We start from the raw sequence: 72,089 nt of genomic DNA, 5'->3' as shown, positions 1-72,089 counted from the left end.
TGTTTAAAATATAGTGTAATACATTTTTTTTAAGATTGGTGAACTCCTTGCGTTCTGAGAAGTGCACTCCGTAATTGTGGTGGGGAACTCCTACCCGCTATATTAGGGAATCAATTAATTTTTTTAATATATACACAAATTCACTTTTTCAAGATGAGTGAACTCCTGACGTTTTTTTCAAGTGAACTTCGTAATGGTTGTGGGGACAGTGCGGGTGTGACCCTCCCATCCTATATTTTTCTTTCTTTTTTTAGACAAAGTGAATCGCGATCGCGATTAAATGTGAACTTCCTGTTTGTTTATATCTTACTGACAAAGGTAACGTTTCAGTGTTTTTTTTTATTGTTGCCTCCTTTTTTTTTAATATAAATCTGGTGCAGTTATTTCTCAACTCCTCTTTTTACTCCTCTTGTCTGCGGCTTCTCCTTCGCACTCCCCACTTCCCCCACTCGCAGCGGACATCCCGAAACTGCTACATCCTCTCGCAATGGCGGCGGCGGCGCTCTAGGTAATCGCTGCTCCCGATTCGTTTGCTATCCCCGTCCCTGTTGATATTCCTTCGTTCTACTCGAAATCCACCATTTCCCCTTTGGTCTAAACCCTAGGTTCGCTGCAGTTTGCTCTTCCTCGCCGTCTTCGGTGTTTGCCGGCGATATTTCCCCGTTCGGCCGGCGGTTGGAACTCCGGCGCTACTCTGATTCTCCTTCGCGGTGGTTCTAGTTCGTCCCAGACGGGCTGGTCGGCTTCAATTTTGGTTTGGGAGTCCGTTCCTCTGTTTATTTCTCTGTGAGTGATGGATAAGGATGCTTCGAATGGTGGTGGAGGTTTGTTTTTCGGATTTGTATTTTTACTACCCATAAATTCATGCTTTATTCTTGCGTTGTCAAAAATGAAATATCCATGTTTTTGTTACTGTCCTATGACTGGTCCATTTTTTTGTTCTAGGGTTTGCTTTTACGTAGGCTTTTTTACGTGTTATAATTCCCCGTGGTCACCATTTTAGGATTTCTATCTTTTTATCTGTGTTTCTGTATAGCACATGTTATGAACTACTTGTCATTTAATTGAACTCACTGTATTAATTATGTTCATTCTTCCTATGTATAATGTTTATTTTTCATGTATGTGCTGTTTTTAAAAAAAGTGAATCATGAAATTAACATTTCTTTGCACATAGGAAGTATAAGTACGAACATGAATTTTTTTCCTATGTTTACGACATTGAATTTGTTTGTTTTTTTGTATTTTTTAGGGAAGGTATTTGATCATGTTGATGATTACGGTGATGCTTGTGTTTTACGGTTTGGGGAATTTATCTTCTAATATGACAGATGATGCCGATGAATCAGGTTAGGAACATACATATGTGAACCTCACTAACATTTTCTAGTGAACTTCCTTTTCTGCAATCCATACAAGCTTTCTTGATTACATTTTTACTCTTTTTCTGTGTTATTTTGTTTGTGTTATGCGGTGACAAGACTATAAGAGAATCTCTGGATTTGCTGAACCAGGATTTTCTTGCATATTCTGCGACGATTTACCGCGTTTCTTAGATCCCCCAAACATTTGATAGGACTCCTGCTGTTGAGAAGGGTAACATGGGCAGCCCTGTTTTTGATTATACTCCTCTGCGGCAAGTTCTTGAGTGCAAAGCAGTTGAAGCTACACTGTGATGGAAGAAACTCAATCTCGATCTGGCTGGTACTCAAATAGTTACTCGGGATTATATGGTTGAAGAACAGCTTGCGAAGGAAAAGGAGAGACAAGCTGCTAAATTAGCTCGGCACCGGGAGAAATTGACTACATATTACCGGAAATACCTGCGAAAGCAAAATGCATTAAGGGTAATCTTGTTGTCAATGATGTTCCTCCTAAAGTGAGGAAAGAAAGGGTTGTTTGCGGGAAGATAAAAGAGAATTCACCTATGGGGAAAGGCTGCTGCTGCTGCTTCTTCTTCTTGACCAGAAGATCCTTTGCAGCAGACATACGCCCCGAGTGCCACTCAAGAAGATGTTCTTTGACAAGGTTTATTTCTTTTTATGTTCTTATTTTGTTTATTCTGTTAAATTCCTTTTTTGTTCACTTTTACATATGTGTACCATTGTGAACTTCTCTATTTTTTTTAAATAAATCTGCTGCTTCTGTCCGGGCTAGAAATCACGTGCGGCGCAGCCTAGGTGTTCTTTACTCTGTCAGCCCTTGTTGCTTCGAACGAGTTTCATCTCTGGGAAATCACGTCTGGGTCGCCGTAAACGTAAGATTGATGTCGATGAGACATATGTCCCAGATTCCACCGAAGATGGTGTTCTTCTTTGGCAAGGTTATTTTTGTTTCTTCATTTTTACATAATTCTTCCACTGTGAACTTCTTTGTTTATTGAATCTGAACTCTTCCCTTTTTATGCATCTCATTTTTATGTAGTGCAATGCTAAGAAGAGTCGTATTTAATTGGTTAGCGATGAATCGGACTTTGAAGCTCTGCCAAGGTTAGTGTAGTGTGAACTTCTGTGTTCATGTTGGTGTGAACTTCCTCTTCTCATTAATTTTTTGTGGTTTTTAAATGTTTTTTTCTATACCGGGGAAGAAAGTTGGTAGGAAGCCAGGTCCTTCTAAACCTGTTGTTTTGGAAGGTGATTCGAAGAAAGTTCGAAAAGGCCGACAAAGAAAACCATGGCTAGGAAGAGGAAGGCGGATGAAGATCTTGATGGTGAGAAGACACGTTTTCAAAGAAGCTGTTGTTGTTCTCTCGGTGAAGTTCGTTCGGCTTGACAATGTTAAAACGACAACACAGATTGAAGGTTGAGCAAGCTGGTTTTGTTTGTGTTTTTCGGTGGGTCTGGAGGGTAACGTATCACGTGTTCTCATGTGTTATTTGATGAAGACTATTGACACTTCTACCATGAAGTTGGCTTGTGGATGCGCAGAGTTCTAGAGGTTAATAGAGACACTGTTCATCGGGTGTTTGGTTTTCCTATAGGAGGCGATACTCCTATCTTGCTGCGAGAATCTGGACATGACGAGTCATTGGCTCTTTTGAAACAAGAGCTTGGGTTCGAAAGCAATGCTAGTATTGAGCCTAAAGATCTGCGTCAATTGTTATCTGATCTTGTTGAAGACCCCGAGAAGGAAGATTTGGCTGTTAAGGTCTTCTTTGCCATTCTTTTTAGCAAGCTCATATGTCTGGTTGACTACCGTGTCGGTAGGGAAGGCGCAATGCTTGTGAACATGGATTATGATAAGATGGCAAAGATGGATTATTGCCGACTTGTTGTTGATGAGTTGAAACGAGCTGCTACTAAATATCAAGACCACGATATCCCTCGAAATTTGGGTTAGAAGGGTGTCTTTGTTATCCCCATTGTTATGTATCTTGACAGCATCTTTCTACCACCACATTCTGTCATGCATACTCAAACTCCTCGCGCAAACTTTCTGCATGAGAAACCTCACGAAGGCTATTTACAAAATGGACATTCAAAAGAATGGTGGACCGAGTTGATGAAGTACAAGTTTGGCGAGAATTGTGGTTAGTTTTTCAAGCGTAACCCTTTTTTTATGTGGCATCGATCTTCATACTACGTCGCATGTGAACTTCCTTATGTCTTTTTTTTAATGTTTTTATGTGGCATATGAGGCTTACTTTTTATATCCAAGTGAACTTACATAGTTTTGTATATTTTTTTACTTTTTATGTATCATCGAACTTCATAATATCTGCTAAGTGAACTCTGTATTACAATGCGGTGGAAAGGCCGCAACCAAATTGCTTATTCATATCGGTATCGTGTTGAAGATTTAATTGTCAATCTTAATGAGGGCACCCATCGTAGTGAGCACGATCTTGGTAATGCCAATGAACATCCTGCTTTGGAGGTCATTGCGAGATTCCAATTTCGCAAATTGCTAATGTCAAGACGAAAGACAATCACCATCTGCTTCAACTAGTCTTTGGGATGCCTTCTGTGGTGTTATTGATCAGATTGGATCAACATTGCGAGAAAGTTGAGCATCTCTCTCGTACGATTCCGACTACGGTGATCGTGCGAAACAATTTCAAGGTCGGCTTCTTGATGGTAATTTCCCCGGTGTTGAAGCACTTTGGATGAGCGATCAAAGCGTGAAACATCGCTCCTTGATAGCTTGAGGGGCTTTGTCTCTAATGCGCACGGGTTTTCTTGATTTTGGTATGAATCGGGACTCTTTGTGCAAGCGGTTTGAGAGCCGTGCAAATGTATCGAGGCAATAATAGTGTTGAAAGTAATGTTCGAAGAATATTTCTTCTTGTTGAAGATGTTGATGCGGGACTTGGTCGGTCAGTGCTTGAAGCTGAGGTATAATTAGTCATTCTTGAACTTATGTCCATCCCTTTTTATGTGAACTTCCTTTTTTATCTCTTGTTTTGTGTTACTACACATATGTGAACTTCTTTTGTTTTTTCATGTGAACTTCCTTACCTTTTTCTTTTTTGTTATCCTCTTATTTTTTGCGGGTAGATGCTAGGATTCTTTGAGGAAAATGCACCTCGAGAATTCGGGAGATGGTGATCATGCACTGTGAATGATGGGTTTGTTCGTCCGCCAACCCCTCAATGTCCTCCGACTTTCTTTGGTGATCATGTTGAAGATGCAGTTTTTGATAAATCACCTCCTTTAGCTGAGGTATTTTTTTATTTTTTTTTATAGTTGGGCTTTTGTTTTGTTTTTTGTTTGTGTGTATATGGACTACTCCATCTTCTACATCTGAACTGCTTTTTTATTTGTTTGGTAGGTAAATGAAAAGTGTGTTGAGAAGGATGGTCTTCAGGATAGTGATGATGACAATTCATCTGTTGATCGTTATTATGTCAAGCATAATTTTGTACATCCGGCAACCCACAGCAACTCCTCCTTTAGATGACGTGATGGTAATTGGTGGTGCCGGTGACAAAGTTGCTGATCATTATTACGAGTTAGACTCTGTTGGAAAGGGAATTTATTTCGAGATAGTTGCACATTCGATGGAGACAAAGATGCTGAACACCATGTTGAAGATTGTGCGATTCTTGGAAAAAGGTTTCTCAATTCCTGAAGATCTTGTAACATGTCGGGATGGAAATGATGCGAAGGATGCCGCCCAACTACCTGGCATTGGTGCGATTGTTTCGAAACATGTCTTTGAAATTTCTTGATGATGTTGGTGTATTACCGGTGCTATGGATTGTAAGTCTGTTGTTGCGCATGGTCGTGAGGAAGTAGGTGTTCTTCTTGCTGCACGGGGAGAAGCTGCAGAATCTTGAAGCCAATATAGAGCGCACAACGGTGCGATGATGATGACAATAATGAGTTTAATTGGAGATAACCATGGACGCGATGCATCGATTCGATTGAGCGATCGAGCTCATTCTTTGAAGAATCAACGAGATGACTTGAGCGCTTCTATTGAAGAATCCCGCAAGACTTAGGCAAGGATATACGAATGGGGAACATACGGTTCTCCTACCCCACACACCCTCCCTAATGCTAGCCCGCCTTTTTATTCTTTATGTTTACTCCTCATATATCTCTATCTAAAACCTTTTTCCCTTTTTTTTTGGTTTTTTATGGGGAGGGGTGTGGTGGGGTGCTTTTGTATATGTATTTTGTTTTTCGTTGTTTGGCATCATGTTCCATGTAAGACACTTCCTAATGCTATGTAATGCGGCATGAGTTCATGTCGTAGTTTTCATTTTCTGCATGTATATGAGTGGGGGGGTGAGTGATATCGTGTGTGTGTATTTTTGATGGTAGCCTTCATTGATGAGCTGTGGGTCTTACGGACATTCCGGTTCTGCACCACGTTCTTGAATATGTGAACTTACGGAATATCATCATCGAACTTCCTTTTTGTTCTTACATTTTTGTCTGTGTTTCCTTATTTTTTGAGACTCGAGTTTATGTTCGACGCCTCCTTTGTCTCTTCAACCTATGATGATTAAAATCAAAGAAGTATATGAAAGCGTTTGCAAGTTGAGGAAAGATCCCATAAGAAGGTTATATCTGTTTTTTAGGCTTTTTCTTTTTTTGTTGTTTTGTTTTTTATTTTTTATTAAATTTTTGATTTGTCCTCTAATATTTGTGTTTTTTTCTGCAGTCAGAAGACCCATGTCATGAATGATCACTGTGATTGCACGATCGGACAAATTGCTGAAGCTTTTAAACCCAACGGGTTTCTTTGTTCTCTAGCATTTTTGTTGGAACATACTTGCTTGGTCGAAGTACAAGAATTACGATAAAATGGTGGTGCCATACAATTGTTACGTAAGTTATTTCTCCGTTCTTTTTATCATTTTTAGTTTTTTTTTGTTAATGTAGGTGCTTATTTTTTCCTCCTTTATGTTTTTAACCTTCTTTGTGTTTCATTGTCATGTTTGCGAGGCAGATATTTGAAAGAAATCTGAGTTCTCGGCTTGTTCGCAATATTTTCAGCGTCGATGCTCAGGAACGTTTGGACCACAAGAAAGTGGTCTTGGCTGTTGTCTTTTTTCTTCTTTTCTATACATCGAACTTCACTAATTATGGCATGTGGACTTCCTACCTTTTTTCCCTCCTGTTGTACATGTTACTAAAATAACTACGGTAGTAAAGTTAAATGTGATTTCTTATTTGGGAAATAGTCTACCTTTCATACTTCTAACTTTGTCCTTTTTATTTTTATCATTTTAATGGCAGATTCTTTTTGGTTGTTTTGATCCTCCTGATCCATATGCACCACACGTTCTGGTCACTTCTGTGTTGTTGCTTTGAACCTTGAGAAAGAGCGTTTTGAATTGCTTGATTCGTTACGCGATATAAATGATCCAGATGGTAAGAAAGGCTGTTACATACAATGGCATCTGGTATCAAGAAGTTATGGTCGTTAGCGGGGAATTCAAAGGGTGATCATTTTCATCCAAAATCCATCGACCACTTCAAGCTTCACTATGTTAATTCTCCAAGGCAGGCAAGCTGCGTAAGCGTTTTTTCCCCTTTCTTTTGTTTTGCTCTTTATTACGTATACATTGACTACGGGGTTTTTTTTTTAACTAATACAATTGTTTTCTTTTTATTCTTATTCTTTGTTTGTGTGTTTTTTTGCAGCCATGATTGCGGGTTCTTCATGCTACGGATCCTCCGGTCTTATGATGGGGAAAGCATGTGCTTGTTCGATCAAAAAGATATTCTAAACATCGGGATGACCATGTTATATAGGTGGTGACGGTGGAGATTTCAATATCGACACGAAAGATGTTTTAGGTGTTGATCCTGGTATGATTTTTACTTTTTCGCAAAATATATCGCTGGTTATGCTCTATAACACATGTTTTTTTTGAATTTGCCTTGTTTTTGTTTCTTTTTTGTTTTTTGATTGAAGTGAACTTCCTGGTTTTGTATTCTTTTCATGCGGGTCCATCTCTTGGTATCGAGGAAGATAATTTCTCACTTTTCGAGACTCGAGTCATTCACACCGAGAAGTCTGATTATCCCTGAAGAGAATTTTGATAGTCTTGTAAGCAAGTCAAAGAAGATTATCCAGAGGCTGCATTCCAATACCGAGAAAATCTTCTAGGAATAAGGTTCCCGACCTTTGAGAGAAGGGGAAGGCTGATGTAGTTTTGCTCGACGACGATGATGATTACGATGACTTTGTCACTCAGCTTGGTAAGAAGCTTCTGCGAAGCCCATTACAAAGGATGTTCGGCGCTGTTCTCCGACTAGCGGTGATGATTTTGAAACTCGAAGCCCGAGCGGTCTAGTGCTAAAAATCTGGTTCTTTCGAATAAAAGGCCTACTAAATTGTCCAATAAGTTCGGGGAAGAAGTCCCAAACTTTGTACCATATGTGTTTCCTCATTTATCCAAGGCCAAGCGAGATGATGGAGTTAATTCTAAGCAAGGAGTACATCAAAGCTCATGGAAGGTATGTTTTTCGTTTACTACTTAGTTAGTTTTTTTGTGGCATATGAACTTCATATCTTGTCTTTGAGTGAACTTCTCTAGGTCTTTTTATTTTTTTATATGCTAAGTGAACTTCCCTAGTCTTATATATATATATTTTCTCTTTTTTAATGTGTGTGCGGTGTCCCCCTGGTGAAGTTACGCAATGATTTTGATGATCTGTTTTAGTTGATGCCAAGTACATGTATAAAGTTTGTTTGGCGGCTGTGAAATGTTGGAATCCGACATGATGGATCATATCATCGATTCTTTGGAAGGATGATCCGGGGATGAAATATATTTTTGAATCGGCTCTCGTGTTTTGATGTCACCTCATACTATCCTGTAGGTTTTTTCAAACATTGAAAATTAATTTTTTCAGATATACCTTTGTATGCATATACTTACTTTGTATAGTTTTCCTTTTTTTTGTTTGTGTTTTGTGCGGTACTTGCTTGATTTTGCGCCATTCAAGCTAAGGGACAGCAATGGTAATCCATTACCGAGACAACCTTTTGATGTGAGGTCTCTTTGCTAAAATGTTCAAGCGTTATGTTCGGCCTAATGAAAATTTCTTTGAAAGCAAAGTTGGTATGCTTTTTAATACGAACCTCTTCATATTTTCTTTGTAGTGAACTCCCTTTGTTTTTTTGTTTTCACGTGCGTACTTCCTTTTTGTTAATTTCGGTTGTTGCTTTGAGCAGATCATCATCCCTCATTTCATGCATGATCATCACTCTGTTTATGTTATGAACAAGTACACCGGTACGTTGGACATCCTTGACACTAGGAGGTATACTTTGGCGGCACATACTTCAAGGAGTCGGCACCATGAGGATCGTGTTGAGATTGTACGTGATTTTCTTTTCATCATTTTATTTATTTACTTTTTCACTTGCTATCATTTTTACTTTTTTTATGTGAACTCATTTGTTAATATAATGTGAACTTCCCGACTTTTTCTTTTTATGTGTACTACGCAACCATTCAAACTTTTTTGTCTGTCTTGATATGTTTTTACAATATGAACTTCCTAGCTATTTTTTATATTTATTTAAACTACTGAAACCATCATTGTGTGTGTTAATTTGATATGTTAGTACACCGTGAACTTCCCGACTTTTTATATGTTTTTTAAAGCTGCTAAAACTATATGTAGTGTGTGTGAACCGATATATCGGTACTATGTGAACTTCCGACTTTTTCTTTCCTTTTTTGTTTTTAAACTGCTGAAACCATTCACTTTTTGTTCTTTTTTTGTTTTTGCAGATTAATAGGATGGTGGCCTTGTTAAAACAGGTGTATGGTGTTGCAGAATTTAACAAATATAATGGTAATATACAGTGGGATGTTGTTGTGACAGTGTTCTTATCCAAAGACTCCGGCACGGGGGCTAATGAGTGTGGCTTCTATGCTCTAAGAATTTGTGCTACATACGGTGGTGATAAGATTGCTGATAATATAAAAAACCAGGATGTAAGTGTAGTGCGTGTTTTTTATTTGTATAGCTTTTTGTCTTATTTTTCTTGTTTTTCATATGTTTTTTTGCATTCCCGATTGTCTACCAGCGGCGTGTTGAGGATTGGAAAGCTGAGTACATGTATCAGCTCCTATTTCATCCCAAGAATGAAATTACGGCGGAGTGATGGCCTAGTATGTTGAAAGATCTCATGCTGCTTATTGGTCTATGTTCGCAGACAACCCAGCGATCATTGGGATCTGCATGATGATGATCTGATTCAATTTCTTCGCAATTAGTAGTTGATAGGATATTCAACATTTTTATTTTTGTTGTTTTATTGAACTGAACTTCTCATTATGTGATTGAATTCAGGATACAGATGTAATTAGTGAGGATATGGTCTTTCTTTTTTCAAAACAGCAAAATTTGTACAAAATATGTCTTGTTTTTTTTGTTATTAGTGAACTTCTCTGTCATCACGGTGTAAAAGTATTCCCATATCCATTCGTTTTTCTCAATGCAAACTGTACTATTTTTTATTCCCGTATATTCAGAAATGATTTTTCATGTAGGAACTTCTGTGAACATAAACTTGCTAATCTTTTTTTCATTTATAAGCGAACTTCGTACTCACTCTTCATAAGCATTCTTATTACATCAACAATACTGAAACACAACCATAATTTGTTCTCGGGGTGCTGATACAAAACATAAGGTTCAATAAAGTAAACTGGTACATAATTTTATTTTCATAGTTAGTTTTTCAGACTCAGTTGCTAAGACGTGTCACGAAGCGTGAGTTCTCTTGTTCCGTCGTAGAAGCGAGAACATGCGAGATATCTCCACCTTTTATTTCTCGCACCCATGACTACATCGGCCAATTTGTTGTCATCACTTGCATTTCCAGTTGCAACTTTGTTTATCCTTACCCGTGTACCAACCCAGGCATTTGTGTTGGAGGTTATTGAAATTGTTGTTGGCTCCGTTAGATAATTCTTTAGGTGTTCTTCAGTGTATTCCTTATCGAAAGTCTGCATGAAAACACATGAAAGTGAATATCATATCCATGTTCGGTGTATTACGTAAGTGAACTTCACAGTTTCTTTTATCTGGACTTCAGTAAACATTTAAATATCGGAAGACTGTAATAAAGTTAGTAATACATGTTGGTTCAGCCAAAACATCATATGTAATACAGTTAGTGTACGAAAATAAAGTTTTGTAAGTTGGCGTCTTTGGTATTACCATTTTGCCTCTCGTGATGTTGTTCGTTGTCTTCCCCATCTTGCATACATAATATGGGATTGTTGGCTTGTAGTCAAGTACTTGCCTTTTGAGATGATCCAGATTTTCCTTGGTCATTTCAACTTCATTTCCGAAGTGACAGTGCTTGTCAAAGATTTCAAATCCATGAATAGTTGGACCTGCATAAAAAATAAGCACATTTTTAGTTCCATAAAGTATTTTTGAAAGCATTTCTATCTTTTTTTACCTCTTTTACAGGTCTCTTCATCGCTTTTATTGTCGGCGAGGATGACGTACGATGGACCAGCAGCCATTCTGTCACAATATTCCAGCATAAAACATTTTTTGTACTAACAGGACCTCATCACTTTTTTGAACTGAACTTCCACTTCTAGTCTGCATTTTGTGTTGTCTACATTTTAAACTCCAACTTCTTTTATTATATATTTTTTAAGTTTCCCAATCACAGTATACTAATGCCGGCTGGATACATGTTTGTAGATTTTAAAACCCTCCAACTTATTTTATTTTTTGTATATTGTTTTCCATTTATTTTCACAAGTGAGCTTCTCGGGAGTTCTTATACGAACTCCTGTTCTTGTTCATTAGTGTCTATTCCACCCCCCCCAACCCTCTGCCTAACATGTTTTTATTTGATTTTTTTGATAGATCTATCGTATGCAAAACATTTTTTAAGTAATCTCTAAGGTATTTATTTTGTTAAGTTTGTTAGATCTTGTTTTTTTATACTAGTCTAGATTCAAAACCACGGCCATGAAGGATGAAAGAGAGGAAGATCCACGGCGATTCAATGAGTAGATGGGATGGGGATGGGTTAGACGCACCTTCTTTTTGTTAGGTAATCCCTTCGCTTTTACGATCTTTGGATTACTTTTACGTAGATCTTGCTAGAATTCTCTTCTTCTTCTTCTTTTTCTCTGTTCTTTTGTTCTCCCTTTGCTCTTCCTTCGACTCCTTCTCCGTGGGATGTTTCTTCCGGCGGAACACCAGGCAGTGGTTGACTTTTTTTTTGCGCCGAGTGGTGGTTTTTAGTGGGTTGGGCGTGGTTTGGTGGGTGGGGGGTGGTTGGTTGGTGTGGAACAGCTTTTTATTTTTCGGTGTTTTTACTACGTGCGAACGTCTGCTGCTTGTTATCACGTGAACTTCTTTGTAGTCTTTTTATGCTTTTTGTTTTGTGCTTGCACGTGAGCTCTAGCGGCCCCGGATAAGATCCTTTTTTGTTTGTTATCCCGCAGGATTTTTTTGTTTTTTTGTGGTTATCTCTCGGCTGTTTCTGTTTTGTTTTATTGGATATGTATTGGTTTGTTCCCTGAATTTGTGGATCACGACGTCTCCTGTTACATTTCTGGAACTATAAATACATGTCTTTTTCCCTCTGTGTTTCGGTGCATATCAATCACCGATTCTTCTCCCTTTCCTTTTTCTTTTTTCTGTGCGTTTTCTCTGTTTCACCGATTGCATGGCAAACCCTCCTTTTTCCCACGAGTTCACATTCCCCTGCCATGGCACAACCACTATGAAGGTCCTGTACACAAACGCAGCAGCTAGTGTTGAGGAGTGGCTCACCAATCTTGAAGCTTCCCTAGATTCTTACGCTAGGAAGATTGTTGGTCTTGATGTTGAGTATGATAAACTCGGTGGAACCTATTTCAATCCGAAGAAAGCTGCTGTGATCCAGCTATGTGTTGGCACCGATGTTCTTGTGTACCACATATGCCATGTCGATGAGAGGAGTGAAAAGTTGTATGATTTCTTTTATGGCTATAGGTACACTTTTGCTGGGTTTTGCGTCGCAGAAGACCGCACCATTCTGTCACGTTCAAAGTACTATGTTCATAATGTGAAGGATATCCAGGCAATATGGAGAGATCCGGACAACAGGAAGAGAACTCAAGGTCTGAAGGATGTTGCTGGAGCTATTATAGATCCAATCTATTTTGAGATGAAGGATGGTTTTGGAAGGGCGAGCACGGGATGTGGGCTGATCCGCCGCCTCTACCGCCTAAGCATTTGGAATATCTTGCACGGGATGCATATGCCACGTATGAGGTTTTTCGGAGGTTGGATGTGTTTGAGAGGGGCTTCTTCTCCTTATTCAAACATCCCGAGAAGAAGCGTGGCGAGGGATTGGTGAAGATTTTAGTTTTGTAGGGACATTTTTATTTTTATTTTTTCTATGATCAGATTGTAATCGTTTAATTTACCTACACTTTCTTTTAGGTTTTATGTTTAAGAGAATTCCTTAGTTGGCTAGATCTGAACTTCGCAGTCATAATTTTCTCTTTTTACTTTGTGTTTCCCTTCCCTTTTATTCATTTTATAATACAATGAAGATGTCCCTATTTTACTGTTTTTTGCAATCCTATATGTTGTCTGTTCATTTTTTAACAATTCAGTACCATTCACGTATGAATAGTATGTGAGAACTTCGCATGTTGTTGATATCTGATCTCTCTTTTTCTTGCATGTGTGTTCTGTTTAATTTTTATACGAACTTTTTTTCACACCGTCATACATAGTGAACTTCGCGGATAATCGGCTGTGAACTTCTGCTGTTTTTTAATCAACATTTTTACGTGAAAAACTGCCTAGCGGTTGAATTACGCGGATAAGGTCATTTTTGTTTCGTTATCCCGCAGAATTTTTGTTTTCTTGTTATCTCCATCGGCTGTTCTATTTATTTGTTTTGGATATATCTTGTTTGTTTCCTGAATTCGTGGATCACGACGTGTTTGTTACATCTCAATCTATAAATACGGGTCTTTTCTTTTTCTGGCTCGGTGCACGTGAATTACCAATTGCTTCTTCTTTCTTTTCTTGTCCACCGATTTTGCATGGCAAACGCTCCTTTTTCCCACGAGTACACATTCCCTGCCATGGCACAACCACTATGAAGGTTACGTACACGAATTCAGCGGCTAGTGTTGAGGAGTGGATCACCAATCTGAAGGTTCCCTCGATTCTTACGCTAGGAAGATTGTTGGTCTTGATGTTGAGTATGACAAACTCGGTGGTACCTATTTCAATCCGAAGAAAGCTGCTGTGATCCGGCTATGTGTTGGCACCGATGTTCTTGTGTACCACATATGCCATGCCGATGAGAGGAGTGAAAGTTTGGTTGAGTTTCTTCATGGCTTTAGGTACATTTTTGCTGGTTTTTGCACCACGAAGGCGCAAAGTTCTCTCACGTTCAAATCTCTATGTTCATAATCGAAGGATATCCAGGAAATATGGAGAGATCCGGACAAAAAGAAGAAACTTCAAGGCACGAAGGATGTTCTTTGGAGCTATTATAGATCCAATCTATTTTGAGATGAAGGATGGTTTTGGAAGGGCGAGCACGGGATGTGGGCTAATCCGCCGCCTCTACCGCCTAAGCATTTGGAATATGCTGCACGGGATGCATATGCAACCTACGAGGTTTATCGAAGGCTGGATTTGTTTGAGAGGGGCTTCTTCTCCTTATTCAAACATCCCGAGAAGAAGCGTGGCGAGGATTGGTGAAGATTTTAGTTTTGTAGGGACATTTTTATTTTTATTTTTTCTATGATCAGATTGTAATCGTTTAATTTACCTACACTTTCTTTTAGGTTTTATGTTTAAGAGAATTCCTTAGTTGGCTAGATCTGAACTTCGCAGTCATAATTTTCTCTTTTTACTTTGTGTTTCCCTTCCCTTTTATTCATTTTATAATACAATGAAGATGTCCCTATTTTACTGTTTTTTGCAATCCTATATGTTGTCTGTTCATTTTTTAACAATTCGGTACCATTCACGTATGAATAGTATGTGAGAACTTCGCATTTGTTGATATCTGATCTCTTTTTTCTTGCATGTGTGTTCTGTTTAATTTTTATACGAACTTTTTTTCACACCGTCATACATAGTGAACTTCGCGGATAATCGGCTGTGAACTTCCTGTTTTTTTTTAATCAACATTTTACGTGAACAAGCTGTCTAGCGGTTGAATTACGATATATTTATTCTCACAACATATCTTGTGTAGAGGTTTAAAATAAATGATTTTTATGAAAATTCTGTTCTTTACATTTTGGATCAGCGATTAGCATGAACAAATAGTGAACTTCAAGAGTATATTTATTCTACACAATGTAACCAACTACATATTTGTTTTCAGTATGAACTATTCTATTTTTTTTTCCTTTTTTGTGTCTACCTCTTCCTGGTACTCCTTCTTATAGGTGCTGGTGTAGTTTGTGTTTTCTCCTTGTTCTTCTCATTGCTTCTATCTTCCATTGTGTTGCTATCATTTTCTGTTGACTGCAGGTGTAATAGCTGTTCCTCAAGCTGCCTTCTTGCGCAAGTTCTAGAGTTGTGTCCCCTTATCTTATTGCATGTACCACAAGCTTTCACCCCTTTTGGTTTCATTGTTGCACCATCACTTCTTTGTCGTTCAACAATCTTGTTGTTGTAGTATCTTTTCCCTGTTGGGGCATGTTGACGCGTAGTGTCCTAGCCTTAGGTTGCACACGCTGCATTTCCTTTGTCCTCCCGTTTTATTTAAGTTTTGCAGTTTGCTCTCCACATCTGGTGTTTTCTGTGTATCTTCTTGCTCAGTGATATCTTCATCCTCATCTTCTTGCTCATATTCTTCATCATCCGTCTCATCTTCGAAGCATTCACCCTCATCTGTGTCCAGTTTTCCTCTTCATCATTCTACGGAATGTCTTTGGCGAGCAAGCAAGTTTCTTATGCGGACCTTGATATTTCTTGAAGATCTTTGTAGGCCCATACACCTTCTTATGTGTTTCCAAGAGTGTTTTAGCCAGCTGCCTTGCCTTGCAGGTTCTGGAATTGTGGCCATTAATTTTATTGCATGTTCGCATAATCTTGTACCTTTCGGTCTCCGTATTCATCTAGTTACGGTTCCGGACGGGCAGGTGCGGGGGTTTGCATTTTCCATTCCTCCTTGCAGCATCTGTAGTCTTGCTTCCTTTTGTTATTGCAAGTAGTGGAGGCTGTATATCTGCATATGGATCATTGTCCTCGGTCGAGGAATGTCGTTGTGCTCGCCGAGTTTCTCGTGTTGTGTTTTCTTGGTTCGATGATTTGCTCATTGTTCTCCATCTCTGCATCCTCATTATTCTCCATCTCTGCATCCTCATTATTCTCCGACTCTGCATCCTCATTGTCCAGGTTTGTATTGGCATCTCTGAAGGCGAGATAATGCTATTTGGAATTTTGCTTCCGAAGTGCATCCTTTGTTTATAATTTTAAGCTGCTTCTTTGTAAAGGATTGTTCGTCTGTATTCAATTGAAGTCCCATCGTCATTGTTGTCCTGTAGTCTCTGCGGTTGTAATCGGGGTTTGTCTTGCATCTTTGGTGTATCTCTGGAGTATATACTTGCTTGGTATCTCATCCGGGCGTAGGTGCTCAAAGACAGCTATGACATGGTGGCAGAACAACCTGTGTGTGCATAAAGTTAACATTAGCTCGGTTAATTTTTTTATTTTTCGTGTCAACGATTACTTTTTATATGCATCGTAGTGTAATACAACCAAAAGCAAGCGATGAAAGAGGCTTTTTTTACTGTATGTTCCCACGATTTACATTCGCATTCATAGCGGCCTTCAACTTCATCTGCTAGCACTACGAACTCATGTCTTGACCAAGCGAATTCTTTACTCGATTGTAGTGATGCACAAGGTAAATGTTGGGATTATCCGGGGAAGTCTTAATGCGGAAAGTTTGTCTTTGTGATATTGCCGCTCCGGAAAAGCGAGTACACCGCCCGTGTGTACTTATCCATCACCTGTGCCTCGAAGCCATACACGTGACTGTTTTCCTTGAGCCACTGCATTTTTGATTTTTGTCGGTGGAAAAGTCATTTGCTTTTTGAACATGAAACATAAGATAACTTTTATATATATATATGAACCCCGAACTAAACAGATGTGAACTTCCATAACATGTGCATACTTTTTTTCTCGAAAGCAGATGACACTTTTTTGTGTCTGAAGAACCCACGACCAAACAGTTGTGAACTTCCATAACATCTGCATAGTCTTTTTCCTTTTTTTTATGTTCTCATCCTATGTGTTTCCAAATTATTGAAGCATATTTTTTTTCATTAACATAAAAAAGGAAATCGATCACTCACCGTTGATGCATTTGCCTCTGCATTCTCTGCTTCATGCCTTGCCTGTATGCGATTGTTAACTTGCTTAGCAAAAATGTGTAGGTTGTCTCGTTCGGTGACAAAACCCCTTTTCGACACAAAGTTCATGCTCTCGCTTCTCTCGTGTTGAAGTCATGCGTGCACGTAAAACTTCCTTCCGATGTCGATATCCACAATTTCCTTTCAGCCCATAAGTTAATCATGACATTTATATCATGCAGATTGTACTCTTCAATCAAAGCCTTCCACGCATCTTCAAACTCGGATGGCATTAGGGGATGGTTCAAAATTGCGATCAGCTTATCCTTCAAGTCGGGGAATAGTTTATAAAGCTTCTTGACGGGTCCTTATGCTTGTTCATTATGTGCCATCTGAGAACTTATGTAGAGTCCGTTTGAAAATTTTAGGTATTGCTTTTGCCATTCTTTGGGCATTGATCTGAACAATTATTAGGAAAAAACACATCGGGTATAATGCAAGCAAACTTCACAAAAAACAAAACAAAGGTGAACTTGACAAATTAAATATCTTTTATTTTTTCGTGTTGCGGGGGTGTAAACATGTGAACTTACGTGTGTTTTTGTTATGAACTACAATTGAAGGTACAAACAGGAGTATAGATTCTGATTTTTACGCAAACTGTAAGTATGCAGATTGGTTGTTTACCGCCCATGCATTCAAGGAATCTGTTTGAATACCCATTTGAAGGACTCCTCTGACTCGTTTCCCATCAACGCAACACCAAAGATTGTTGACTGCAAGTGGTTGTTTACGCCGACAAATACTGCAAGGGGCAAGTGGTGCTTGTTCGACTTGTAAGTAGTATCGAAAGTTATACAATCTCCAAAATCTGCATATGCTGCCCTCGAGCTAGCATTAGACCAGAAAACATTTTCGATCTGTTTCGTCATCAACCTTGTAGTCATAGAAGAAATTTTCATTCTCCTTCTTCATGTCTTCAAAGAATTTGAACATATTCTCGCACCTCATTCATGGACTCCTTCCTCGTGTTTTACGCTTTCTGCAAAAAGAAATTTGTTGTTATTTTTCTTTTTTTGTTTTGCTTTTTCTTTCCCACTGTTTTTCATGTAAGTTTTCATTTTATATATAAAGGAGGGGGTGGGAGGGGGGGCGGGGGAGTACTTACATGTTTAGTATGTCTCTGTTGTGGCAGCCAATCTTATCACGGCCACCATGCAGCCTTGTAAGAGGCCCATTATGTTTACATGTTTTATATTGCTGAATCGAAGGTCTTTTACCAACCCCTTCAATGTTGGATCCACCTTTTTGTGAGAACGCATGAAAACTAGCATTGATGGGCTTAACGTGAGGGTATGGTTGTGCTGAAGTGTAATGTCCTTGACAATGCGGGTACCATCACTCCTCTCTTTCAATCTCATAAAGGCCTTGCACCCAGTTCTTTTGGTCATCTTGTCACGCTGTCGGTCTTCCTCGTTGACACTTTGGCGGTGTGTACCTTCTCGTACACATCTCAAGTAACGCCTTTGCTCTTGTTGTCTGTCCTTTCCTTATCCCAAACCATGTGTGCTTTGCATATGTATTGTAAAATACATATGCGTCTTTGAATGTACTAAATTCTTGACCAATGGATGGTATCGAGGTCCGGATCAAGATCTGCAGCACGCAAATTGCCACGGTTTTGTTATTGCATTATTTTTTATTTATTTTTACATATTTTATTTGTATGTTAACTTCGGGGAATAGGTCAAGTGAACTTCCTAAAATTTAATAAAAAATAAGAACATGGACTTCTTAAAGTCATACTGAACTTTTTTCACAGGAAAAGCTGTTGCACATGAATATCGAGAACATATCAACTACACATTTCATATAATAATGAGCATGTGAACTTCCTAAAAATCAGCTGAACTTTTATCATGGATATAGGGTTCACGATCTTTCCAAATCATATCAACTGTTTTTCTAAAGATATAGCATGTGAACTTCCATGCAAATTTGTCTAAATAAATGTGTGTGTAAGAGTGAAATTTTTATCGGCAATATATAAATTGAACTTACGTGTGTGTATGTTCGCAGCTCTGCGAGGGTGGCTCTATCATCTGGTACTATGGGGCATGGCGGTGTGACTTTTGGTACATGGCGAGTGGATCTCGAGGCGGCATATGACTTGATTGAGTGCCTCGGCGATCTTGGTGTATCTTGTCACTTTGACCATCCCCATAAGCTGCGTTCTTTGTTCGGAAGCATCAACTTTGCTAGAAGACGACTTTTGGCCACTTGTCCTGTTCACATTGTTGCTTCCAGCTGTGTTTGTTGTAGATGTACTTGTAGATTGCCGTTTTCGTGGTGACGGAACGTTGCATTACTAGCAAATATCTCCTCGGTGCACTTTATTGGTGAACGGGGTTTTTTGGTGGACCTGACCAACACATAATATCCTCATCATCATCTTGTTGATGTTGTGGTATCCCGCTTCCTTTTCTTGTTATCCATGTCATCTTGTTCTTGGATTTTACGATTGAAATTCCTTTCAACGGCAGCAGACATTTGTCTTTCTCTTGGGATTGCGGAACAACGGTGGATAAATGAAAGCGGCTCATCCACGGCATATGGGAGTCATTGGAGGCTTTTTAGGGCACGACCAGTGATTATCTCGTCGTCACTTTGCTGTTCTGATTCTTTGCCACTGCGATGGCAGAACAAGGTAAGTTTTTTAACATGTGAACTTCTTGAACATTTGGACTAGAACTTTTATACATAAAACTTTGTACTGATGTCTTCAAAAACTAAAACAAGTAAAGTTAACCGCTAAACAATGTAATATGAACTTCCGGCATACATGCACACGCATACTTATTTTTCATTTTGCTGTTTTTATTTTTTATAACTGAAGTGAACTCCGAGAAACTGTTTTTAAGAACTTCCCGAGTAAAAGACATAAGTTTTCTTTTTCCTACAATAGACTACTGCAGGAGAATATGTGAACTTCCGATCTAATTTTGGTTTTTGTTTATCTTGATGTACAGGAAAGCGGTTAAATAGTTATGTGAACTTCCAATATAAATTCATATGAACCTTTTAAGGAGAATCTAAATTGGTCGTTTTTTGTAAATGAGTTATGTGAACTTCCATTATGAATCATTATGAACTTTCTTTTCACTAGAATCTAAAGTGCTCCATTTTTTGGTTTTGCGGTGAGCACAAAGCGGTATATGAGTTATGTGAACTTCTGGTTTTGTACCTTATCTTCCTCCGGTGCTAGCGTCTTGAAGGAGCTTGGTCGGATTGATGTTGAAGCATGTTCCGATGATGCTGCCTCTAATTGGAGCCATTAAGCGCTGTAGGGAATACGGATCTCGTCGGGCTATAGACGAATTGCGGCGAGTAACGAGGCGGGATCTCGCTGTTCTCCGCCGCTGGCTCCTTTGCGTCAGCTACCGCCGCCGTTCGCCTCCGTCGCGTGCTCCCTCGCGTCGGCTGCCGCCGCCGCTCGCTCGCCCGCGCCGACGAGGTAGGAGGCTTCAACGTCTTCGCTTCCGTCGCTTGCTCCCTCGCGTCGGCTGCCGCCGCCGCTCGCTCGCCCGCGCCGACGAGGTAGAAGGCTTCAACGTCTTCGTGTCCGTCGCGAGCTCCCTCGCGTCGGCTCCCGCCGCCGCTCGCTCGCCCGCGCCGACGAGGTAGGAGGTGGAGGTGCGGAGCTGGTTGATCTCCGCTTGAGGCGGGCGCGGTGTTTTACGAGGAGGACGTGGGAAGTTCGCCGTTCACGAATCGGTATCGGTCGGGAGTCGGGACGTGGGAAGTTCGGTTGGGTATCGGTCGGGACGGGGGAAGAAACCGAGTGGGATTAGGGGGGTTCTAGAATAGCTATTCTAGAACCACTCTTAAGGGGGTTCGAGAATAGTTCAGCTCTATATATATATATATATATATATATATATATATATATATATATATATATATATATATATATATATATATATATATATATATATATATATATCGACGCGGATTTGCTGTGCACCCACCATTAGCCATTGGATATAGTGTGCATGCAAATTAATGGGATCAGGATTCCTATGTCTAGTAGTGGAGTGAGCTAACGTCCATATTTTGGCCGTTACAACCGTTACCACGCTGGCGATGTGGAATGTTGTATTCTACAATGTAGAATATGAGCAACGGTTCAAATGCAAAAACGACTGTAGTACAACAATAAATACATTTCAGAATACACACGAGTTGTACGTTTGTTTCTACAGTGCCATGTACACTCAGCATCAACTGTCTTGTTCAAGACAATAGCACAGCACCCACTGTTTAGTTTGCATTGCTAATCTTAGATTCGGCACCCACTGCTTTGTTCAAGAAAATAACTCAATAGCTGCAGAAAGAAATGAGAATCAGAGAAAGGGTACATACAGTACAATTTTGAAAGTATTGTGTTCCAGAATCTTGGGCAGGGATAAATGTGTGTACTGGCTAGAGAAACGGTAGACATAAATGATGATTTGTATTTCGAAGTGTCGTACAGTTTGCATAGCGGTATTTTTTACATGACGATTTGTATTTCGAAGTGTCGTACAGTTTGCATAGCGGTATTTTTTACATTGGTAGCTGAGCAGTATGTGTATTGCAAACTGTATTGCAAGTAATGGGTGTGTAATCAGGATTTGAAACTTGTGCTTCCGTTTCCAAATTGTGATCCCAAGTGTACATCCGGTAAAGTATGATGTATATCCAACGGATGGTGTGGTGTGCACAGCTAGCCACCATGGTAGCCCACTATTTTGCATATATATATATCTATATATATATATATATATATATATATATATATATATATATAGTGCAGGCAATGAACGAGATGGGGTAGAAATTAATAAATCACTTACAAAACGTAGCAACTGATGATAGATTTGTCGAGCTCGCGCAGATTGAACAGCTGGAACAATTCACTCCGATGAATTGTTATATAGTAATGTTTGAAGTGATGCTCATGTCTAACTTCCGCATAAATATAGTCTTTGGTGTTTTTAAGTTTTATGTAACCCTTGTACCAATTTAGTAGACCTTTCATTTGTCGAGGTAGATCCTCTTCCTGCGCAGGCTCGACGAGAGGCCCATTCTCCACATATGTAAATACTACGTCCTTCATTGGCGCCTCATCAAGGCCTAACAGTGCACGAAGAGTGATACCTAAGTTGGCCGCTTGTTCTCTGGCACTCGTTACAGTCAATCCCTGTGCTGCCGCAGCTGCTATGATATCGGGGGCATCCGGACCGGCGGCTTTCACTATGAGTGGGGCGATCGATTGTTTACTTTGTTCCCCGAGCTGGGCAAGTTGTTTCCCCCCTTTTTTACTTTCTAATTCTTTCTCGGCATCCTCCTGCTTCTCCGCCAACTCTTGGTTCCTCTTGAACGCGAGTGCTTGCCTACGAAGTTCACGTGCATAGTCGTCAGGCAGATTCTTCGTGGCTTGGGACGGTGTGTTCAAAAATGACTTAGCCCACTGCTTTTGCTTGTCAGAAAATACTGGCTTGGGCTCACCCTCTCTTTTCTTCTTGCAGTCCGCCTTCAATTTCTCATAATCAGCAGTCGCGTGTGCGTCGACTTTCTCGGCACTACGTTCCCAAGACCTTGTGGGGAGAGGCTTCAGTGATGGCTCTGGTATCTTTGTGGTTCTAGGTACATAAGGGTCCGGGTTAATAACCCAGGACTGCTTCTGCTTCTTCGCCGGAGGTGGATTGGGGGGCGGCGTCTGATCACCTGCCGGACGAGGACTGGGGGGCGGCGTCTGCTTACCCGCCGGAGGTGAATTGGGGGGCGGCGGCGTCTGCTTACCCGCCGGAGGTGAATTGGGGGGCGGCGTCGGCTGACGTGAAGGAGGTGTAGGTGAACCACCACCACCACCGCCGCCGCCACCGCCACCACCACCGGAGGGGGGTGGACTTGTTTGCCTTGGCGCCTCGCATGGAAACTTGATAAACTTCTTTTTCCATAGAATGAACTGGTGCTTGACACCTCCAAGTCTTCTCTCCCCTTCGGGTGTAGCAATGTCAATCTCCAGTTCCTCAAACCCTGGGACTATTTCCTCCACCGTGACACGAGCATAGCCATCTGGAATGGGGTTGTTGTGGTGGAGTGCTCCAGGCTCACATGGTAAAGCACTGCCGATGGCTACCTTCGTGGACATGTTCCCAATTGGATAATGCAGATGACATTCTTTCATCTCCTTTACATCGTCCACGGGGTAGCGAGGAGGCTCCGGTGCAGTAATATCGACCGCCGTTGCATTATCAGTAGCCGGCGGGTTCTCCGTGGAAGCCACGCTGCTTCTCCTCCGCTGCTGGCTTCCGAGATCCGCTGGATGATCTTCATGCGCCCCAGCTGCCGATCTTTCTTGTACTAGTATACTCACGGTTTTCTTCATCGTATCGAATTCTGATACCAACCGCGCCATAACATCTGCATCCCGATCCATCTTTCTCTTACGGCTTCTGTAACCGTACGGGTCATCGTTCTGGGAGAACCCTATTTTCCACAGAATGTTCCCCATGCCTCGTACACGTCCTCCGTGTTCAGGTTTCCCGAGGGCTTTTGTCAGCGCGTCGTTCTCTCTGTTGAACTTGATCTTCCCCAGTTGAGCATCCCTCATTGCGTCAATAAGGGCTTGGGTGGGTTTAAACGTTTTGTTCTTGTGAACACACGCCCCTGTCTCCGGGTCTAGCGTTCCCCCATGCCCGTACCACCAGCTTTTGGCCCTTGGGTCCCATCCTCCAGTGCACTGGACGGATTCCTCGCGTCCTCAGCTCATTCTCCATCTTCTCCCACCTAGGCTCCCAAAGGCGATACCCTCCTGGCCCCATAATATGATTGTACTCCTTCTTAGCCGCAATTTCCTTATTTTTTTCGATATTTCAATGAACTGCTCCGATTTCTTCTGCTTCACAAAGTCTGGCCAATCATGTTTCAGTTTCTCATATTGTCCTTTGAAATTCGGAGTCTTGTTCTGGTTGACATAGTCACGGGCTAGATTTTGCTTGAATTTCCGGAATGTTTCGGCCATCTTATGAAGAGCGAACTATTTGACTAGCCTCCTCCTCTTCTTGTTTTCCTCAATCTTGTTACCCTCCTCATCGAACTTGTGGTATTCCGGAGGTAGGATGAAATGTTCCAGAAGCTTTTTCAAGCAATCTTTTTTTGTTCTCTTGTCGACAAAAGTGAAATCAAGACGTGCCTTCTTTGGCTCATTCCACTCCTGGAGGGTGATCGAGACGTTCTCTCTAACAACGGCTCCGCATTGGTTGATAAACTTGGTGGCGTGCTTGCGGGGCTCCAGTGGCCTGCCGGTTGCACTGTCGACAACCTCGATGGTATATGTTTCTCCTTGTTTCAGCGTCTTGGTTGCGCTACGCTTTGACGACGTACTCGATTGTTTCGACGATCCGGCCGAGGGCTAAAATAAGAAAGAGAGTCGCGCGCGTTAGTACACACATATTTATTCAAATCAGTAAGTTTGTATCACCAGAGGCTCAACGTATATATATACCTCGGCGCCGGAGCTGGTTGCTACTTGCAATTGAAGATCGTCGTTTATCGACGTTTCTTCCCCATCATCTTGCTGACGGCCTTCATCTTGACCGTCAAGATTCAGATAAGAAGAAATATCCTCGAGGTCTTCTTCATCTTGTTCGGTCGGCACATAAATAATATCGCCTTTTATCATGCCAAATAAATGGTCTTCAACTTCTTGATCATAGTTGTCCATAATCGGGTCAACTCTATCGTCCGCCATATGTCAGTCCTGAAAACATGTAGTAAAAACTAATTAATTGTGTATATGCCAGCATTATCACATCTCTTCTACATATAAAGAGAGAGGGCGACGAGGGAGGCGAGAGGGGGGACGCGTGTTATATGCGGACGATCGACCTCACAGTGACCGCGTGACCGAGAGACCGGTGGCGATGGCGAAAGGGCGGTGGCGGTGCCGACGACACATAACCCTCGCCGCCCCCTCTCGATCCAAAAAAAACACCGCGCGTATACGGAGGGGGCGACGAGCGCGCTGCTGGCCCCCTCCATATACGCGCGGTGGTTAAGTCAAATTTTAGTTAAGTCAAAAAATTTAAGACAAAATTTTTAAGTCAAATTTTGAGTTCTTTTAAAAGTGAAAAAATACAAATAATATATATGTTAAGTTATTTTGAGTTCTTTTAAAAGTGAAAAAATACAAAAGTGAAAATTTAGTTCATTTTTTTGAGTTCTTTTAAAAGTGAAAAATACAAAAGTGAAAAAATACAAAAGTGAAAATTTAGTTCATATTTTTGACAAACTTTTGTTAAGTTATTTTTGTTAAATTTTGTTAAGTTATTTTGTTAAGTTACTGTTTTTGTGAAGTTCAATTTTTTTGTTAAGTTAATTAAAGTTTTTGTGAAGTTAAATTTTGTGTTAATAAAAAAAAAGGGAGATGGAGGGGCCGGGGCCGGGCGCCGCCCTACTGTGTGCGTGGCGCGCGCTCCCGGCCGGCCGCCGGCCTCCCCTCTCCCTGTGTGTGCCGGGGCCGGGACGGGCGCCCGGCGGAAGACGCCGGGAAAGGAGATTCGGCGCGCGGGGAGCGTCGGCAATGCCGGCCGGCGGCAGCGATCACGTACGGCGTGGCGCGCACGCGGTGTGGCGACGTCGTCGAGGGGCGGCGCGCGCGGCGGCAGTCGGTGAGGGCGGCGGTCGACGAGGGGCTGGTGGCGGTCGGCGAGGGCGGCGGGCAGACTGACGGCGTCCAGAGTAGTTCTTCGTGCGCGTGGAGACGATCGGAGAAGACGAGATGGGGGCAGCGGCGGTTTGGGCGCGGAATTTATAGTGGGCGACCTTTGGTCGTGGTTTGGGTCGCCAACCGCGACTAAAGGCGACCCCAACCGTGACCAAAGGTCATTTTCGCCGGGTTTTCGTTTCCCGCGGAAAAATACCCTTTAGTCGCGGTTGGCGAGGGTATTTTTCAAATTACTTTTCTTTTTCAAAATGTTAAAAATACATATAATATATCAATAAATTCAGAAAAATAAAACTAATTCATTTCAAAATCTTAAAAATACAAATAATATATCAAAAAATTCAGAAAAATAAAACTAGTTCATTTAAAAATCTTAAAAATACAAATAATATATGAAAAAATTCAGAAAAATAAATCTAATTCATTTCAAAATCTTAAAAATACAAATAATATATCAAAAAATTCAGAAAAATAAAACTAATTCATTTAAAAAAATTAAAAATACAAATAATATATCAAAAAATTCAGAAAAATTAAACTAATTCATTTAAAAATCTTACTACATTTCTTCCTCTTCTTCCCGCCATTTCTTCCCTGTCTTCCCGCCTCTTTCTTCCCTCCTTTTTCTTCCCGCCACTTTCTTCCCGCCTCTTTCTTCCCGCCACTTTCTTCCCGCCTCCTGTCTTCCCGCTCCCATTTTTCCCGCCATTGCTCACTACATATATTTTTCCCGTGCGACGTGTAGCCACCGCTTCCACGTGCCTCGCCCCGCCGACGCCGGCGTGCGACGTGTGTAGCCGTGGCTTACACGTGCCATGCCCCGCGTGCGCTATATAGAGCGACGAGTGCGGGCGCAACCACATGTCGCCACCGCCTCCGCTCATTCATCTCCGGGATGCCTCCACGTCGTCGAGGGGCGTCCGGTTTCCGTGGCGTTCGAGTGCGTCCGAGCGGTAGGTTCACCGCCGAGATACGCGCCGGTGGCTTCCGCCTCACCCTCGGCACGTACAACACGCCGGAGCTGGCGGCGCGCGCTTACGACGCGGCGGCGTGGCGCTTTCGGCGGCCAGGGCGCGACATGAACTTCCCGGATGTTGAATCGCTAGAGGAGGCGGAGTTCCTCGCGCCACCGCCGTGCCTCGTCGACGACGAGGACCGTCGCCGGCACCGCCAGTTGCAGCGCAGGATCGCCATCGCCGAGCGCGACGAGCAGTTGATGCGCCAGTGGAGGGCGCAGTTCCCCAACGATGTCGACAACACCGACGTGTTCTTTGCTAACCTTAGGGCACAACGCAGGTCCAACAGGCGCCACCGTCGGGCCGTCGCCGCCTTCGAGCTCGAGAACCCGAATACAACTTGGACCGAAAACGACCCTCGGTGGGATGACATTTGGACGGAGACAACCTCCGACGACGAGTAGAGACTAGACTAGTAATTTATCTATTTTATTGTAATTTCAATAAAGTCGTTGTCGGTTCTATTAGTTTAAATTTAGTTTATGAAGTCGTTGTCGGTTGTTTTTGTTCAATAAAGTGGTCTTTCCGTCGGCCCCTCTTCCCGCCTCTGTCTTTCAGCCGGCCCCCTCTTCCCGCCTCTGTCTTTCCGCCGACCCCCTCTTCCCGCCTCTTTCTTCCCGCCACTTTCTTCCCGCCTCCTGTCTTCCCGCTCCCATTTTTCCCGCCACTTTCTTCCCGCCTCGTGTCTTCCCGCCTCTTTCTTCCCGCCACTTTCTTCCCGCCTCCTGTCTTCCCGCTCCTATTTTTCCCGCCATTTCTCACTACATATATGTAGCCCGGCTTGGCCAGTATTATCACATCTCTACAATCTCTCATCACTCTCTCATGGCTTCCACCGCACCCACTCTAACCTACCAGCAGGTGGAGGAGCTTTGCACCTCGAACTACCCTTGCCCACCGGGCTACCGCGTCCCCGCCGACTGGATCCTAAGCGCCGGCGGCGTGCCGGTCCCTCCCCTCCCTCAGGGTACTGCGCGCCGGGCGGCCATCACGAACCACTACTACCTCGACATCACGCCGGAGCAGCGGATGAATCCCCGCTGGCATCCCGATAACCAGCATACTTGGGACGCCTTCTTCATCAATCGGCGTGAGAGGGCGCTCGCCAGGTATGAGGAGGACGGTCTGCCTCCTGGGAACTTCCACGAGGCCGGCCGTCGGCTATGGTGGTACGGCCGGACTCTGCAGAGAGTCATGGACTACATCACGGCCGGCGATATCCCCCGCCTGCGCTGGCCTCAGTTCGAGCCACGAGCGCCGGCCGACGACAGCGACGACAACAGCGACGACGACGGCGGCAACTTAGAAGGCGACGACTACCAGTACAACAGCGACGACTATGAAGACTACGAGTATGCATATTATACGCCTAGGCAGGAGTATGACTAAATCACTCCAAATTTCATGTATCATCAGTGCTATCTCGAATCAATCGAATCATTCGAAAATGGACACCAGAACACATCACGGATAATATAATTCACATGATCCATTCAACAAAGTTTGGTACAATAAATTATTACACATCATTTTTTCCCTTGTGTCCCTGCTTGCTTACGATTGGGCCGTATCATGGAGCATCCTCATCATTTAACTTAATGCTTGGGTCGGTGTTCACTTTGAAGGGTGGAATTTCACCAAACATATTATAATCTTCTGACATGTCTGTCTTGTCCTCCACTCCCACGATGTTTCTTTTCCCTGAAAGAATAATGTGGCGCTTTGGATCATTGCATGATGTACTGATCGTTTTCTTATCTTTCCGTTTCCTCGGTTTGCTACTCATGTCCTTGACATAGAAAACCTGAGCGACATCTTTCGCTAGGACGAATGGTTCGTCAAGGTAACCAAGATTGTTGAAATCCACCATTGTCATTCCGTATTGCTGGTCCACCTTTACCCCACCTCCTGTTAGCTTGAACCATTTGCACCGGAACAAAGGGACCTTAAAGGAGGGTCCATAGTCAAGTTCACATATCTCCTCTATGTAACCATAATATGTGACCTTTTGCCCATTCTCGGTTGCTGCATCAAAGCGGACACCACTGTTTTGGTTGGTGCTCTTTTTATCTTGGGCGATCGTGTAAAATGTATTCCCATTTATCTCGTACCCTTGGAAAGTCGTTATAGTCGAAAATGGTGTCTTGGCCAACATGTACAGCTGATCTACAACCTTATTGTCATGCATTAAATGTTTTCTCAACCAACTGCCGAAAGTCTCCATGTGGGCCTTCCTAATCCAGGATTCAGGCTTCCCCGGGTTGTCCGAGCATAAAATATTCTTGTGTTTCTCAAATTACGGAGCCACCAAGCTGGAATTGGTCAGAACTGTGTGGTGTGCTTCAGTCAGAGAATGGCCGTCCATACATATCGTTGATTTCCTTCCGATCGTGCCTTTTCCACTTAGTCTCCCCTCGTGCCGCGATCGAGCAAGACCAATCGGCTTAAGGTCAGGAACAAAGTCAACACAAAACTCAATTACCTCCTCATTTCCATAGCCCTTGGCGATGCTTCCTTCTGGCCTAGCACGGTTACGAACATATTTCTTTAATACTCCCATGAACCTCTCGAAGGGGAACATATTGTGTAGAAATACAGGACCGAGAATGGAAATCTCTTCGACTAGGTGAACCAGGAGGTGCATCATAATATTGAAGAAGGATGGCGGGAACACAAACTCGAAACTGACAAGACATTGGACCACATCGTTCTGTAACCGTGGTAGAACTTCTGGATTGATTACCTTCTGAGAGATTGCATTGAGGAATGCACATAGCTTTACAATGGGTACTCGAACATTTTCCGGCAGGAGCCCCCTCAAAGCAATCGGAAGCAATTGCGTCATAATCACGTGGCAGTCGTGAGACTTCAGGTTTTGAAACTTTTTCTCCGCCATGTTTATTATTCCCTTTATATTGGACGAGAATCCAGACGGGACCTTCATACTGCTCAGGCATTCAAAAAAGATGACCTTCTCTTCTTTGGTCAGAGCGTAGCTGGCACGACCTTGAAACCATTCCGGATGCCGGTTATCAGGGTCTTTCAAACGTTCTTTGGTCCTGCCGTGCTTCCTTTGTATCATTTGTCTTCCCATACACGCCCAAGAAGCTTAGGAGGTTCACGCAAATATTCTTCGTAACATGCATCACGTCGATTGCAGAGCGGACATCTAGGACTTTCCAATATTCTAGCTCCCAGAATATAGATTTCTTCTTCCACATGGGTGCGTGCCCGTCGGCTCCTTCGGAATTGATTGTCCGCCAGACCCTTTCCAAAGATGACTTTCAAATCCTTGACCATATCAAATACCTCGGCACCGGTGCGTTCCGCGAGCTTCGGCCGGTGATCTGCCTTGCCGTTGTAATGCTTGCCTCTCTTTCTTACTGGATGAATTTTCGGAAGAAATCGACGATGCCCAAGGTACACGTTCTTCTTACAATTTGGCAAATGTACACTTTCAGTCTCATGTAAGCAGTGCGTGCATGCATTGTATCCCTTATTTGATAGTCCTGAAAGGTTACTAAGAGCAGGCCAATCGTTGATGGTTACGAAAAGTAACGCTCGTAGGTCAAATTCCTCTTCTTTGTGCTCATCCTACACACGGACACCAGGTCTGCCCCACAACTGTAAAAGTTCATCAACTAATGGCCTTAGGTACACATCGATGTCGTTGCCGGGTTGCTTCGGACCTTGGATGAGCACTGGCATCATAATGAACTTCCGCTTCATGCACAACCAAGGAGGAAGGTTGTAGATGCATAGAGTCACGGGCCAGGTGCTATGGCTGGAGCTCTGCTCGCCAAAAGGATTCATGCCATCTGTACTTAGACCAAATCTTATGTTCCTTGCGTCAGCTGCAAAATCTTTAAACTCTCTGTCGATCTTTCTCCATTGCGTTCCATCTGCGGGGTGTCTCAACTCCCCGTCCGACTTACGGTCCTCTTTGTGCCATCGCAACAACTTGGCATGCTCTTTGTTCCTGAACAGACGTTTCAACCGTGGTATTATAGGAGCATACCACATCACCTTGGTGGGAACCTTCTTCCTGGGTTTCTCGCCCTCAACATCGTCACCAGGGTCATCGCCTCTGATCTTATAACGCAATGCAGTGCATACCGAACATTCATTCAAATTCTCGTATTCACCGCGGTAGAGGATGCAGTCGTTGATGCATGCATGTATCTTCGGAACCTCTAAACCTAGAGGGCAGACAACCTTCTTTGCTTCGTACGTACTGGAGGGCAACTCGTTATTCTTTGGAAACATATTCTTCAACATTTTCAGCAAGTTTTCAAATCCCGAGTCAGCTACACCTTCCTGTGCCTTCCATCTCAGCAAATCCAGTGTGCAGCCCAGCTTTTTCAGACCATTATCGCATCCTGGGTACAACGACTTTTTGTGATCCTCTAACATGCGATCCAAATTCTCCCTCTCCTTTTCAGTTTCGCAGCGTCTCCGTGCATCAGCAATGGTCCGACCAAGATCATCAGCGGGCTCATCACGTGCCTCTTCTTCACCTTCCCCTTCACCTTCCCCTTCACCTTCAGCATCCTCCATGAAAGTATCACCGAAATGATCAAGATAGTTTTCATCGATGAAATCATCCCCTTCTTCATCTTCTTCCATTATAACCCCTCTTTCTCCATGCTTGGTCCAACAATTATAGCTTGGCATGAAACCGTGCCGAAGCAGGTGCAGGTGAACTTCTCTTGAGGAAGAGTAACCCTTCTGATTCTTACAGTCAACACATGGACAGATAACAAAACCCTTCTGCTTGTTCGCATTAGCCACTACGAGGAAATCTTTCAAACCCGTAGTGAACTCGTCGGAGAGTCGGTTACCGTACATCCATTGCCGATTCATCTGCATTATTATAATATAAAATATATAATTAACCATCATGCATTTGTTAAACTAAATAGAAATTAAACAATGAACTACACACATGCATATTTTATCAATGACACATGAAAGGTTCAAGTTGCTAACCGCGATCGAGGAGGAAAAAATAAATGAGGAAGCTCGATCAAGTGTGGCTCCGACACTTCATATCATGTTGGTTTCATGCTCTTGGGGCATTTCATCAAACACCTTGTGTGCATAAGAGGAGCCAAAAGCAAACCTACACCCCCTTGTGAAGTTTGTGAAGAGAAGTGGCACCAAATGGCTAAGTGTTGTGGGCTGAACGGTATATATAGGGGAGGGGCTTTAGTCGCGGTTGTCCTGGCCAACCGCGACTAAAGGCCTTTGGGCCAGGCCTGAGGACATTTAGTCGCGGTTGGCCTGGCCAACCGCGACTAAAGCCCCTCCCGTCCACCAGCTGGCCACCGAGCGCGCTGGGCCCAGGCCTTTGGTCGCGGTTCGCCTCCCAAACCGCGACTAAAGACCCCATTGGTCGCGGTTCCTATAGTTTCGCGACTAATGGGGCTGGACGGAAGCCCTTTTTTCCACTAGTGCATACATCACACAAGAAGATGGACATGTTTTCAAAAGGTAACAAGTCATTGAAATAGTTGACCTGCAGGACAATGTTGAGGATACCGTTAGCTGGAGATGGACCGAATCAGACGGTGATACACTGCAGTTTCAACATATGCAATAGTCCAGTTGAAGGTGCAGCTAGACGAGATTACAAGGTGACAATCTGGTCTTTTGACGCTACTCTACGCTACCGAATCTTTGCTTGGTTCGCAATGCAAGGTTGTTGCCTGACCGCCGACGTGCTCGCGCGTTGAGGATGGCCACACAACGATGAGTGCCCTCTCTACCTGATTATTGAGGAGACGGCACAACATATGTTTGCAAGTTGCCCCATGTTGGTTAAGATACGGTGCCCCATTCTTCCCATGGCGAGGTTGCTGCCATGCTACCTCGCGCAAGCTCATCAGCCACTGGCAAACATGATTGCGGACACAAGGAAAATGATGACAACTAAGCGCGACATAAAAGGATGGACGGCCCTAACCCACCTGGAAAGAAAGAAATGCAAGGATTTTTCAGCGACAAGCCTCCAACCTTTCAATCCTGAAGAACAAGATGTAGAATTGTGACGTTCGGCTGGGGCGGACAAGTGATGATGTCCTGCTCCAAAGACCGAGGAAACTTGACACTGAAGAACAAATCGATGCAAATGAATGCTAATAGTGTTAAAATAAATAGGCTAAATCATTTGGCACATGTAGTATTTTAGTTTGAAGGTGCGTTTGGACGAGATTACAAGGTGGCAATCTGGTCTTTTGACGCTCCTCTACGCTACCGAAACTTCGTTTGGTTGGCAGAGCAAGGCTGTTGCCTGACCGCCGACATGCTCGCGTGTCGAGGATGGCCACACAACGATGAGTGCCCTCTCTACCTGATTATCGAGGAGACGGCACAACATCTATTTGCAAGTTGTCCCATGTTGGTTAAGATGTGGTGCCCCATTCTGCCCATGGCGAGGTAGCTGCCATGCTACCTCGCACAAGCTCATCAGCCACTGGCAAACTGGATTGCGGCAACAAGGCAAATAAGTACTATACTAACCGGCAACCAACATCTATTTTGTCATAATTTTGAGTTATATTTCTGAATTGTTGTGGTGTTGACATGTATGGGCTTGGTACTTTCATTCCCGCGGTTATTTTCCTATGTGCACATTTGGTGCTCTCTAGGATTTTTATATAGGCTGGAAAACACCTATACAGTTTTTTCTGGCTTCCTTCAGCGTGTTGTAGCATTGTTAGATGGTCAAAGCGGTGCGCCCAATCGCTTAAAGTCGGTGCCAGCGAGGCGGCGAAGAACAGTGGCCAACATCGAGGTCGTGTGGAACAGGTAGTTGGTGAGGTGTGGTCGCGGACATCCGCGTCGAGGCCGCCGACTCCTTTCTAATCCCTAAATTGCCGTTAATTTCGTCCACCCATTCCCTCTGAGGCTGGTTCATACAACTACTGGCATGAGGAGCCAGCCTGCAGTCCGTTGGTGGTCTCCACTTGCTCGGCAGGCTGGCGCACTGCCCCTGCCGACGCACCGCACGCTACAGGAGCATGTGGAAAGGCTAGACTCGAAAAGGAGACGGCATGACGCGACAGGTTCATGTGGAGCACGCTCTGATCAGCGACTGAAGGGATGCAGATGCTACCAAATCCAAGGGCAGGTTGGTTATCTCTGGCCATCTCCTTCCTATTTTATCTGCATCTGTGTCGAAATTCTCACGCTCAGGTCAGCGCTCTCTCTCCCGGCCCATGCGCCCGGATCCCACCCCCTTGTCAATCTCATATTTGATGTGCGTCATCCTCCTTGAAGAGCACGCCGGCCTCTTTCTCTCTTTTTTTTTTTTGAAATTTTCACCTGGGGGGAGAGAATCCCCACCTGAATTTCATTGATAAAAGGCACCTAGTTTTGTGAATTACAAGCTGAGAAGTGGTCTCGCCACATCATGACATCTTCTCGCTGCCTAGGGTTTTTAAACCTATGCAACCAGAGAGATAGGTCATCAATTACATGAGAGATAGCTGCGGAAGGAGAAACAGTTACATCTCTGAAAATAAGTGAGTTCCTGACGTCCCATATGCACCAAAGTATGGCGAGGAAGATGGATGGCCAGACTGAGTTGGGCAGGTGATTGTTTGACTGTAATCTCCAAGTGTTGGGGTAGTGAAGTAGGAGATGTTCCAACTGTGCTCTCTGCCATATGATGCGCGTGGCAGGGCAGTCGAAGAAGAGGTGGTGATGATCTTCGATTGTGTTAGGGCATCTTGGGCATGAAGGAGAGTCGATGATGGTTTTTCGATGCAGGTTTGATCTTGTGTTTAGTCGGTCCAGGTGGAAAATCCAGCCGAAAATCTTGACCTTGCCTAGTACCTGGGATGCCCAGATGTATTCAGTTATGTCATTAACATGTTGGTCGTGCAGAGAGTTGTATGCTGACCCTTTCTCTTTCAACTCCCGTCTATGGAGAAGCCGCAAGAATCCTATTTCCATTCAATTCCTAAATCCCTAAAGTGAATCATTTTCTTAGTTTACTCTTTAAGTTGCAACCTGCAAAGGACTGAAACAAGAGTTTCACATCTGCAACTGCTACAATCCCCTTCTTCCAGATTGATGTGATGATAGATAATTTGACCGATTAATGAAACAATTTTCATCTGCAAAATATTTATTAATGTTAGCTTTCAACACTTCTTTAGTTTGCACGTCAGCCTTTTAGGATACACTAGTAACTGTGCACGTGCCACCACGTATCAATTGAAACACATTACACTTTGAAATGTAATGATTTCTGTCAGCACATAGACCCAAATCACTATTCTCATTCCTGGGGACAGTCCACCAAAGTTGTCAGGACAATTTTTGCTTTGGGGCCCGCAACTTCTCCAGATTTTTCTTTTTGGAAAAATAGAAAAATCGGAAGTTGTCACCCATCCGCCCATTCAGAAACGAAGGGCAAGATCGGGTCGTGCCGCGAAGCCAAAATTGGCGCGTTCGCGCGATATAAATCCGTTTAGCTTTCACAATATGGTTCTCTTATTCGAAGAAACACAAACCTTTTCCATGCCGCTAGGTCATGGTTTGACTTATTTAAATCAATATATGATGCATTTATTTGTTTTTCTGTCTCAACATCCAACGGATTTAGGTACATCCAAATAGAATTAAAAACTGAACATAAAATGTAAGCTACTCAAAATCTAGTTAAGCACGACAAATAAATTTGCCCAGATATGTATTTCTACCATGATGTCGATGTTAGAAGAAAAAAAAAGACATACTAACATCATGTCAGATGTTTTCGTAGTTCCAAGATCTTTTTTTTACAAGCGCAGTTCCAAGATCTAATTTACTGATGGGCATCAGAGATGGCCTGCCTTATGTCAACGCCACACCAAGAGGAAGCTACGCTTGCACGACGCTTGAACCAGCGATGGATGGATCAGATTGATCAAGCTTGGGATCATAGAACAGCCTCCGACAATCAGAGCATGAACTGCAGCTTTGCGACCTCTGTCTGGGACACGGTGAAAACGGCCATAGGTAACCCTTTCGCCGCCCTGCCATTTTCCCCAGGCTCTACACTTCGAGATTACCTCTGCGTCCACCTGCAACTTCTACCGCCTAATCACCGCCCAGCATGGAAGGCTGCATTCCATCTCTCATTGTGGATGTTTTTTTTGTGAAACACAGTACAATCATAGACCTTCACACATACTTACAAACGTTCACTCTTATAAACACACGCACACCATATCCTTATGAGTACTTTTAAGAGTCTGCACCAAGAAACTGATCCGGCGGGTCTTTAGATTGACGAAATCACCATAGTGTTGACGGAACGTCGCCTCCCACTGAAAAATATTTCGTTTTTTATGAGACATCAAAATATCAAATCTGGAACTTTAACTCGGTTGGGGTGCCAGTGCCCTTCTAACCATCCAACCACAGGTTGGTTCTCCTCTCTCTTTGTCGATGCTTGGAAGGAGCTTAATGAAACAATTTTCTATCAGACACGAAGTACAGCTGGACATGTTTTTGGTAGGATCACCGGTGAGGCTCTCACTTGGCAATATGTAGGTCTACAGCCCATATCAAGACGTACTGTTCCAACCTCCCTGAACTGTGTTCCTCTAGGCTCCCCGTAACCAGTAAGCTTAGTAACCAGAATGTTTTCTCTTCTAGCTTCGTTTTCTTTTCTTCAGACAATAAGCTTGCAACTCTTCTTCTTCATCAATGAAAAGCAGCGATCAATACGAGACGAGAATGTATATAATTATATAGTTGCTTAGATATGCAAATAGAGAACTAAGAAGCAAGCAATCTAAAAGCCATAGTATCATATTTTAACTGCACAGAGTAATCCACCGGCAAATAAAAGAAAATGAACTCAAGTAAATATCAGCAATAAAACAATATAACATTACCAAGTATGCATATAAATAGGAATGCATTGGTTTGTAAATTGTGTAAAGAGAGCCTCATTGTTCATATACTTGAAATTCACAGAGGCATAAAAATAGAGTATATTTGTTGAAAATATTATAGCACACACTGGAAGTCTACCTTCATTCTCCCTTGCTCTGCCGTTGAGGTTAGAGACCTTAGCCACTGCTCCCACGGAGAACCAGGAATCTTGTTGTGAGTAATTTCTTGAGAAAAAAAATTGAATCTTACAATCCCTCGAAGAATCCTTGTGAACATTAGCATTTTTGTTCACCTGCTCATCTCTTGTGTGTGCATATCAATATTTCTCCAATAGACTGCTAAAATAAACCAACCAGACCTATTTCAGCATCACTAAAAATCATATAATCTTGGTACATGTTAAATGAGCGGAAAATAGTAATTTATCATCAAAATGTCATGGGTTGACAAACTATCCTAGTGATACATGTCTCTGTTAGCAAAAACATACCAAGAAAACAAAAACACATGAAGTTGCCATGAAGGATGTTGAGTAACATATTGTATAGACATAGATCCCCGTGTTTTCTCAGGGTTGTACCTGTAATTGTACATGTGTCCGCCTATATATATATGAGCAGCCGGCCCTATTGGTGCTGTGCAATCTCCAATAACCTTTCTACATGGTATCAGAGACCCTTCGGGTCCTGCCCTAGCCGCCGCCCTCCTCTTCCCTTGGGGCGCCGGCGGCCACCCCCTTCCAACCCTAGCCGCCGCCCCTCCTCCTCCCTAGGGCGCCGCCGGCCACCTCCTCCATCCACCCTAGCCGCCGCCCCCTCCTCTCTAGGGCGCTACCGACCTCCACCACTCCCAACCCTAGCCGCCGCCCTTCTCATCTAGGGCGCCGCCGGCCCTCACCACCACCACCGCTTCCGCCATGGAGCGCTTCGACTCATCCGGCTCCGGTTTCTCCTCCGGCTCCGGCAGCAGCAACCCCTTCGCCGGCCCCTCCGTCGCCATCATCCGCGACATCCCCATCGCCGAGCGCGTGCCGCTGAAGCTCTCCACCACCGCTGCCAACTTCTTCCCGTGGAAGACGTACTTTGGGCTGCTCTTCCGCGAGTATGATCTCCTTGATCACGTCGACGGCACCATCGATCTCCTCGCCATGCCGCACGACCCCGAGTGGCTCGCCATCGACGCCACCATCATCCGCTGGTTCTACCAGACCGTCTCCAACGACATCTTTCGCACCGTCGTCCGCGACGGCGACTCCGCCCACACGGTCTGGGCTAAGATCACCGGCCTCTTCACCGACAACAAAAACCAGCGGGTCACCTTCCTCCAGCAGGAGTTCTTCGGCACCCACCAGAACGACTTGTCTCTCGATGACTACGCCCTCAAGCTGAAGAGTCTCTCCGATGAGCTCCGCGACTTGGAGTTCCCGATCGATGACAAGATCATGCTCTCCACCCTGTCGGCGGGTCTCGGCGAGGATCTCAGCAACGCCGCCTCCAACCTCACGCTCCTCACCACGCCCACCTTTGAGCAGGCCGTGGCGTACCTGCGCCTCGAGGAGCGCCGCCTCAAGCACCTCCGGGCTCGGGCGGTCCACACCGCCTTCGCCGCTGGCTTCTCCCGCGGCGCCCAGACTCCCGCGCCCCGCGCCCCTGCGCCTCGCCCTATGGGTCCGCCGCCGGATACGCGCTGCTCCACCAGCGGCTACTGCGTCTACCTCGGCTCGTCGCTTGTCTCTTAGTCCTCCAAGAGGCAGCCCACCGTGTCCCGCTCCAGTGCTGAGGCCGAGTACCGCGCCGTGGCTAATGCTGTGGCTGAGTGCACATGGCTTCGCCAGCTTCTGTCCGAGCTCTCTTGTCCTGTTGACAAGGCTACGGTGGTTTTCTGCGACAACGTATCGGCTGTCTACCTCTCCGCCAACCCTGTTCATCATCGGCGCACCAAGCACATCGAGTTGGACATCCACTTCGTTCGTGAGCAAGTTGCCCTCGGTCGCGTTCGAGTTCTTCACGTACCGACGTCTCAGCAATTTGCCGACATCATGACGAAGGGATTGCCATCCACGACTTTTCCTGAGTTTCGCTCCAGTCTGTGTGTCGGTGCCGACCCTTCGACTGCGGGGGGGTGTTGAGTAACATATTGTATAGACATAGGTCCCCGTGTTTTCTCAGGGTTGTACCTGTAATTGTACATGTGTCCGCCTATATATATATGAGCAGCCGGCCCTATTGGTGCTGTGCAATCTCCAATAACCTTTCTACAAAGGAAAGTGCACATGATTACTTAATAGTGAATATAATCAGTACTACCACACCCTCAGGTGCTTGTTCGTTGCTTCAGCAGTTGACTTAGACATCATTCTGAGCCAATATATTCAAAAACAACAACAATACGATGGTGTAAGCTCTACTACTTACTATGGACTGCATCAATTGTAGATTAACTACATACCTTACTCTAAAGATTAACTACAAGATTCATTTTTCTACCGTGGCTAAACATTATAGATGTGTGAAACAGTACTAATGATCCATATTTGGTGGCCCGTCCAACAAAATAAGAACTATGCGTAGTTTCAGATAAAAATGGAACCTACACAAGTGTACTACAAAACCCAATAGTCTTGTATCCCAAGTGAATTAATTTCCATCGAAAATCCTGCACAAAGTATCTTCAGCCTTCACGTATCAGTTTCTGTTGCAAAAGAGAATAAAAATATTTTAGATGGTACATGTGAAAAAAATAGATGGTTCATGTTGGAAAACAGTATCAGGTAGCAGTGTATGGTTTATAGTCTCTCGTTGAAATACTGGGGCTGCTCAACCAGCGGAGAAGTGGTTGCCACTAACCTGGAAATTTAGACCTGGAAGTTCACCTACTTGCACTAATGCAGACAATAATTATTTGAGTTCTGTTTGTTGTATTTAAACACACTTATATTGTACCAAACTACCAATCTTCTTTCAACAAAAAGATCTAACTAAGTCCACCGAACTTTTTGTTGTATCCATTGGACAAAATGACATGTGGAAAGCTCCTACATCAGACCTTAAAATTGAATAATATGTTTAGACATTCATAATCCCTAAGTGTCATCACCACTTCACCACACATACTGTTGGTGAGACTTGAGTAACTTTATATTGTTCCAAATCACATCCTTAAGTGTAACAAGCCTGAAATAGAGGTGTACTAAATTTGAAAAATACGATTCAACAGAATTGTAACAAACACGGCGTGAATGTTGAAACTTCTTACCTTATCACCCCAATATAGGACAAAGAATCTGTAGGATGTAGATTCATTTAATACTTACCGAATAGACTCTGGATAATAGAAAGAACAATAACGCGAAGCTGCAAAATTTAGTAATTATCAGAACACAACTATACAAAAGTACAGTAAATTCATGGAGCTATGACGGCATCACACACATTCCTTGACCCAGGTATGATGAACAGCTCTTGCGGCGTGGCATTAGACAAATACCTTGACCCAAACCAACGTGATGGAGGCGCTTGAGGCAGGAGTAGCGGAGATGATCAAGTCACCTGGTAAGCTTGAGGGGGCATGATTCTACCGGCATATATTTGATCACCGACCCCTCTCATTTCACATCCACAAACTATGTTTGAAATATTCTGGAAGAAATGCATGGTGTTACTGTCTCCATGGTATCAAATTGTTTCAGTTTGGTTAGCTTATAATTTTAAGGAATATGCAATTGCGAATATGCAATTTCTTGTGAGTCCCACCCAACAATCTCATTGGCGTCCTAGGATTTTTTTCACCTGAAAGTTCTGTAGATTCCTACAATGGGATCAACCATATTACTTAAACTTCTGAAGCTGTGTGGCTAAGTAGTAGGTTTGTTTTGGAATTTTACATCTTTCATTATTTTTCGATTGATTATATGAATGAGAACCTGTTTTTTTTCTTTGTCTCTCAATGTAGTGCATGATTTCAGGAATCAACCTCCTCTAGCATTTCAACTTCACATATGTGATTTGTAAAGATAATTTACTTAATGCACCCGTCATAGATTCGGTTGCGCCTCGATTGAGAATATGTTGTTCTGGATGATGTCTTTATATTAAGAGAGTTATTATTTCATACTGTATATTTGTTTTTCCCAAAAAACTGGGAATTTAATGCATTTTTAATATTTTGGTTACATTTAACACCTGCACCCTGTGGTATTTTTGTTTGTAATCATGATCTATAGGAATATTAAATGTAATCATGTGCCATGTTTCCTTGCTTTTAGATTGTGCTGCTACTTCGTCTTTAATTTTTCGAGAAGACACAAAGGACCACTTCATCCTTAATTACAACTAGACAGTATAAGTTTACCAAATGGTCATAGTAAGAGTTGGAAGCATAATGAAAATTATATATTTGCTTTTTCCCAAGTTATGAATCATCATTGCGTCAATACCTGATTTTTTTTCTATTTTCTGCTGGACACGTGAAATTGCGATACAGAGGAGCGTAAATGTAGTAATATATATACTCACTTTGTTTTTGGATTACGATGATAAAGGAGCATAAAGGTACTTCTTATTTTCGAATTCTGAGCAGCGCATCTTTTTTCTGTGCTTCATAATAGTATATGTTTGTCACCATCTGATGTTGTGGTAGTCGAGAACTATTTATTGTGCAAGTTGACAAATTAATCTACGAACTTGCCACTTCTAATGCTTTAAGGGTTCTCTTTACTGAAAATCTTCTCAAAACAAAATTCAGGCTATCTTTGTTTACTTGATGCTCATTTTTCTCTTACCAGTAGTTTCATACTACATTTCAATGAAATGCATTGACTCGGTTCAAAGAAACTTCACTTTTATGTTTTTTTTTTTACTTTCATCTCTATTTAGGAATTGCATGCTGAGATTTTTTGATGTTTCAAGTTTCAGGTTGTGAAAAGTGGAGCCTGTCGCTGCATTGTTTTGTCCGTCGGCTGAGCCTATCTGAAGGCGTTCACTGTAGGCAGCAACCCTGTGCTCTCCTGCTTAGCCCGTGGACCAGATGATCTGGATCTGGTTATCTCTCTCATTTGTGCACAAGAATGTCTTCTCTGCACCTTTATTCTTGAAGTGTTGCTGCTATGTTCCTTTGCATATGTTGCCCTTGTCTGTGTCGTTCTGTTGCTGCTTTGCAGAGAACCTCTATGATGCACCTTTTTTTGGTGAAGCTACATAAGAGTTTGCACCTTTTCATTTGAATTATCGATGGAGGGGTGATTTAGCTTGCCGGCTGCATTTCGTGAATCGTCGACAAAGGAGAGCTTTCCCATCTGAATTTTTAATTTGAATAGGTACATGAACGGATTGCAACAAGGGCACAAGTAAAAAATGTAAGTTGTTCAAAGATTTTACCTCGAAGCATATGCTGAAGTAGTCATTTGGTAAACACAATAGCATTTTGCTACAGTTTACTTTTACCCAGTAACCAATGCCTGCAGACCACTATAAATAGGCCTTAGACCAATTTCTTATAGTCCTTCGTCCATGAAAAAGTCTCTCTGGCTCGTATGCTCACTGATGTTCATTTTGAAAAATAAAATAAAAATTCATCTTAAAACACAAAAATTCCTGAAAACAAATAGACAAGTACATAAACATGTATAGTATGCGCCTACAATGTTGTGTCCATACATATGCTAATATTTGGTCTACACCAAAAAAAATCTAGGGATCAAAATCTAGTTTTTTTCCCTTTTTGGAACCATAGTTTTGTTTTTCTTGCACAACTCAAAATATACAGTATTGTTTAACAAAATTTGAAGGAGATATAGATCTCATGTGTACGTATCACAGTTTTTTTTTATTTTGAAACTTTTTCATAGATTTTCATTTTTTTTAACCCAGCTCCACTAAGCTCGGGAGTCAAATAGATTCTTCATCCATCATCTGTTTTTCTTTAATTCACTATCTTCTGCCCGGTCCCTTCTCAAGCTATTTACAAAAAATAAGAATTGTTCTAAGGCAAGTTGAGATGAAACTGATAATGCACAAGAGCTGCAGATGCTGAAGTGGTAATTTGCAAGACCAGTAGCAATTTGCTACAATTATTAGGGCTTAAATCCAGTAAGCCCATGTCTTGAGTGGTGGCAACACGATGTGACCCCCCTCTCTCGATTTGGAGGACTAGCAGAGCACATGGTCAAGGACTCAAGGTATCCAATTCAGCATGGTGGAGCAGGGGAATGTTCATTCCAAGTTGACAAATTAATCTACGAGCTTGCCACTTCTAATGCTTTAAGGGTTCTCTTTACTGTAAATCTTCTCAAAACAAAACTCAGGCTATCTTTGTTTACTTGATGCTCATTTTTCTCTTACCAGTAGTTACATACTACATTTCAATGAAATGCATCGACTCGGTTATTTACTGCAAATCTGCTCAAGATAAAGTTCATGACATCTTTGTTTGACTTCCCTCTTATCAGTAGTTCCATCGCTTCGGTTCAATGAAATGTATCGAATCACTTTGTCAGAAAAATGAAAAGTTATCAATGAAAATTTAATTTGATTACCATGCTTCGCCACATCATATATACTTCTTTCTTGAAAGAAATATATAGTGCCTTTTAGTATCTATTAATTAGATGAGACTCAAATGACCAAATACCCTTTCAAGACTATCTTCACATGGCTTTCCATATTTCCTTTTTTTTAAAGGAATTACCTTGATGGGCAAAGAGAATTTTCTGGATTCGATCAAAGCGGTGTTGCTGGGTCCATCCACTACATTCTAGGATGGGCCCAGCAACATGGGCTTCCGTCAACTATCTCCATGTAGCCCATCTAGATCATTTCTTCCCCATGGCTTCCCTTCGTCCATGAAAGGGTCTCTCTGACTCGTGAGCTCACTGATGCTCGTTTTGAAAAATAAAATAAAAAATTCATTTTAAAACACAAAAAATTCCGAAAACAAATAGACAAGTACATAAACATGTATAGTATGCGCCTACAATGTTGTGTCCATACATATGCTAATATTTGGTCTACACCCAAAAAAAATCTAGGGATCAAAATCTAGTTTTTCTTTTTCTTTTTGGAACCATAGTTTTGTCTTTCTTGCACAACTCAAAATATACAGTATTGTTTAACAAAATTTGAAGGAGATATAGATCTCATGTGTATCTATCACAGTTTTTTTATTTTGAAACTTTTTCATAGATTTTCATTTTTTTAAACCCAGCTCCACTAAGCTCAGGGGTCAAATAGATTCTTCATCCATCATCTGTTTTTCTTTAATTCACTATCTTTTGCACGGTCCCTTCTCAAGCTATTTACAAAAATAAGAATTGTTCTAAGGCAAGTTGAGATGAAACTGATAATGGACAAGAGCCCCAGATGCTGAAGTGGTAATTTGCAAGACCCAGTAGCAATTTGCTACAATTATTAGTGCTTAAATCCAGTAAGCCCATGTCTTGAGTGATGGCAACACAATGTGAGCCCCTCTGTCGATGAGTTGGAGGACTAGCAGAGCACATGGTCAAGGTATCCAATTCAGCATGGTGGAGCAGGGGAATGTTCATTGCCATCAATCATCAATTTATTATATGGATTGACAGGCCACATATGAGTGCACCAGGACCAGGACTTTGAATTTGACCATGTGCATTGTCTCTCTTCCATTCCACATCGCCCTCACTGTCAGCATAAGTTTGCATTATGTGTGTTATGTTGTTTTATTAGACTGATCCAGCACAGTAGCATTTACAGCAGTCACTGTCAGAGGTAGTAGTGCATAACTGTACCATAGGTACTACCGGTTCACAAGGCAAACAGCTGAGCAAGAGCTAAAGGATTATATTTCCTCTGATTGGATGATCACATCTTGTGTTGAGGCAACAAGGCATGAGCAACATAAAAGAAAAAGTAATTAATGTCTAATACAAAGGTGACACTACTAGTATAAAAACCAAACAGCACTTATAAATCCCTAGACACAGACGAACTGCAAAAAGAATATTCAGAGTTCAGTACACCAAGCTCCAATATAAACTGACTATGATTGGTGATCCCCCTCCTTGAACCTCCTGATGGCTACTAGTTGACACAAACTTTCTAACTTAGCAAATCAACAAATTTCCTTCACCTCTCACTCTCCCTTGGAGCACAGCCTCTTTCCTAATTGACTGCCTAGCTGCAAAGTTTCCTTCCTAAAATCTGTCTCCCTCTGCTGCAACTAGCTCAGCTCTCCTTCTCACCTACCTAACTTGCAAGCAACTGCAATGCAACAACCACTCTGTGATTGATTCATCTATTTCTCCTGCCCTCCTCACCCTCCTCTATACAAACGGGAAAAAAAATCTTCATAGGGGGAACCAATTAAGTAATAGACAAAGAAGAAAAGGTGAAATAAAACCCAAAAGAAAAGCCCTACTTGAACTAACGCCAGCCAGGATGACCGGCGGTGGATGGATGGACGGATGCTGACGGAAAACCAATGCATGGCGATGAAGGTGGGTGGATGCATTCATGAAAACAATGCCGAGCAGGCGAGCACTGTCCATGTTCATGGCGATGACTGACGACGATGATGGACTGACTGACTAGCTGGAAGCAAGCATGCATGCATACATACTAGCATGTATACATATAATATATTGTAGCTAAGGGAGACGAGACCGACCGTCGCCGGCCGGCAGGGAGCTCTCAATCCCGGCGACGGATGAACTGCAGGAGATCGTCGCCCTTGGGTTCAACCTTCTGGCGCATCTCCACCACCTTCTTGTGGGAGTTGGAGTGCACGGCCGGCACGAAGGTGGGGCTGGCCGCGGGGCGGTACTCCGGGAAGAGGCGGCCGGACTTGTAGCGTACGCCGCAGGCATTGCAGAGCGTCTTGGGCCCCAGCGGCCCCGCGCGCCACTGCGGGGTCTTCTCGATCTGGCAATGCGTGCACCTCCGCACGGCGCCCGGCGGGAGCGCGGCGCCGCCGCCGCCGCTGCCTTCCTCGTAGTCGGCATCACCGTCGCCCTCGGCGTCCGAGGTGACGGGAGGCGCCGGCCTCTTGGCCTTCTTCTTCTTCTTCATGGCCGGCGGCTGCGAGCTGTTGGACTCCGCGATGCTCTCTGGCTCGGAATAGGACGAGGTGGTGGGCCAGTACATGGGCGTGGGCACGAGGATGGTGGCCTCGGGCGGCGGCGCGGCGGCGCGGATGGCCGTGGGGAACGCGGACGCGCGGGAGCGCTTGCTGCGCGCGCGCGCCGGGACGACGAACACGGGCGGCTCCGGGCGCGGCGAGACGGGCACCGACCAGGGGCGCGCGGCCCCGGAGAAGGACTCCGAGGAGGACGACGCGGAGGAGGACGAGGAGGAGGCCGAGGAGCCGCCGCCGCCCCCGTTGCCGTTCTTGTTGGCGTTGAAGCCACCGGCGCTGTCCTCGAGCACGGAGGTGGGGCTGGAGCTGCGGAAGAGCGCGTCCTCCTCCGTGTGGTCGGGCAGCACGACGCCGGCGTTGGCGCTGAGGGCGGAGGCCCTGATGATGGGCTGCGCGCAGGCCGCGAAGGCCGGCTCGGTCGGGATGGACGCGTCGTCCAGCAGCCCCGACAGCCACTCCAGCTGCGCCAAATCCATGTCCATGTCCAGCACGTCACACTGCACCCATTCAAAACCAAACGAACACCATTGTCAGTAAAATCACAGCTTTTACCTACTGAATCTATCCACACATCACTGACAGCGCCATCGTCCTTTTCCGTCGGAATAGACTATAGTACTATAGCACTGTTCAATCAGTAAAGGCAATGACAGTCCATCTACGTCCCATCGTTTAATTTGTGTTGCTTAAAGGTGAGAGAATAGCTAGCGGGAAAAGGTGGTACAGGTAGGACTGGGCTGGTGGTGCACTGGAGTAGTTGCTCAGTTGTTGTTGGGCTAGCTACCCACCGAAAGCGATGGGCCCCCGGTACGTAACATGGCCGGGCCCGCACTCCACGGAGTCCGGCCCGGTAAAAAGAAAAGAAAAGAAACCACCGGTGCTGCGTAACTCCGATCACGTTCGCCGTAGCACCGACGCCGCATCTGCCCATGACCCAACCACCAGAGCCATTCACGCCGGTGGCGGTGCCCATCGGTTTGGCTCCATTTGATTTGATTTGATTATTCCCCTTTCCCGCTCGCACCGGGACAACGCAGGTGGGTGAAGTGAAGTTGTCCTCACTCCGTGGTGATATACTAGTAGTACCGGTGATTATTTGGCCGCGTGATTGGCGCCCAGCTGTTTCGAACTTCAAATTTCGAACTCTCTGGAGAGGAAACAAGGGGCAGATTTTTTTGAAACTGCCGACAGGGGCGGTGGTCACGCGCACGGCGCGCAGGCAGGCAGAGGCAGGTAGGCGATGGGAGATTGGAAAAAAGACGAGGAAATTCGTCGGTTGGGGGCTGGCTAGGTTAGGTTTCCTTAAACTCGGCCGTACGCGCGGGCGCGCGGAGTCCGTCGCAACCACCCAACCGTAGGCACGCACGCCGACGAACTGAACCAACTGCAAAACAAACAGCAGTAAAAATCGGCGGAGAAAAACTCACCGAGCCAATGTGGCCGTCGCCGAGCGCGGCCATGAACGCGGACTCCTCCACCCCGGCCGCGGACTGCGTCGGCGGCGGCGGCGGCAGGGCGAGGAAGGCCGGCTGCTCGGGCTTGACGGGCGGCAGGCCGCAGGCGTCGAGGACGCGCGCCGCGAGCGGGCTCCCGGGCACGGGCGCGTCGAGGAGGAGCACGTCGGCGGCGCAGTCGTCCTTGGGGAAGTCGAGCAGGTCGTCGATGTGGTCGAAGAGCCCGCCGCAGGCCGACTCCAGCAGGCTCTGCTCGTGCTCCCTCATCATCTCCTCCATGAACCGCCCGCTCGCCATCGCCGCAATCTCTCTTCTGACTCTGAGTCTGACAAAAACACAATCGGTCAGGCCAGGGAACATATATATAAATACACGGCTGGGGGAAGATGGATGGTATATGAATGGGAGATGGTAATTTCTGGATATGCATAGCATTAATCGTAATCCTAGTATAAGGAACCAAATTAAGGCAACGCGGATACACCCACCTATTATGCTACTACTAATTGATTGATTGCCTCCCCTCCCAAAAAAAAAAGATTCGATTTGTTTCGGACTCTGGCTACTCCTAATCAGGATAGAAACGAAACGCGATATCTTTGTGGAGCTGTAAATAAAGGAAGGAAACGGCGCCGAGATATACTACTACGACGAACTTCCTTTTTCAAAGTGACGGCACCCTACCCAGGCGCGGGCCGGCCTGGCCTGGCAGGGCCCCACATGTATGCGGTGCATGATGATGGCGTGGTCCGGGCCCACCCACGCCCCATGTGACACGCGCATGTGACGTGCGGGATTTTTTTCTTCCCTTTTCTCCACCGATTTCTTTATTCCGAAGCAAGGCTACCATCCAGATGGCGCACAGGCCGAAGGAAAAAAAAACTAAGAAAGAAAAAAAAATCTACGAGTAGTTGTTGTTTGGTCCGGGTTGATTCACCACCAAGGTAAAAGTCAAAGCGGGCAGCACAAGGAACTTGTCAAAAAGAGAGGCGTGGCTTGCTGACGCGGCGGCACGCCATTGGTTGGGACGCGTCACCGGCGCGCCATGTGGGACGCGTCAAACGGAAGGAAGCCGCCGCGGACCCTCGGTAAAGCGGCTAATTACTATCGCGTCCCCAGACTCCAACGGGTGGAAAAACCGAGGAAAATGGGATGCTTCCATCCATCTACCGCAGCAGCGCGTTTACCGCGTACAGTACGTACGGATCACACAAAGCGAATCTCGGCGTCCGCGATGGAAGGAATCTTTTCATTACTGCCGACCGCCTAAAATTATTATTCACAGCAAGATTTTTAAACCTTGCACATGTGAGACCTTCGCGTCTGTACCCTGCTTCCAGACTGGAAGAGGGGTAGAAGTACGAAAACTGGGAAATATATGGACGGGGAGGGGAAAGCTGGGCTGGCAGGAATACCGTGCCAGAGCATCCCATCCACATCTAGTTGTTGTTACGGTAGCCGCCGTGACGTCGTCGGCGGAATTTTCCCCATTTCCTCGAAGGAACCCACGGCTCAGGGAGAAATTATTGACTGGAAACCTTCAAGTTTTGAAAACCAAATTTCCCAAAATTGTTGCAGTTTTCCCCGCTCATTTGTACTTGTTTACCGGGGAGAAGAATGAGCTGGTCCAATCATGCAAACTGCGTGCAAGATTGATTCGGTATGTCGACGAAGAAGCTGCCGCTGCCGCGGCGGCCGGCCGTGGCGCAGCAGCGCCAGGGTGTTGCCGAAAATGACAATTGCAAATTCAAAACCGGCGGTGAAGAAACCAAAGACTGCAGAGGGGCTTCTGAACTTGAATTTCGATCATTCGCCCCGTTTTTCCCCACTTCGGATGAGAAGAAACTGCTTATGTGCAGAGAGAAACTGGAATATATGCACCGCCTGTGATTGACTCACCTGTGAATTCCTCTCTTCCTCCAAAACTTGTCTCCCGTTCTTCCTGGCTTGCCTGGAGCGAAAACTGACAAGAAACTCCTCCTATCTGCTGCTGCTGCCGTTGCCGATCAAGAAGAAGAAAGCTGGCTAGCTATGTATGTAAAGAAGAAGGAAGCAACAGGTGGCTTCGACCTAACTCTAGCTAGCTGCTATCTAGCACTCTCCCTGCATGGCTGGCTGGCTGGCTGTGTTGGAAGAGAAAGCTGCTGCGCGCCTGGTGTTGCACCGGCCTAATTATATGGAGAGCGAGCAAAGCACCGCACCGCACTGTACTCTTGTGAGAGAGAGCGAGGGCGGGGTGGAAATAGGGGGCGCTATATAGGTGGAGGTAAATGGAAAGAGGCGCTGCGTGGGCCGGTCGGTGGAATTCAATTCAATTCGAACCCCCGCTCCTTCTTCTTCTACTCTCAGCTCAAGGAGGAAGAAGATGATGGCTGATGGCACAGGCACAGAGAGAGAGGAACAAGATTGGGTATTATTATACGGGCAGGCTGGAGAGAGGTGGTGTGTGTGGGGATTAAATATTGGTGGAGAACGTGATGGCTGGGAAGGTAAAAGAAACTAAACCAGAGAAGAGAGCTTTCACAGGCACCGGATTGAGAAGAGTGTTTTAGTCGTGTGGGGGCTTTGTAGGGTTTTGGAGGACAGAGAGGCGTGCAGGCAGGTTGATTAGGAGTGGAGAAGCACTACGGCGCGCCTCACGATTTACATACACACCACACGGCTGACTTATCGGCGCACCCCACACGCGGGGATGGAGGAAGAAGGAGACGGAGTGGTAGGGTACGTGCATCGATCTGGACCGGATCCAAGTCGGGCTACCTTGCAAGGTGCCAACAGCTTGCTAGCCCGGCCGGTGACCCAGCCTGCTGCAACTGGTATTTTACTGCCAAGACTGAAAATACAGTTCTTGGAAAGTTCTAGACATGTAGTATTGTAGACTCATTCTTACCGCTTCACTCTTTCGTTCAGCTATAGTGTTCTGAGAATTGTCATAGGGTGAACCGGGTCACTCCGATGCCTTCCCCACCGGCGAGGCCGGTTGGAGGCGGCTAGGAGGCGAGGTCGAATGTGGTTGTACTTTGAGGGTTCGACGTTCTGCTGGGAGGAAGGTGATGGCCCTCTCTTGTCACTGGTGGTTCTCGATCTCGTTGTGGTGCTCTCGTGGAAGGAGCAACAGGTGGCGTGGAAGGAAGGTGTAGGCTGCGTTGCAAATAGGACCCGGTATGTCGATCCCTCAGATTCGTCGGCTGCTTCGGTGTGTCTACCTTCTCCTAGTCGTCGTGGTGGACGACTGATGTTGTGTGTGACGAAATTGGAAAGCTACAATGAGTTCGCAATGCTGGGGGAACAACGTTGGTGGCCTAGGTTTGGCCGTCGACTCAACGTGTCGTTAGGTGGCAACTTAACTCCAGCTCCCGGTACGGTGACGCATCTCTCCTCGCAAATGCCAAGTCGTTTCGTCCCCGTTATTGACGTCGAAGACAGTCATTCGAGTCCTCTATTCGCTCTATTCGGTGGTGGTTGCGGAGGGGCCTAATTATGTTTTCAAATATTTCGTCTAGGGCCCTCTCTGCATTTGTCGAGGTCCATTCTGCTTTTGGTGTACTCAAGTGCACACATCTTTGTAATTTGCATCACATAGATGATATTAATGATCAGTATCGAGGCCATTCACGACCGTTCGTATGTCTATTAAAGAAACAAAAACAAAGACTTGTAGTAATGTTCCTCTACCGGTTTACGATTTTGGACTGCACACACATCATGCTTTTGGACTCTTCTCCCCCACCGCTATCGCTCACCCACTGAAAGTGCATGGAGCCCCCATGTGTGGTTTTGGTAATTAATGACAATCCCTATGGACTAATGTTTGCATTGAGTTATATTTGTAGGAGTTGTCCATAGGCAATTCTTGAACCATATGTTGGCTTCAAGGTTGCAATAAGAAGAAATTGATGAAGGATATCAAGTGTCAAGTATGTCTTGAAGATGAAGATGAAGTGAGCCCTCAAGCTACTTCAAGACATCAACATGATGAAGAATGAAGAAATGAAGTGCAAGTTCAAGATGAGCCATCTCGAAGAGATCCTTTGCTTGAGTCTTGCCATCCATATGGTGATCATGGATATGTGAAGATGCGCCGAAGAAGAAGCTCTCCCATGGTGGATTATGGGGGAGCAATCCACAAGACTTCGTCAAGCAAGCACAAGCAAGAAAGGCGTTCCATCTTGTTGAGGTCAAGATCGTCGTCATCGAGCTCAAGTGGAATGCGCAAGTATAAGGTTTGCTCTTGATAGGGTTTGTTTCTCACCGGTCTCATAGTGTAGTTGGAGACCGGTTTATAGTTTAGTTGCCGTACTATCAAGAGGGCTCTCGAGTGAGTAACTCGATCGTATCGTTCGGAGAGAGCTCAAACCTTTGCATCCTTGCATCATCTTTCTTGGTTGTTATTTGGACCTTATCCATGTGATGTTTTAGAGCTTGTGCTTATTCTCATGACAAGCTCTAGTTCATCGAAAACGGATTTCGCATAGATCACTTGTTGCGTTTTCGAGTTTGGTTCATCATCTTTCTTGGTTGTTATTTGGACCTTATCCATGTGATGTTTTAGAGCTTGTGCTTATTCTCATGACAAGCTCTAGTTCATCGAAAACGGATTTCGCATAGATCACTTGTTGCGTTTTCGAGTTTGGTTCATCATCTTTCTTGGTTTTATTTGGATCTTATCCATGTGATGTTTTAGAGCTTGTGCTTATTCTCATGACAAGCTCTAGTTCATTGAGAATGGTTTTTCCATGGGCAACTTGTTGCATTTTCAAGATTGGAGGTTTTACCGGTATGTCTTTTTGAGATAGGTCAAACCTTTCATCATTTGTTTCTATCCTCCTTTGCTGGACTATGATGTTTCTATGCATATTGTTGTAGAGCTCGTTGTTGTGATTTCAACGAGCCCAAGATCATCGAAATCGGAGTCCGGATGCAAAAGTTATGCCCGTTTTAGTTTTGGTGTTTCTGCAGGTTTTCTTAGGCCGGATATTTTGGAAATATCCGGGCCGGATTATCCGGGCCGGATATTTCGGAAATATCCGGCCCCCGAAATCGTCTAAGGACCGGAAGAAAAGCAGCTCTGGATAGGGGCCGGATTTTTGGCCGGATTTTGTCCAGGTTTTGTCCACTGAGGCCGGATTATCCGCCCCGGATAATCCGGCCCCAACTTGGGCCGGAATATCCGCCTGTTTTTGCCCAAACGGCTCGATTTTCTTGGGGGTATAAATACCCCCTTCTTCCTCCTTGGGCTGTGCTTCTCTCACTCTCTCTCCCTCCATTGTTGAACTAGAGAAGCTTGCTCCATCTCTCAATCCCTCCATGATTCTTGCCCCCATTTGAGGGAAAAGAGAGGAGATCTAGATCTACATTTCTACCAATCAAATCCATCTCTTTGTGAGTGGAACTCTCTAGATCTTGATCTTGGTGTTCTTTGTGAATTCCTTTGTTCTTCCTCTCTTATTCCCCCAATAGCTTTTGTAGCTTTGTTGGAATTTGAGAGAGAAGGACTTGAGCATCTTTGTGGTGTTCTTGCCATTGCATTTGGTGCATCGGTTTGAGTTCTCCACGGTGATTCGTGGTGGTGAAAGCAAGAAGGTTGTTACTCTTGGGTTCTTGGAACCCTAGACGGATTCTAGGCCTTTGTGGCGATTTGTTGGGAGCCTCCAATTAAGTTGTGGATGTGTGCCCCAATCTTTGTGTAAGGCCCGGTTTCCGCCTCGAAGGAAATCCCTTAGTGGAACCGTGACCTAGGCCTTTGTGGCGAGGGTCACCGGAGATTTAGGTGAGGCGCCTTCGTGGCGTTCGGTGTGTGGTGTGAGTACCGCATCTTGGGGTGAGGCCTTTGTGGCGTTGGTGTGCATCGAGCAACCACACCTCAAGGTGAGCCTCTTGTGGCGTTCGGGAGCACTAAGCAACCGCACCTCTCCACCGGAGATTAGCACTCGCAAGAGTGTGAACTCCGGGATAAATCATCGTCTCCCGCGTGCCTCGGTTATCTCTATACCCGAGCTCTTTACTTATGCACCTTACCTTGTGATAGCCATCGTGCTTGAAGTTATATATATCTTGCTATCACATACTTGCTTGTATTGCTTAGCATAAGTTGTTGGTGCACATAGGTGAACTCTTGCTTAGAATAAGTTGTTGGTGCACATAGGTGAACCATAGTATATAGGCTTTGGGCTTGACAAAGTAAACGCTAGTTTTATTCCGCATTTGTTAAGCCCATCTCGTAAAAGTTTTAAATCGCCTATTCACCCCCCTCTAGGCGACATCCGTGTCCTTTCAATTGGTATCGAGCAAGGTCTCTCATTCTTAGGCTTCACCGCCTTGAGAGTAAAGATGTCGGTTAGGGGATTAGCGCACAATAACTTGGTTATATTTGATGGCACAAATTATGATCTATGGAAAATTTATGTGCTTAATATTTTGCGGCGTATGTCTCCTGGGACATGGAGCGATTTCTTGGCATGGGTTTTTCTTCTCCTAAGGATCCTCAAAATTTATCTCTTGAGGAGGAGAAAAACTCTTGCCTCGATGCTCTTGCTTCTCATGTGTTTTCCATTGTTGTGAGCAATGTAGTTACTTCTTCAATCATGCCTTTTGGGAGCGCTCATGAGTTATGGACAAAAATTCAAGATAAATATGATGTGTCCAATATTATTAAGGATGATTGCATTGCTTCCACTTCCGGCCGTGATGAGTTCTCATCTTCATCCACTTCACCAAAGTGTGTCAAGACACAAGGTAATGATATGGTGAGTGGTGATGAAAATTGCAATGTTGATATTAAGCTTTCTATTGATGATTCTTCATCTCTATCTCAATGCAATGTTTCATCTACGGACTCAAACACATCTAGCACTAGAAATGATTTACATGCTTGTGTTGATAGTCCTTGCATATCATGTGTAAGTTGCTTGAATAAATCTAATGATGATATGCTTGCTTTGTCTTGTGGCCATGATAAAATGCTTCTATTTCCTCTAGTTGTTGTGTGACTAACATTGTAGAGGAAACCAAAGATTCTATTGGTCAAGACAAGATCTTGAAAGGAGCCTCAAGTAACTCCTCATCTTTATCTCACGGTTCTCATATGTGCCTTATGGCCAAGGGTTCCACGGTATCTCCTACCATGGAACCTCATACTTCTCGTGGTGATAAGGATGAGGATGTTTATGAAGAAGAGGATTGGGTTGTCTCTCTACGCGATAAGGGTAAGAGTGTATTCAAGATTATTTGCAAAGATAAAATTGCTAGCACTCACTTCTTTGAAATCTTGACTACCGCTATTGAGAGCCAAAAACTTATTTGGATGCATGAGAACACCATTGTTTAAAAGGGTGCTCTTGAACGAGAGTATGCCGATGATGTAGCATCTTTAAAGAATGAACTTGAAGAAGAACAAACCATCAAGGAAGCTCTTGAGGAGACCTTTGCTCTAGAATTGTCTAGAGAAAAGGAAAACCATGATAGAGCTCTTGAGATGGCAAATGAACTAAAGCTAAAAAATGATAAGCTTGTGTTTGTTAATGCTAAACTCCTTGAGGATTTTGAGCAACTCAAAAAGGGCTCAAGGGTCATTGAGAGTGCGCTCACCAAACTCACCGAGTCGCATGAGCAACTTAAAGCTTCTTATCTAAAAGTGCATGCCAACTTGCCTTCTCCTATTGCTATTGATAATGATGCTTGTGCTACTAACTCTACTTCTTGTGAAGCATCTACCTTGAAGGAGAATGTTGAGCTAAGGGCTCAACTTGATTTGCTAACTAGCAATTATGGGAAATTGGGAGAAATTCATGGAAAGCTTTCTAGCTCCTATGAGGATCTTCTAGCCTCTCATGATAGGCTAAAGTTAGCTCATGAGGCTATAATATCTAAGGCAACACCTTGTGAGCCTCATGTGGGTACTAGCACTACTACTCAAAATGTTATATTGCCATGTGCTAGTCCTAGTAATTCATCCACTCATAATATTGCTAAATCTTGTGATGAATTATCTTCATTGCCTTGTTGCTCTAACAATGAAGGTTCTACTTCCACTAGTACTTGTGTTGTTACTAACCATGTAGAGGAAATCAAAGAGCTCAAGGCCCAAGTCTCTTCTTTGAAGAACGACTTGGTAAAGGGTCATGAAGGGAAATGCAAACTTGATAAGATGTTAAGTGTGCAACAATCCCCCAATGACAAGAGTGGACTTGGATTCAACTCCAACAACAAGATCAAGTCCAAGAACAACAAGAAGAAGAAGGGCAAAGTACAAGTCAAAGACCGGCCAAGATCGTTTGCTTCAAGTGCAAAATTGAAGGGCACCATGTTAGATCTTGCCCTTTGAAGAAGAAGCAAAAAGGGAAGCGGCCTCAAGCTCAAACTCATATTCAACCTCAAGTTGAAGAAATGCCACTTCCCAAGAAGAATCAAGCCAATGCTCCCATTGTGGAGAAATCTAGTGAGAAGAAGGAGAAGAAAAGAACTTGCTACATATGCCGTGAGAAGGGTCACATCTCCTCCTTTTGCACTATTGGTACCTCATCCAACTCTATCACCATTGATGATGTTTATTCTCTTCGTAAGGATGAGGGTGGCAATGTGTTTGCCAAATTTGTTGGTGCTCAAAGTGGTGTCAAGAAAAGAACCATTTGGGTTGCCAGGCCTATTGTGACTAACCTCTTAGGACCCAACTTAGTTGGGGACCAACAATCCAAAACTTGATCAATAGGTGCTTGTTGGAGGGCATTGGAGACTTGGCTACATCATGAAGAGTTAAGGGATCTTCATCATTTATACTATCTCAAGCCAAGTCTTTTGGTTATCTTACTTCTATCATACACCCAATGTTCCTCCTTGCGGTAACATGTGCTCAACTCATTTATATTGAAAGTTACTCGCCCCTTTGCATGTGTTAGTTTTGTTCCTAACATGTGTTTGTATATGTTGTGCATCCTACGTGTTTTTCTTGAGAAATCAAGGCTATGTATGTTAGGTTGCACACCATGTATTTGTGCTTGTGTTGGAGCCTCTTTGCATCTTGTTGTATCTTATATGGCTCTTATGAGAGATTATTGGACTATAACATTTTGGGGGAGTGATATGCCTTTAGGAATTTCACAATCCTAACAATGTGTGTACATGAGGAATATCACTTAGAATTGATATTGCAAGATTATCTAGTCTCTATGTGGTATGTCATCTTCATGAGAAATTCAAATTCTAATGTTCATTAATATCTCTAGTTGGATCTTATTTGCCTCTTGTGAAAATAAATTCCTTATCACATTATGGGGGAGTAATAAGCTTTGTGCATATTACAAGCCTAGGAAATGTGAACATTTGAGGTTGTGTCACATAGAATTGATATTGTAGATTATCTCTCCTATGTGGCATGTTTGCTCAAACAAGCTCCAATTTGCTTAAATGGCTTCATTGCTAATATCTTTGTGGATCTTATTTGTGTAAGTTTTTCTTGGCATGGTTTTTCACAACGTGTCCCTCAATACATTTTTGGAAAACCATGTGCTTCAAGTCATACTATTAATTGCTTTGCATGTTGGTATGAATACTATTAATTGCTTTGCATGTTGGTATGAATACTATTAATTGCTTTGCATGTTGGTATGAATACTATTAATTGCTTTGCATGTTGGTATGAATACTATTAATTGCCTTGCATGTTGGTATGACTAAATGAAGCTATCAAGAAACTTTCTTTGCATGATGGTTAACTCTTATCTTTTACCATATGCTTTGTTCGTTGTAAATATGATCTTATGTATACTTACAAACTACCACCGGGAAATATTTCCTAATACCTCTTGTCCTAGGACAATTGGTAATCAATTATGAGGTAGATATTTATTGATCATATCTACATTGGCTCTTGTGTTTAAATTGCCTTATTTATTGCCATGAATTTGTTGTGCTTTGACTCCCATGTGTCTTCCTTGCATCTTATGGATCTTGTGTTTAAATTGCCTTATTTATTGCCATGAATTTGTTGTGCTTTGACTCCCATGTGTTCTTTTTTCTATTCAAACTTTCTTAGCTTTTTTTGTAGATATAGGTAGTGTGATGATCCTAGTTGTGTGCATTTTGTATCCATATTCTAAATCCTAGATAATGCACTAATCTTGGGGGAGCTCTCCTATATTTGTTATATAAACTTCTCTTGATCTTTATCAAAAATTTGGTTTTGGGAGTCATAAATTTTCTTTTTGGTACTGTGTGCCATCATAAAAAGTGTCGAGGGTTTGGTTTATTTGTTGGAACCTTGCTCTCTTGGGAGTTGGTTATCTCATTCCTTTGTGCTTAGGTTTAATTAGCTTCTTATAATGAGATAAGTCTTTGGAGTCAATCTTGTGTTGATTTGATTCTTTGATATAATTTGGACAACCATTGTCTCTTGGTTTATTTGGTGTTTTGTCCAAATTGTATCTTCCTTTGGTTCTTGAAAGTATTGTGCATGCATATTTAATATATGTATATCTTATGGCATGTGTCACTTTCTTTGATCCAATATATAGGGTAAACTCCATCAAATCCTAATTTGGCTAAGATGTGCATGAAATTCAATTTCATATCTATATGCACATAGAATTGTGGAGTTTGTCCTATATGTTGTAGTGTGTCTAACTACTTCGGACCCAATTAGTTTGGGGACCATTTTGTACTTACCTTTGTGTTAGGTACAATGGATATGCATTGAATGCTTGTCTCACTCTTGGAAAGAAGTGGTGACTCAATGGTAACGTGAGGCAAGCTAGGATGATCAACGAACACATATCTACTACATCCACACCAATGCTATCTTGGTAACAAGTATCTTCTCATGCATACTTTTCTTGTATCCAACCTTATGGTTGCATCTTGGCATGAATCTCTTGATTTGCAAATGTTGTGCTTCTTGCAAAAGTCTTAATGAAACCTCTTTATTGTGAATGTGAGTAATTTGAGATGAGTGCATGTGTTGGGAAGTATTTTAAATCATGCTCATGATTCATCCATCCCAACTATGCCTATCTAGCAATTTTGTTGCATATCAATTCCTCAAGGCTCTCACATGTGCAATATAGATGAAAGTGCAAATTTAGTTACTTCTTTTGGTATCCCCGTTTGTGATACTTGTTGCCTTTCTCAAATGCATCCCAACTATCTTCTATCCCTTGTTGATATTTGTGATGTATTTTAGTTGTTTGTGGTTGAAGTTCATGAATGTACAATAAGATAATATTGAGCCTTTGGCCATGCTATTAAGCAAAAATCTTATTGGTATATTGCATGACTTCGTCTTGGATATCATGCTATTTTTCTTGTGTATCTATTTGGTGTGTGCATGTTTCTTTGTGGATAAATATCTTTGTGATATTGTCCACTTAGAGAAACTTATACACATAAGAGATGATACATCTCCATTTGATATCTTTTTTATTTGTTGCATGTTGATTGGTCATGCTAAGAAATATAATTCATTGAAGACTATGATGATGCTTTTTGCTCATCCATATAATAGTCTTATAATATGCTTTATCATGCCTTTCACATATCTTCTTGGTTGAGCCTTTTATTATGGTGCCTCTTACTTTTTGCTCAACTATTTGTTTGTTGCAAGTGTTAAGCTTATTTCTCTATCTATGATCTATTCCAAATGTTTGTGTTTTAAATGGTAATGAGGAAGTGAGGATTCCATGTTATGCATATTGTATTCAAATACAACATTTTAATTTATGCATGTACCTTGGGGAGCTTCCTCATTTGATTTAGAGCACTATCTTGTGGTGATCATTAGAGTTTGATTCACTTGGTATCTTTTGTTTTTGAATGATATTATGGGAGTGATGATTCCATGTTTGTGCACTTTATACTCCAATGCAAATTGTCTAGTTTTGTGCACAAACCTTGGGAGCTTCCTCATATTATTTAGAGCAATCTTCTTGATCTTATCATAATATCTATCTTTCTTTTGGTATCCTCTTTGTGATTCATTTGGTTGCTTGCTTCATTTGTTGAAGCTTCTTGACTTTGTTATCTTTTTGCAATCTTTGATCCTATCTATAGTGTGATTCCTTCCGAATATTCGCCATTGGATATGTGCATTTGATTCCACTCAAATTATGAGAAATGCACACGCTATGGAGGAACTCTCACTATATTAGCCTTTTAAATTTTTCACCCATTTCGGCAATTGGTGCCAATGGGGGAGAAGTTTGGAGGGTTTAAGGGAATTTGGTTATGTCTTTGCTTTGTGCTTAAGCATGTGCCTTTATTGCATTGCATCTTGTTGCTTTGCATAGTTGAATATTTAGAGGAAACTCCACTAGGCTTTGAATGCCAATATATGCAATGAAAGTCAAGATCATTCACACATGCATATATTATGGGGGAGTTTGCTCTATATATTCAACTTATTTGTTACTTAAATTCCTTATATAAACCCTCTCAAAGAGATTGTCATCAATTACCAAAATGGGGAGATTGAAAGTGCATGGAGCCCCCATGTGTGGTTTTGGTAATTAATGACAATCCCTATGGACTAATGTTTGCATTGAGTTATATTTGTAGGAGTTGTCCATAGGCAATTCTTGAACCATATGTTGGCTTCAAGGTTGCAATAAGAAGAAATTGATGAAGGATATCAAGTGTCAAGTATGTCTTGAAGATGAAGATGAAGTGAGCCCTCAAGCTACTTCAAGACATCAACATGATGAAGAATGAAGAAATGAAGTGCAAGTTCAAGATGAGCCATCTCGAAGAGATCCTTTGCTTGAGTCTTGCCATCCATATGGTGATCATGGATATGTGAAGATGCTAGAAGAAGAAGCTCTCCCATGGTGGATTATGGGGGAGCAATCCACAAGACTTCGTCAAGCAAGCACAAGCAAGAAAGGCGTTCCATCTTGTTGAGGTCAAGATCGTCGTCATCGAGCTCAAGTGGAATGCGCAAGTATAAGGTTTGCTCTTGATAGGGTTTGTTTCTCACCGGTCTCATAGTGTAGTTGGAGACCGGTTTATAGTTTAGTTGCCGTACTATCAAGAGGGCTCTCGAGTGAGTAACTCGATCGTATCGTTCGGAGAGAGCTCAAACCTTTGCATCCTTGCATCATCTTTCTTGGTTGTTATTTGGACCTTATCCATGTGATGTTTTAGAGCTTGTGCTTATTCTCATGACAAGCTCTAGTTCATCGAAAACGGATTTCGCATAGATCACTTGTTGCGTTTTCGAGTTTGGTTCATCATCTTTCTTGGTTGTTATTTGGACCTTATCCATGTGATGTTTTAGAGCTTGTGCTTATTCTCATGACAAGCTCTAGTTCATCGAAACGGATTTCGCGTAGATCACTTGTTGCGTTTTCGAGTTTGGTTCATCATCTTTCTTGGTTTTATTTGGATCTTATCCATGTGATGTTTTAGAGCTTGTGCTTATTCTCATGACAAGCTCTAGTTCATTGAGAATGGTTTTTCCATGGGCAACTTGTTGCATTTTCAAGATTGGAGGTTTTACCGGTATGTCTTTTTGAGATAGGTCAAACCTTTCATCATTTGTTTCTATCCTCCTTTGCTGGACTATGATGTTTCTATGCATATTGTTGTAGAGCTCGTTGTTGTGATTTCAACGAGCCCAAGATCATCGAAATCGGAGTCCGGATGCAAAAGTTATGCCCGTTTTAGTTTTGGTGTTTCTGCAGTTTTCTTAGGCCGGATATGTTGGAAATATCCGGGCCGGATATCCGGGCCGGATATTTCGGAAATATCCGGCCGAAATCGTCTAAGGACCGGAAGAAAAGCAGCTCTGGATAGGGGCCGGATTTTTGGCCGGATTTTGTCCAGGTTTTGTCCCCGAGGCCGGATTATCCGGCCCCGGATAATCCGGCCCCAACTTGGGCCGGAATATCCGGCCTGTTTTTGCCCAAACGGCTCGATTTTCTTGGGGGTATAAATACCCCCTTCTTCCTCCTTGGGCTGTGCTTCTCTCACTCTCTCTCCTCCATTGTTGAACTAGAGAAGCTTGCTCCATCTCTCAATCCCTCCATGATTCTTGCCCCCATTTGAGGGAAAAGAGAGGAGATCTAGATCTACATTTCTACCAATCAAATCCATCTCTTTGTGAGTGGAACTCTCTAGATCTTGATCTTGGTGTTCTTTGTGAATTCCTTTGTTCTTCCTCTCTTATTCCCCCAATAGCTTTTGTAGCTTTGTTGGAATTTGAGAGAGAAGGACTTGAGCATCTTTGTGGTGTTCTTGCCATTGCATTTGGTGCATCGGTTTGAGTTCTCCACGGTGATTCGTGGTGGTGAAAGCAAGAAGGTTGTTACTCTTGGGTTCTTGGAACCCTAGACGGATTCTAGGCCTTTGTGGCGATTTGTTGGGAGCCTCCAATTAAGTTGTGGATGTGTGCCCCAATCTTTGTGTAAGGCCCGGTTTCCGCCTCGAAGGAAATCCCTTAGTGGAACCGTGACCTAGGCCTTTGTGGCGAGGGTCACCGGAGATTTAGGTGAGGCGCCTTCGTGGCGTTCGGTGTGTGGTGTGAGTACCGCATCTTGGGGTGAGGCCTTTGTGGCGTTGGTGTGCATCGAGCAACCACACCTCAAGGTGAGCCTCTTGTGGCGTTCGGGAGCACTAAGCAACCGCACCTCTCCACCGGAGATTAGCACTCGCAAGAGTGTGAACTCCGGGATAAATCATCGTCTCCCGCGTGCCTCGGTTATCTCTATACCCGAGCTCTTTACTTATGCACCTTACCTTGTGATAGCCATCGTGCTTGAAGTTATATATATCTTGCTATCACATACTTGCTTGTATTGCTTAGCATAAGTTGTTGGTGCACATAGGTGAACTCTTGCTTAGAATAAGTTGTTGGTGCACATAGGTGAACCATAGTATATAGGCTTTGGGCTTGACAAAGTAAACGCTAGTTTTATTCCGCATTTGTTAAGCCCATCTCGTAAAAGTTTTAAATCGCCTATTCACCCCCCCCCCTCTAGGCGACATCCGTGTCCTTTCACCCACACATGCTCCTCTCGGTTTGTCGAGATCCAAGGCCGGTTGGCCGCTCCCCTCTCGTCTTTGGCACTCGGCAGCCTACGACGAGCAGGGCGAGCGCCCCCTCCATGTACAATAGTACTAGCATTTTAGGGTTTGGTATAGTGATAGGATTTGGCTTTTATGCCTATAATTTGTTTTCATTTGCCAGTTTGTTTCAATTGCTGCCTCCAGGATCTGGGTCTCGACTAAATAGCGCCTAGTGTTGAAACCCTAGGATCCGGGTGTCGTCTTATTTTGCTGATTGGCATTAATCTCATGTCGCTCCACAATGAAAAATCAATGGAGATGGAAGTCGGTCAATTGGTGGACATGGTGGCAGTAACACCCAACTAGTGGCAAGTTACTCCATCTCCGGACACGTTATCGTCTGGTTTTCAATCACCATCGGAGACCCCCCCCCCCCCTAAAAATTAATGGTGACACATCTCTCCCCGCTTATGCCAAGATGTTTCGTCCCCGTTGTCGATGTTGAAGACCGTCATTCGAGTCCTCTATTCGGTGGATGTTGCGAAGGGGGCCTGATTAACGTTTTTCTAATCTTTGTTCTATTTCCTTTCGGCATTTGTTAAGGTCGAGTCTGCTTTTGGTGTACTCTAGTGGACCTCTTTGTAATTTGTATCACACCTATGATATTAGTGAGTATCATCTAGGTCTTTTAGGGTCGTTCGTATGTCTAAAAAGGAAACAAAAATGAAGACTTGTATTAATGTTCCTCCACCGGTTTACGATCTATGACTGCACACACGTCATGCTTTTGGATTCTTCTCCCACCGCTCTCGCTCCCCATATGCTCCTCTCGGTTTGTCAAGATCCAAGGGCGTTTGGCCGCTCCCCATATGCTCCTCTCGATTTGTCAAGATCCAAGGGCGTTTGGCCCCTCCCCTCTCCTCTTGGGCGGTGGTCCACGGCTAGAAGGGCGTGGGTCCCTTCCATTTATAGTAGTACTAGTAGTTTAGGGTTTGGCATAATGCTATGATTTGGCTTTACGCCTATAGTTTGGAGTGCTTCATCGGCATTTGGGGGGCGAGTCTAGCGACATTTTGCAGTGGCACTCTCATTCGCGGCGCTCCGAAGGTTGGAGACGAAGATCGATAGAGGCTAAGTTGTTGGCACCTCCGTCAACAATAAGGTATCAGTTCTTTAGGTCTTCCGTTCCAGTGTGGCTTCGGTTGTGAATGTTGGTATCCAAGCTCCTCCTAATCGCCATGGTGGTAGGGAAGAGGCGTCACGTTTTACGGGGCAGCGCGCATAATCAAGAGGAGCGCAACATCGGCGGCTCTCGCTTGGCCTCCAAGTTCGATTTATGGTTTCCAAGATTGGAGGCCCTCCGATGGAGCGACGACGGTGATTGCAATCCTACACATTCCAAGTGGTGTCGCCCACGGTGATGGCGAGGGCGTTGACTTTAGATCAAGTGAAGGATTGCTTTGTTATTTTTTTTTTACTTCCTCCAATCCATAGTAACTGCCGTGATTTTATTTTATTTTTGATTATATACTTCAACTTAAATCACTGTACTTATTATTATAGTTGCCAGAATATTCCACGACTTTACGATGCAAATTAAGTGAAATAATTTATTGATTTTAGTAAGTAGAATCTAAGATTTTACGATTTTGAACGTTATGGTTCTACAATTTACGATCCTACCGTAGGTTTACGATCGGATTCAGAATCACGACTTTGGCAGTTTTACTTCTTATGAATGGGAGGGCTTTTGTTCTTCCCTAAACTGAACCGACGCTGCCCTGAACGAAAGAAATAAAAATCTACGACTGCGGTTTAGAGCGGTAATTATCTCCAGCAAGCAAGTGACCACGATGGGTAAGTGGTGGATGGAAATGGGTGGCGGGGGGCGCAGTGCACGGTAGGTGAGCTATGTTGCCTCGCTGCTAGCTGTCCTCCTCCTCCCTTTCCTGTCGTGACGTTGAAGTTTCCTCTCACTCTTTCTCTCTCTTCTGATCTTTTTCTTTTCCTAAATTAAAATTAAAACCCTGAACGAAACTCATCAGAGAATAGAAGTGAAACACCACCTCAGATAGTTTCATCCTGCTCCTGTACGTACACATGGCGTCGCGCAACATGGGACGAGGGATGCCACTGTGCCCCGGTGCTCCACCACGGGAAGGAACGCTAGTGGGGATCGGCTCCTTCACTATCTGTCACCGTGTCAAAAGACTTTTCCTCTCTTCCACGCGCGCGCGCGCGGTTTACCTGACAGCCACGGCCGCGGCGAGCAGCTAGCATCCGGCCAGAGGCGTCGCGGTTACCGGCGGCCGCACGGAAGCATCCGGCACGCAGACCGTGGCCGCGCATTGACCGCGGCAACAACTGGCACGCGTCTGCCTGTTAGCGTTGCAACGCTGACCAGTATCCTGTACGCACCCGGCCGTCCTGCTCTACGCTTACACATACGTATTCGCACGCACGAGGCAGGCTCGTGGCCATCTCGGTTACGTGCTCCTCCGCATCCATCATGGCGGTCTCGGTTCGGTCGCCGCTCCGCCGGCCGGCTGGCTCGCCTCGCTGCGGAATTGGCTCCGGGGATTGGGACTCTTGAGAGGGACGGGCCCCAGTTTTCTCGGCTACGAGACGATGACGCGTTGACCCGCGCGAGCTTGCCGGATGGAAGATGGATGGATTCCAAACTCGTATCAAACCTGGCTCACCGTTTTCCTCTTCCTGCCTACCTGCGCTTCCTCGCCGAACTCCCATCGCATGCCACTTGCCTAACCCATCCACGGATGTACGGTCCGTCTCAACTCATCCACCCAACTTCACCCAACTTACTTGATTTCCAAATTTACGTGTGGCTAAGTTAATGGCCTCTGCTAGTAGAATACTGCCCTGACAAACTGTCACCCGCAGCTAGCACATGATCCATCGAGGGAGCGAGCGAGCGATCGGATCAAGCAGCACCACCTCCACTGGTATTATTCATCTCATGCACGCAGGTGGGCGCTAAACTAATCCTGCACCGCACATGCACATGCGATTTAATCCCACCAGAAAATAAGAAATTAAGCGATGAAGTACTCCTCCTTCGAAAAAAGATGAAACAATTAATCTCCCCCGCGCGCGAAAAGGAGAAAAGGGAGAGGAGTAAAGTGACCGCACAACCGATGGTTGTTCGGGGAGGCCTCACTCACTTGCCCTCCTCTCAAATCATATGACCGGGCCCTACCATTGCATATGCTGCTACGGCCTCCTTCTTTTCTCCATCGATCGATCCCAGCTGAAGTCTCCTCCTGTGATGCGTACCAAGTAACTTGGGTTGCACTCCTTGCGTCCATGCCTTCAGCTTTACTACTCCGTTCAGGCTTTCACTCACTCTGATCGATGAGCGAGCTCAGTGGTCGCTGCCCAGGAGATCCACGGTACCATCAGCCGTCACAAACGTCGCGCATCACGCCCATTTGTTTCGCTTCTTCTATCTGACTAGTAAAACACACATCTCCAGCGGTTTTAGTTGCCACTGCCGTTTTCGCCAGCCTGCAGCCTGATGAATTGCGCCAAAACAATCATAGGATCTCTTTACACGAAGCGTGTGTAGCACTGCATGCATGTCATGCTGTTGGCCACCGACGGCCACCTAGGCACTGTGGAGAAGAGGTTTCTGCCCGGCAAAGGGTGGTGAGAACGAGACAGATACATCAGCTCGGGCTGTTAACGTCAGGCGGCGGCACCAACCCGTCGCTCGCTCCATCGACGGATCGACCGATCGTGCGCGCGTCGCCGTCGATCTGCTGCGAGCCCGTCGATCCAACCGCCAGTTCCCTCCCATCCATCCTTCCGTTCCGTCAGACGTCACTTGCATAGATACTAGTACTCCGTACTACGAAGCAACAGTTCAGCTCGGGTTTCTAGAACGATTCATCTCCTGGCTCGCGGGCAGGAGATGGACAGGGTAACGGGAGTGCGTTTCTGATACCAGTACGATGCACGTACGTACACGGTACACAATTTCAAACACAGATCCATGGGTCCTGAAATAGGTTTTCGTCCAACTATATTAATATAGCAACCACATGATACAACGAAAATGCCGCAACACAAGCAAGATCAAAAGAGAATACAACGGAAATAAAAAGAAAACAACAAAAAGAAAACTAATGCCGACACCATCAAATCAATGAAAACAAAGACCGCCCGCAATCGATGCTCACTCCGGAGAAGTCCCACCACATTCCTAGCACATCGAAGCGTCGCGTACCAAACATCGCCTTAATTGAACAAGCAAGCGACGGCGACACCGTTGCTGCCCGGACTGTTCGTAGGGTTTCCCTCGGTACGCGGAGAGGATTGAGTAGGGGTACACCCGACGCCCTTCAAGAAGGAAGGGAGGCACGCCGCAGACATGGATTCCTGCCGAACCCCAAAACCAACACCCTAGACGATCCAGAGTGCTCCACCCAACCTGCCGCGTACCAAACATCGCCTTAATTGAACAAGCAAGCGACGGCGACACCGTTGTCGCCGGACTGTTCCTAGGGTTTCCCTCGGTACGCGGAGAGGATTGAGTAGGGGTACACCCGACGCCCTTCAAGAAGGAAGGGAGGCACGCCGCAGACATGGATTCCTGCCGAACTCCAAAACCAACACCCTAGACGATCCAGAGTGCTCCACCCAACCTGCCGCGTACCAAACATCGCCTTAATTGAACAAGCAAGCGACGGCGACACCGTTGCTGCCTGGACTGTTCCTAGGGTTTCCCTCGGTACGCGGAGAGGATTGAGTAGGGGTACACCCGACGCCCTTCAAGAAGGAAGGGAGGCACGCCGCAGACATGGATTCCTGCCGAACCCCAAAACCAACACCCTAGACGATCCAGAGTGCTCCGCCCAACCTGCCGCTAACCAACACACGCCACCACGATCTTGAAGCCATCCTTACATTCTCACCATGGTCACCTTCACAAGGCCTAGAGGGAAAAATGGGAGAACAGGGTCAGGGGTAGCATCACCGGAACCGCGAGGGAGGGAACAATATCCACCACGTGCGCGGCAGCCTCTCGGACGTGACAACTGAAATACACCGTCACGCTGCAGCAAGAGCCAACATACAACGCCAGCACCACCCATCCCCACCGACACACTTCATCGAATTCCAGGGAATTTCGTACGTGCCTATGCTGGCCCGTCCAGACCTAGATGGGGCCCAAAGGTAGCAAATCTTGGCCGCACGCGTGCGACCAACTAGACCTAGAGAGGAACAAGATTGGGTATTATTATACGGGCAGGCTGGAGAGAGGTGGTGTGTGTGGGGATTAAATATTGGTGGAGAACGTGATGGCTGGGAAGGTAAAAGAAACTAAACCAGAGAAGAGAGCTTTCACAGGCACCGGATTGAGAAGAGTGTTTTAGTCGTGTGGGGGCTTTGTAGGGTTTTGGAGGACAGAGAGGCGTGCAGGCAGGTTGATTAGGAGTGGAGAAGCACTACGGCGCGCCTCACGATTTACATACACACCACACGGCTGACTTATCGGCGCACCCCACACGCGGGGATGGAGGAAGAAGGAGACGGAGTGGTAGGGTACGTGCATCGATCTGGACCGGATCCAAGTCGGGCTACCTTGCAAGGTGCCAACAGCTTGCTAGCCCGGCCGGTGACCCAGCCTGCAACTGGTATTTTACTGCCAAGACAGAAAAATATACTTCGTGGAAAGTTCTAGACCTCTAGTAATGTAGACTCATTCTTACCCTTTCACTCTTTCGTTCAGTTATAGTGGTCTGAGAATTGTCATAGGGTGAACTGGGTCACTCCGATGCCTTTCCCACCGACGAGGTCGGCTTGAGGTGGCTAGGAGGCGAGGCCGAATGCGGATGTACTGTGAGGGTTCAACGTTCTGCTCGAAGGAAGGTGATGGCCCTCTCTCGTCAGATATGGTGCCAACCGGTGGTTCTCGATCTAGTTGTGGTGCCATTGTGGAAGGAGCAACAGGTGGCGTGGGAGAGAGGTGTAGGCTGCGCTGAAAATAGGGCCCGGTATGTCGGTCACTCAGATTCGCCGGCTGCTTCGGTGTGTCCGCCTTCTCCTAGTCATCGTGGTGACACAAAGAGGTGGTGGACGACTGATGATGTGCGCGGTGAAATTGGAAAGCTAGAGTGAGTTCGCAATGCTGGAGAACAGCGCTGGTGGCCTAGGTTTGGCCATCGACTCAACGTGTCGTAAGGTGGCAACTTAACTCCAGCTCCCGATACGGTGACGCCTTGCTTCTCGCAAATGACAGGCCGTTTCGTCCCCGTTATTGACGTCGAAGACCGCCGTTCAAGTCCTCTATTCGCTCTATTCGGTGGCGGTTGCGGAGGGGCCTAATTATGTTTTCAAATCTTTGGTCTAGGGTCCTTTCTGCATTTGTCGAGGCCCGCTCTGCTTTTGGTGTACTCTAGTGTACATCTTTGTAATTCCATCACATAGATGATATTAATGACCAGCATCGGGGGCCCTTCAGGGCCGTTCGTATGTCCTACTAAATAAGCAAAAACAAAGACTTGTAGTAGTGTTCCTCTACCGGTTTACGATCTTGGATTCACACACATCATGCTTTTGGACTCTTCTCCCCCACCGGCCACCGCTCTCGCTCCCCCACATGCTCCTCTCGGTTTGTCAAGATCCAAGCCCGGTTGGCCGCTCCCCTCTCGTCTTTGGCACGTGGCGGCCTACGACGAGCAGGGCCGAGGGCTCCCCTCCATGTACAATTGTACTAGTATTTTAGGGTTTGGTATAGGGATAGGATTTGGCTTTATGCCTATAATTTGGTTTCATTTGCAAGTTCGTTTCAGTTGCCGCCTCCAGGATCTGGGTCTCGACTAAATAGTGCCGAGTGTCGAAACCCTAGGATCGGTGTGTCGTCTTATTTTGCTGATTGGCACAAATCTCATGCGGCTCCACAATGAAAAATCAATGGAGATGGAAGTCGGTCAATTGGTGGACATGGAGGCAAGTTAATTCCTTACCAATATAACTTGTCTTTCATTTTTTCATTAGTATTTTGTATGATTGTTAGTTATGGTGTTTGTATGTTATGCTTCTGCTGATATGACCGATGTGCAAATTGGCAAAGCTTCACTATTTAGGTGCTAAAAATGTTGCCTGATTATGTCGCCACATTTTTCCTTTTCTAGTTTTCTTATTGTCATTTGTTTAAACATTGAACTTCTTTTGCGTCAAAACATCATTTATGCATATTTATCATTCTTTGGACGATATAATATGTCATTGGGAGGGGATTAGATGGTAATATTTTTTCATAGTTTGCTGGTATTAAAGAATTAGCCCTGGTGTTCCCCAAATCCTTGGTTTGCCATTGGATGCATCCCTTGTTGCACCTCCAAGGTGTTGGAGGCCCTCCGATGGAGCCACGACGGTGATTAAGATCTTATACGTTTTAGGTGTGGTCTCGTCCACCGTGATGCCGATGGCATTGGCTTAGGCCAAGTGAAGGGTTACCTTGTAATCCTTTTATTTTTTGGTTTTACTTTCTCCGATCCATAACAACTGTGATGATTTTAGTTGAAATGTGTATATAGTTCTAATTATATATTTTAGTTAAAATCATGTCACTTGTATGAATTGGATGGAGTACCTAAACTTTATCGGTGCTGTCTTTGATGGAAGGAAAAAATTATACGACTGCGGTTTAGAGCGGTAATTAGCTCCAGCAAGCAAGCGAGCACGATGGGTAGTGGTACAGGGAAATGGGTGGCGGGGGCGCAGTAGCACGGTAGGTGAGGCATGTTGCCTCGCTGCTAGCTGTCCTCCTCCTCCTCCTCCCTTTCCTGTCGTGACGTTGAAGTTTCCTCTCACTCTTTCTCTCTCTTGATCTTTTTCTTTTCATCATAAAAATAAAAATCAAAACTCAGAACGAAAACTGCAGAGAATAGAAGTGAAACCTCAGATAATTGTATCCTGCTAGCTCCTGTACGTACACATGGCGTCGCGCAAGACGGGACGAGAGACGCCACTGTGCCCCAGTGCTCCACCACGGGAATGGATCTTTCCCTGTCTGTGACGACTTTTCTTCTCTTCCACGCGCGCGCGCGCGGTTTACCTGACAGCCACGGCCGCGGCGAGCAGCTAGCATCCGGCCAGAGGCGTCGCGGTTACCGGCGGCAGCACGGAAGCATCCATCCTGCCCGCCCGCCCGCCATAGAATGGGCACACGGCACGCAGACCGTGGCCGCCATTGACCGCGGCAACAACTGGCACGCGCGCTGCGTCTGCCTGTTAGCGTTGCAACGCTGACCAGTATCCTGTACGCACCCGGCCGTCCCGCTCTACGCTCACACACACATACGTACGTATCGCACGAGGCAGAGGCGGCCTAGCCGTGTCTATCACCCTTACGTGCTCCGCTCAGCATCATGCCGGTCTCGGTTCGGTCGCCGCTCCGCCGGCCGGCTGTGCTCGCCTCGCTGCGGAATTGGCTCCGGGGATTGGGACTCTTGAGAGGGACTGCGGCCAGTTTTCTCGGCTACGAGACGACGACGCGTTGACCCCCGCGCGCGCGCGCGCCGGCCCGATGGATTCCAAACTCGTATCAAACCTGGCTCTCACCGTTTTCCTCTTCCTGCCTGCCTGCCTGCCTACCTGCGCTTCCTCGCCAGCCAAACTTCATCGCCCTCTGCCCTTCCGGCTCGTTGCCACTTGCCTAACCCATCCATGGCTGAACGTTGATGGTCCACCCGTGCCCAACTAGCCGTACGGTTAGTCTCAACTCATCGATCGAGCTCTACCAAACTTATTGATGTCAGCACCTGTAGATTTTCTTGCGTGATAGCAGCACCTGTATTTACCACTAACCTAGCCAGCCACTGGTAGTAAAATCTACTAGTACTACATGTGGCTAATTAAGTGAATGGCCTCTGCTAATAGAATACTCCCCTGACAAACTGTCACCCGCAGCTAGCACATGATCCATCGAGGGAGCGAGCGAGCGATCGGATCAAGCAGCACCACCTCCACTGGTATTATTCATCTCATGCACGCAGGTGGGCGCTAGACTAATCCCGCACCGCACATGCAGATCCGATTTAATCCCACCAAATAACAAGAAATTAAGCGATGAAGTACTCCTCCTTCGAAAAAAGATGAAACAATTAATCTCCCCCGCGCGCGAAAAGGAGAAAAGGAAGAGGAGTAAAGTGACCGCACAACCGATGGTTGTTCGGGGAGGCCTCACTCACTTGCCCTCCTCTCAAATCATATGACCGGGCCCTACCATTGCATATGCTGCTACGGCCTCCTTCTTTTCTCCATCGATCGATCCCAGCTGAAGTCTCCTCCTGTGATGCGTACCAAGTAACTTGGGTTGCACTCCTTGCACCCATTCCGTGAGCTTTACTCACCCTCCGTTCACTCAGTCTGATCGATGAGCGAGCTCAGTGGTCGCTGCCCAGGAGATCCACGGTACCATCAGCCGTCACAAACGTCGCGCATCACGCCCATTTGTTTCGCTTCTTCTATCTGACTAGTAAAACACACATCTCCAGCGGTTTTAGTTGCCACTGCCGTTTTCGCCAGCCTGCAGCCTGATGAATTGCGCCAAAACAATCATAGGATCTCTTTACACGAAGCGTGTGTAGCACTGCATGCATGTCATGCTGTTGGCCACCGACGGCCACCTAGGCACTGTGGAGAAGAGGTTTCTGCCCGGCAAAGGGTGGTGAGAACGAGACAGATACATCAGCTCGGGCTGTTAACGTCAGGCGGCGCCAACCCGTCGCTCGCTCCATCGACGGATCGACCGATCGTGCGCGCGTCGCCGTCGATCTGCTGCGAGCCCGTCGATCCAACCGCCAGTTCCCTCCCATCCATCCTTCCGTTCCGTCAGACGTCACTTGCATAGATACTAGTACTCCGTACTACGAAGCAACAGTTCAGCTCGGGTTTCTAGAACGATTCATCTCCTGGCTCGCGGGCAGGAGATGGACAGGGTAACGGGAGTGCGTTTCTGATACCAGTACGATGCACGTACGTACACGGTACACAATTTCAAACACAGATCCATGGGTCCTGAAATAGGTTTTCGTCCAACTATA

At 44.6% G+C, this 72,089-nt stretch overlaps 2 protein-coding genes across 3 annotated transcripts; one reads left to right on the top strand and one right to left on the bottom strand.

Annotated features, from left to right (window-relative positions):
* The first annotated feature begins 12,177 nt into the window (after positions 1-12,177).
* LOC139832731 (uncharacterized) lies at positions 12,178-14,992 on the top strand. Its single transcript, XM_071822555.1, has 2 exons — positions 12,178-12,703; positions 14,949-14,992. The coding sequence occupies exons 1-2, from the start codon at positions 12,178-12,180 to the stop codon at positions 14,990-14,992; spliced, it is 570 nt and encodes a 189-aa protein (XP_071678656.1).
* Positions 14,993-44,257: 29,265 nt separating this feature from the next.
* On the bottom strand, positions 44,258-49,616 carry LOC127305477 (uncharacterized). Of its 2 annotated transcripts, none has more exons than XM_051335892.2 (3): positions 48,925-49,616; positions 46,999-47,350; positions 44,258-46,068 (listed from the first exon to the last, which is right to left on the bottom strand). In XM_051335892.2, the coding sequence occupies exons 2-3, from the start codon at positions 47,320-47,322 to the stop codon at positions 45,127-45,129; spliced, it is 1,266 nt and encodes a 421-aa protein (XP_051191852.1). In that variant the 5' UTR covers positions 47,323-47,350; positions 48,925-49,616; the 3' UTR covers positions 44,258-45,126. The 2 variants fall into 2 exon arrangements, with proteins under 2 accessions (XP_051191852.1, XP_051191853.1); XM_051335893.2 differs by lacking the exon at positions 48,925-49,616 and adding an exon at positions 47,514-47,724.
* Between the last annotated feature and the right edge of the window lie 22,473 nt (positions 49,617-72,089).

Source organism: Lolium perenne, chromosome 6, assembly GCF_019359855.2.
Source record: "Lolium perenne isolate Kyuss_39 chromosome 6, Kyuss_2.0, whole genome shotgun sequence".
Lineage (NCBI taxonomy): Eukaryota > Viridiplantae > Streptophyta > Magnoliopsida > Poales > Poaceae > Lolium > Lolium perenne.
Note: the sequence above shows the minus strand (reverse complement) of the source record. Positions and strands in the feature narration are given on the sequence as shown.

Bases quoted from the DNA above. Each gene is read 5' to 3' on its own strand.
- LOC139832731 (XM_071822555.1), top strand. From the start codon at position 12,178: ATGAAGGTCCTGTACACAAACGCAGCAGCTAGTGTTGAGGAGTGGCTC. The intron at 12,704-14,948 runs GTATGAGGTTTT...TGTTGACTGCAG, and splicing joins GCACGGGATGCATATGCCAC to GTGTAATAGCTGTTCCTCAA.
- LOC127305477 (XM_051335892.2), bottom strand. From the start codon at position 47,322: ATGGCGAGCGGGCGGTTCATGGAGGAGATGATGAGGGAGCACGAGCAG. The intron at 46,069-46,998 runs GTGAGTTTTTCT...GAATGGGTGCAG, and splicing joins GCGACGGCCACATTGGCTCG to TGTGACGTGCTGGACATGGA.